Genomic DNA, 72,089 nt, shown 5'->3' on the forward strand with positions numbered 1-72,089 from the left:
AACAGAGGAGCAGGACCTGCCAGGTCCTGCACGGCACAGGAGAGGAATGAAGGACCTTATGGTCACATGACCCAAAGGTCCTGAATACTTCTATGTAAAGATCAGACCGGACTACAGGAGGAGGAGGGGGAAGCCTGGGAGCTGTACGTGTTGTGTATTTGTGTCAGTGAGTGTATATATGTATCTGTGGGTATATGTATATGTCAGTGTGTGTACTGTATACAGTATATGTATCTGTATATATATTTATATGTCAGTTTGTGTATGTTTCTGTGGCTATATGTGTGTGTGTGTGTATGTCAGTAGTGTCTGTAACACTGGTGTATATGTGTGTGTTTGTGTATGTCAGTTGTGTCTCGATTGACAGGTTTGCTCCCAAAAGATGTTCTGCAGCAGCTTCTATTAATGTTGGGCTCTAATAAAAGAACCCACCACTAATATCTGCTGCATTTTCTTTTATTTCTGGTTGAGTATTTCTTTATACACTGAGATGATTTCACTGTGTACAGTCTATTCATGGTGTATACATCAGCACTAGTGTAATCACATTACAGTGTATATATGTGTGTATGTCAGTGGCGTATCTGTATATATGTTTATGGTGCCTCTTAGTGTGTAAATGTGCGTCATTGTCTGTGTTTGGCAGTGGGGGGAGGGGTTGGGGAGCATACAGGATTCATGGGGCCCCGTACAGTTTTTTGCTATGAGGCCCCATGAATCCTAGCTACGCCCCTGCATATGCTCTATATAGTCAGATAGCATTACATGTCCAAAGCAAGAAAAGTCAATATTTTGGTACTGTAAACTATGTTTCATTTGCTTCCTGGGAGTTAGTATCATAGATGTGTACAGCTGCAATGTGACTTGTTTGCCTCTGCTCAATTATTTCGCATATGTAAGGCTTAAGGGGCAGCTACATTTTATAGATATCACTTTTTTGGCAACATAGATGTTGGCTAAAAGGTTTGAGTTTATTTAATTCTGTAGTAATGAAAACAGAACAATGAAACCAAATGAAAACCGAAAAAAAAAAAAAAAATATGTGACAGGTACATTTATAAGAAAAAGAAAAACAAACAAACAAACAACAGAAAATAAAAAAGTAACAGTAAAGCAATCTATTGTAATTGAAGCAAAAGCTTGTTATATTGTATTTTATCCCCTAAACGACCGCAGGTGTAAGTGTACGCCACTAAAACCCGTGCCTTAACGCAAACGGGCGTACATTCACGCCCGCAGTTTCCCCGATACACACGCAGAGATCGGGGAAGATGGCCTGCTATAATGTATAGCAGGCCATCCCTGCTTGTCGGCACGGGGGGTGATTAACCCCTCCCGTGCTGACGCCTCCGCTATTGGCTGATCAATTCAGATCAGCAAATGGTGGCGATCTGCAGCTTTCCGGGTCATCAGTGACCCGATGGCCCGGAAAGCAATGGTGGTCGGTGCTGTCCGAGAACGGCACCGACCGCCATTACTGTTAAAAGTAATGGTGGCCATGGTGCCACGTCCCGATCGCCGTGATCGACCATCCGGGACCGGCCGGCCGATCACGGCGATATAAGTACCCAATGAAAGGGTTAAATACCTGCTGTGGACACCTCAGCTAGGTAGCTGAGGTGACCAGAGCAGGTATTGACCCATACTCACCTGATCCAGCGTCCCGATCGTGTCTTCCGAGTCCCGATCACGTCCTCGTCTTCATCGGTGTCTTCGTCTTTTTCCGGCGGTCCCCATCGGCAATCATCGGCTCCAGCGTTGTCAAACTTCGGCTTTTTCCGGAATTTGCGTTCTACTGCCCCCTAGCAGCTGATAAGTGTATATAATACACATATCAGTAGCTATAGGGTTGAAGAAAGTTTTTTTTCCCAATTTTTTTTTTTTAATTTTTGGCACCCTATCGCCGCTGAGTGCTGATTAGCATCGTGCGTAAGTGCACCGCTGATCAGCAACTCCTCCTTTTTGGCGTAGGGTGTTTTTTTCCTATATCCTACAGCCACGGTCTGCTGATAAGTGCCGCACATAAGTCACGCTCCATTGTGTGAACTGACTGTCAGTTTCTTCCGGCGTCGCTAGGGATCCCGGACGTAGTGTATACTATGTGTGTACACTCCGGTCGGGATTCCCTCATCCTGCAGCACTACATAAGTACCACAGAAATCATGGGCGTTGTAACAATGGCAGTGATTTCTGCGGAACTTACGTAGTGTGAATATATCCTGATGCACTTTATTTGTCTAATTCTGGATAACCCATTTAATCCCTGTGGAGATTCTATTTTAAACTAAGTGGATATAGGAATGTGCAATTTAAACATGTTAAAGTGTCCAAGAGCATAATATGGCTATACACATTAAGGGCCAGTTAACATGGATCAAATGTGGCAGTGCATCGGTGTCCCACGCATGTGAGAGGGCACGCATGTCTCCGCTTCTGTCACTCTCCGCTCCCATAGAGACACTGTGGGACACTGATGCATGCGGGATTTGTCGGCGGAGAGTTTTGCTGCTTTTGCTCTGTGTGAACTGGCCTTATGTAGATGTGTCCACTCTTACCTTTAGAGCAGTGGCGTAGCTACCGTGGTCGCGGGGGTCGCCGCCGCGACCGGGCCCGCCACAAAGGGGGGCCCGCGGGGCCCTCAGGGCCCCGCAAGGCCCTCCCTTTCAATCACTCTTGTGACCGCAAGCATTGTTTTGCTTGCGGTCACAAGAGTCCGACTCTGTCTGTCCGCGGCTGCTGCGCAGCTGCCGGGGATGTCGCGTCTTATCCCCGGCAGTGCACGCATCCCAGAGCTCCCTGCGCACCTTGGGCCCTGACTTCCGGTTCCGGCATGCAGGGAGCTCTGGGATGCGCGCGCTGCCGGGGATAAGACGCGACACCCCCGGCAGCCGCGCAACAGCCGGGGACAGACCGAAGGAGTGAGGATCAACGTGGGAGCGCGTTGTCAGTTGAGTTAAGTTTTGTTTTTTATCAGCCTGTACGGGTGGGGGGAAAGAGGGGGGCATCTATGAGGGTGGGGGGAAAGGGGACCATCTATAAGGGAAGAGGGGAGGGGGTGAAGGGGACCATCTATAAGGGAGGAGGGGGGGTGAAGGGGACCATCTATAAGGGAGGAGGGGGGGTGAAGGGGACCATCTATAAGGGAGGAGGGGGGGGGTGAAGGGGACCATCTATAAGGGAGGAGGGGGGGGGTGAAAGGGACCATGTATAAGGGGGGGGGGGTGAAGGGGACCATCTATAAGGGAGGGGGGGTGAAGGGGACCATCTATAAGGGGGGGGTGAAGGGGGCCATCTATAAGGGAGGGGGGTGAAGGGGACCATCTATAAGGGAGGGGGGGTGAAGGGGGCCATCTATAAGGGAGGGGACCATCTATAAGGGAGGGGGGTGAAGGGGGCCATCTATAAGGGAGGGGGGGTGAAGGGGACCATCTATAAGGGAGGGGGGGGGGTGAAGGGGACCATCTATAAGGGAGGGGACCATTTATAAGGGAGGGGGGTGAAGGGGACCATCTATAAGGCAGGGGGGGTGAAGGGGACCATCTATAAGGGAGGGGGGGTGAAGGGGACCATCTATAAGGGAGGGGGTGAAGGGGACCATCTATAAGGGAGGGGGGGAAGGGGACCATCTATAAGGGGGGGGGAAGGGGCCATCTATAAGGGAGGGGGGGAGAGGGGGCCATCTATAAGGGAGGGTGGGGGGAGAGGGGGCCATCCATAAGGGAGGGTGAGGAGAGAGGGGGCCATCTATAAGGGAGGGGGTAAAGGGGGCCATCTATATGGATGGGGGAGAGCAGGCCATCTATAAGGGAGGGTGGGGGGAGAGGGGGCCATCTATAAGGAGGGCAACATGGGGGGAGAGGGGCCATCTATTTGGGGGGGGCAACATAGGGGGAGAGGGAATACACAGAGGGGGGCATATATTATTAGGGGGTCACATAGAGTCAGGCTACCCACTAAAGGAGTGTGTAAAGGGGACAATACAGATGTGCAGTGTGTATATAGATGAGGATGGTGCCAGAGTGAGGAGACTAATATGTCTGTCTGGCAGATTCTGTGGATTCGTGGCTCGGAGAAGTTCTCATAACGGCCCAGGGCAAATGGAGAAGAAGATGAAAAGGGAAGAACTCCGATCAGAGAAGATGTCCCCCTGTGAGTCACCTGATATATCTGCACTGTAATGTATATGGTGTATAGAGCCTGTGTAGAGCTGGGGCCACCTCTATATGACTGGATGAGGTGATTTAGTATACTGGATTTGGTCAGTAACAATATGGTGGTGATGGTAGTGGTTGTGGTGTGGCAGTAATGTTTCCTTCCTATATACTGGTATTACTGGTAATATAGGTCTCAGTATACAGGATTTGGTCGGTAACAGTATGGCAGTAATATGTACGGTGATAATACTTTCTCTTCCAATATGCTGGTGTTAGTGGTAATATCTGTCTTGATGTGTGTGTATATATATATATATATATATATATATATATATATATATATATATATATATATATATATACACACACACACACCAATAGCATCACTTGGTCGTGAAAGGAGGGGGGGGGGCAAGTTGGCCTCTCGCACCAGGGCCCAGGAGACATTAGCTACGCCCCTGCTTTAGAGTAATTTCACATGTAACGAGTTTGCAGCAGATTTCACTCTGTGCATATCAAATTCGAGTTCACCCCTAAGTAGTTTGGTCTGAAGCAAGCTATTTGCCGATATATTCAGCTAACTGGCAGAACTGAAGTTTTGGGTTTACTCACCGCTATCCCTGACCCAGTGTTCCTCTGGAATATGCTTAAAACAATAATTGCTGGCCAATGGTTTACTTTCCTCTCCCTATTCAAGTAAACAAACATATTTGGGCTATCCTAGTTTGTTCAGGCAGTTCAATTATATAACTAGCTCTATTCTCACTACTGTACAAATATCTTGTATGCTTATAAACCAGACATTGTTAATTATTAGCAAAATTACATTTATTTACCACAGTAGTTAAAATATGGTTCTGTCATGTCTTAGAGATGTCTGCAGAGAGTAGGTATCAGTAGAATCAGCCTCCGTCAAATCAACAATCTTAACATATTAACTATTTACAGTTTAGTCCAGGTCTGACTTTTCATTGGACATGTAATACCGCACTTATCATATCATTACTGACACAGCAATGCCCCAAGGCTAGTACGGTTTATAGGCCCCGGCTCTTAATGGATTTAAAATCTAATTTTACAAATTGGGGAGAAAAATGGAAAACAATTCAGATAAAATCTATTTGGTCTTTTTATGTGCCGTGCTGTAGGATCAGCCATTATCCAAGCAGTTATCGCTGCTATCAGCTCTAATAGATTTTATCAGAATATGCAAACTGTGTGTCCCATGAAAGCATTATGTTGATGGCTGTATACAGTCCACCAAGTTTATAACCCACAAACACTGGTAATGTTTAGTATTCATTTAACCTCAGAGAATTCCGATCATAAAAGTAATTATGGTATCATAAAGTTGTTTATTTAAGCAAATCCTTAATGTTCAATTATAGAATTCGCGTAAGTATTCTGTCTCAGCTTTACCAACTGGAAACCTTTATTATGTCGATACTTTTTACTCTTACCCCAGTTAGATAAGGTTGCAAGCAAACTAGTCAGGGGTGATTGCATTTGTGAAATGCTGGCCTGTCACATGTCAATGGGATGAGTATCTCTCAGACATTCCAAGCTTCAGTGACCTCACACCTTTCACCAGGACCTCCTTCCCACACAGAAATTATTTTATTAACTCATTCTCTTATGAATCTTGTGAATTACAAGTTTCCATATACTTGCAATAGAATACAGAAAACCCACGTAAATGTTGCTAAGATGTGGCAATAACTGTGAGATGTTGTATGAAAAAAGACCATCTTTAGCAATCATTTTGATGTACAATGTACTAAATTATAAATTATAGATTTTATCAGTCAATTTAAATGTCCTCCAACAATTACTAATTTAACACCATACAGTACATTTACTAACATTAAGAATGGCAGTATATGATCACAGTACAGGGAATTGCGAACAATTTTTTTTAAAGATATTGAACAGTGTAGGTTCTAATTTTTACCAGCCTATATTACAACTATCTTACAAGTATGCATGTGTAATAATTCAAATAAGAATCTTTACCATAGTATCGAAGATCCCCCTCATTTACCTAGTCACATAAAATATTAATATAATATTAGTATTAACCCCTTAGTGCTGCAGCTAGTTTGGGCCTTAATGACCAAGCTCATTTTCCAAAATGTGACCTGTCTCACTTAATGTGTATATAACTAAGTAATGCTTTAACGCATGCTAGCGATTCAGAGATAATAATTTTTTTATTCACAAGTATCCATGTCAATACCACAATAGAGCTGCAGGGACAGACACCACAATCACAGCAAACAAACAGGTCTGTTTGTATATACACTCTGGCCGGCATTCCATAGTAATGAAAGCTATTGGCTGCTGTCATTATCCCTTAGAGGACCGGGCCAATTTCAATTTTAGCGTTTTTGAATTTTCCTCCTTGTGCTTAAAAGGCCATAGCAGTTGCATTTTTTCACCTAAAAACCCACATGGGCCCTTATTTTTTGTGATAATAATTGTACTTTGCAATGACGGGCTGAATTTTTTTCGTAAAGTACACTGCGAAACCAGAAAAAATGTAATGTGTGGTGAAATTGAAAAAAATAATGCATTTCTTTTATTTGGTGGGTATTTGCTTTTACGCCATTTGACCTGGGGTAAAATTGTCTTGTTATATATGTTCCTTAAGTCGTTATAATTACAACGATATGTAACTTGTATAACTTTTATTTTATTTGATGATTTGTTAACAAATATACGTTCCTTAAAATCGCTCCATTCCCAGGCTTATAGCCCTTTTATCCTTTGGTCTATGGGGCTGTGTGAGGTGTCATTTTTTGCATCATGATGTGTTTTTTCTATCAGTATCTTGATTGCGCATATGCAACTTTTTGATCTCTTTTTATTACAATTTTTCTGGATTTTGTGGAGTGCAAGTTTGCACCTTGGGACTTTTTTGCGCTTGCGCTTTTTACCGTGCGAGATCAGGAATAAAATAAATTAATAGTTTGGGCAATAACGGAAGCAGCAATACCAAACATGTTTGTTTATTTATTTATTTTTATTTATAACATTTGAAAAGGGGGTTGATTCAAACTTTTATTTTATTTTTTCTTATAAACTAATACTAGAAGCCCTCCTGGGGGACTTCTAGTATATGCACACTGATCTCTCATTAAGATCTATGCAGTATAGATATACTGCATAAATCAATGAGATAGGCACTGGATTGCTTTCGGCTGCTGCAGCTGAAAGCAATTGAGTGCCGAGCCGGGATCCGCACCATTACGGGGCAGACCCCGGCCGGTGCCAGACGTGTGGATCGCTCCTCCGGGACAGCATTACGGGGGGCTATCCCCCCCACTAGACACCAAGAATGGCGGACAGCAAGCAATCAGATGCAGCTTTGACAGCTGCATCTGATTACTTGATTAGCAGGCATGGCGATCGGACAGTTCCCACTAATAGCCGCGGTCACGGGCTACATGCAGCACCCGGGACCGCGGCGATCCTGGATGTACCTGTAATGGCTGTTGTTGCAAACCTGCAACAATGGATGTTGTTTAATGAAAATATATGTTGTGTGAACGTGGCCTTAGCCTGCATTGCAGCTGAAAAAATGTGTGTTGAAAATGAAAGTCATAGGACCTGAGGGCCTCATCAGTTTGGACAATGGACAGTGGAGACAATGAGTTAGGGTTACCTCTCCTCTTAGGTTCAGTCTAAAAGATAGATAGGAGTAGGAAGGGAAAATGTCTCTTGAATTCTACTTATAGTTTGGATTTCAAATTATATGCTGAGCTCAAAATGCAAAGAAAAATTTAGGCAGTGAGAGCAAGGTCTAAAATAGATACACCACCTCGCACAGTGGGGGAGATTTATCAAACATGGTGTAAAGTGAAACTGGCTCAGTTGCCTCTAGCAACGAATCAGATTCCACCTTTCAATTTCCAAAGAGTTTGTGAGGAATGAAAGGTGGAATTTGATTGGTTGCTAGGGACAGTTTCACTTTACACCATGTTTGATAAATCTCCCCAAGTGTTTCCATTTTTGTTACTTTCATCAAACCAAAGCATAAGTAAACCTGTCCACCTGTTATCAACATACCTGCTGATGCCTTCACTGCTCTCTCAGCACACCAGCTGGAAAGTGGGGAGGTGTCTGGACTGTTTGACAGGCATGCTGTTCAGCCTGTCAGAGTACAGAGACGCCGGTCCAATCAGAGCTGATGCTCCCTCCTTACTCCCTCCCTGCTCTGATTTAAACAGGTGGAGGCTTCCTTGCCTCGCCCGTGATCAAGTCTTTTGGCTGGCTCGTGCGTTTATTGTGTGCTCCTATCTGTGTTTGGCCTCTTTATCAATATTGTGGACTTTGTCTTTTGGATTCTGATTTGGATTTGACGTGACCTCCTGGTTCTGACTCGGCTTGTTTGGTTTGTTCTTTGTTTTCCCTGACTGCTTTCTCTGTTTGACTTCTGGCTTGGACTTGTGGTACTTCTAGATTGTAATTCTGTGTTTGACGTGACTTCCTGGTTTGACCTGGCTTGTTGGTATTTGGTTTATCTTTCTCCTCTGTCTAGCCTTAACGGTTAGGTCTGCTGGGACTTGTAGATCTCCTGTTTTCAGTGATTTGTTGTTGCCCTTGCTTCCTCCAGACTTGTAACTGTTTCATCTCCCCTCCTGCACTTAGCCAGTGTAGGGAACGCCGTCCAGTTGGGGACTGCTGTTTAGGGCAGGTCGTCCAAGCAGGTAGGGACAGGGCTCTGGGTTCAGAATAGGGCTCACTCTTCCCTGCCCCGGACGTGACACCACCTTTTTAGATCTAGTTTAAATGTGCCTAACAGAGATTGAAAGTTCAATTGAAATACATTTCAAGGGTCAGCTGGTATTGAACAGTAAAGTATTTGATGCTTTTGGTCACTCAGGTAAAATGGAAATTTCTACTCAGGGAACTCACTTTGTCAACAAGCAGTGTAAGTATTGATGATGGAATTGATTTGGAACAAATTAGATTCACCCCTCAAAGTATTCAAAGTAACATTTCATAAGTTTATTAACCCTGTAGGTGTTTATGTCTTTAGGTGTTTTATTTCAGGGTTTTCTTTAGCCATTATACTATGTAACAGAGGCCTTGCTGTGCCAAAATATTTGTGTAAGACAAGTTGACGTTTCCATCGGTACCATTCTGGGGGACATGTCACACCCTAATAATTTTTTATAAAAATTTTTATGAGGTGGTATGAATAAAAACAATTTAGCAGCGGTTTTTCACAATTTTTTTCTACGCAGTTTACTATACGTCACATATAACATGTTATCGTTATTCGTCAGGTCGGTGCGATTACAGCGATACCCATTTTATATAGCTTTTGTTATAGTTTATGGCATTTATACTATAAAAACTGTTTGTGTCTTGCATATTGTAACAATGGTAATATTTAATTTTTAATAATCAGTGCTGTAATATATAATAGAATGAATGAGCTATCAGAAGCTGACAGCTCATTCATACGATCAGGTCCCTCAGTGCAGGGGCCTGATCGTCATATAGCATAGCAGCCCAGACACATTAAGTAGCTTCTGGGTTGCTATGGTAACCCCCCAAAGCCGTGCGAATGCTCACGTGGCTCTGGGGGGGTGGATCTCCCTCCGGCTGCCCCATAGACACTGTGGTCGCCTGTACCGTGGTGCCTATGGGGTTAACTGCACGTGGGATGGGGGGGGAGCATGGCTCCCCTCAGGGCAGTGACAGAGGTCCCCCAGGGGTTCTTCTAATTAATGTATAAGTAAAAAAAAAGTGTCTTCATTAATAAAAAAAACCATCTCCCCTAATAAAAGTACGAATCACCCCCTTTTCCCATTTTATAAATAAAAATAAATAAATAAATAAACATGTTTGGTATTGCCACGTGAGTAATCACGCAAACTATTAATTTATCACATTTCTGATCTAGCACGGTAAACGGCGTAGGGCAAAGACCGGCCAAAGTGCAAAAATTGTGCATTTTTGGTCACATCAAATCCAGAAACATTGTAATGAAAAGCGATCAAAAAGGCACATATACACAATCAAGGTACCAATAGAAAGAACACATCATTGCTCAAAAAATTACACCTCAATCAGCCCCATAGACCAAAGGATAAAAGCGTTATAAGCATGGGAATGGAGCGAATTTAAGGAACATTTTTTTCTGTAGAAGGTTTTATTTTTTTAAAAGCCATCAAATAATATAAAAGTTATGCAAGTTGCATATTGTTTTAATCATACTGACTTGAGGAACATATATAACATGTCAGTAGGACAAATGGCTTAACCCCTTGCCGCAAAATGACGTTTGGGGAACGTCAGGTAAAGTAGGTTGGTAATGCAACATGATGTTCCCCAAACGTCATGTTGTTCCTGCCTCCCCCCGCTGTCGGTAAGTGAGATCGGGCAGCGGGAGGAGGCAGTATCACACCACATCCCCCCGCTGCCTCTGCCCGGAGGGGAGCCGCGCTCCCCCCGGGCAGTTAACAACATAAACGCCGCGGTCGATGCGACCGCAGCGTCTATGGGGGAGATGTCATGTTTGCCGCCGAACGGGCGGCGGGAGGAGACTGCAGGACGTTGCCTCCTCCCGCCACCACTGTTACTGTCCCCCGGCCCCCCTTCCCCTGCCGCCGGTACCGGAGATCGCCGCTATCAACGTTATAACGGCAATCTCCGGTACCGTCGCCGCCGACAGCTTTTATCTCCCCCCACCGGTGGGGGGAGATGAAAATGTAATAATCCCGCTCCCTCCCCGGGCGGCCATCAAATTCAAGATGGCCGCCCCAATCCCTGCGAACAAACGATGTTTGTTCGCAGGGATGGAAATGAAAAAATGATTAAAGCCCCATGCTCTCCGCCACCGGAGGTAGCAGAGAGCATGGGGCAGTGATCGGGGACCCCCCTGTGGGGTCCCGGAACAGGCAATCGGCGGTATATACCATATACCGCTGATCGCCTGTTCCCAGTGCTGCCGGCACTTTTTATCCCCTGTCACCATAAAGCATTGGTGACAGGGAATAAAAAGTGTTACAGTGTCGCCCCCCACCCCCCCTGTCACCCCCGTCCCCCAGTCACCCGCCCTTCCCCATATACTCACCGGATCCACGGAGGTCCGTCCTCCTCGACGTCCTGACTGCTTCTGATGTGCGCATGCGCGCCAGAAGCAGCCAGCTCTGAAAATTTAAAGTGACAGAGACCAATTTGGTCTCTGTCACTAAACTATGATTACTGTGATAGAAAATATCACAGTAATCATAGTAATACAGTGAAAATGAATGTATAAAGTACAAAAAGTGACAAACATACAAAAAAATAAAACACACACTTTTTATTATAGTAATAATTGCAGTTTACTCCCAAATTACCCCTAACCCCCCCAGATTACCCGTAACCACCGCACGTTGCCCATAACTGCTCCAGGTTGTCCGTAATCACGCCAGATTGCACGTAACCACCGCATGTTGCCCGTAACAACCGCACGTTGCCCGTAACAACCGCACGTTGCCCCTAACCGCCCCAGGTTGCCTGTAATCACACCAGATTACCCGTAACCACGCCATATTACACGTAACCACCGCACGTTGCCCGTAACCACCGCACATTGCCCGTAATCACGCCAGATTGCACGTAACCACCGCACGTTGCCCGTAACCACCACACGTTGCCCCTAACCGCCCCAGGTTGCCTGTAATCACACCAGATTACCCGTAACCACGCCAGATTACACGTAACCACCGCACGTTTCCCGTAACCACCGCACGTTGCCCGTAACCACCGCACATTGCCCGTAATCACGCCAGATTGCACGTAATCACGCAAGATTGCACATAACCACCGCACGTTGCCCCTAACCGCCCCAGGTTGCCTGTAATCACACCAGATTACCCGTAACCACCGCACGTTGCCCCTAACCGCCCCAGGTTGGCCGTAATCATGCCAGATTACACGTAACCACCGCACGTTGCCACTGACCACCGCACGTTGCCACTGACCACCGCACGTTGCCACTGACCACCACACATTGCCATTGACCACCGCATGTTGCCTCTAACCACCGCACACTGCCTCTAACCCCCCCAAATTGCCAAAGACCCCCTCCAGATTGCCGTAACGAACCCAAATTACATATAAGCACTTCAGTTTATCCGTAACCAACCCAGATTGTCTGTAACCACCCCACGTTGGCCGTAACCACTGCAGGTTACCTGTAACCACCCCAGATTGTCTGTAACCACCGCAGATTACCCGTAACCACCCCACATTACCTGTAATCTAATTTTTTTTATTGTATTTTAGTAACTGCGCTATTCTAATAACTGTTTCTAGCTGCGGTTTTGCTCCAGCAAATTGGCGCTCCCTTCCTTCTGAGCCCTGCTGTGTGCCCATACAGTGGTTTATGCCCACATATGAGGTACCGTTCTACTCAGGAGAACCTGCGTTACAGATTTTGGCATGCAGCTTCTCGCCTGTTCCTAGTGACATTGAGAAATTTCAAACTAAACGAACATATTATTGGAAAAATTCTAGTTTTTCAATTTTACTGTCTTATTTTGAATACTTTCCTCTAATACCTGTGGGGTCAAAATGGTCACCACACCCCAAGATGAATTCTTTGAGGGGTGTACTTTCCAAAATGGGGTGACTTATGGCGGTATTTTACTCCGCAGGCACTACAGGGGCACTGCAAACGCACCTGGTGCTCAGAAACTACTTCAGCAAAATCTGAACTGAAAATGCTAATTGGCGCTCCCTTCCTTCTGAGCCCTCCTGTGTGGCCATACAGTGGTTTATGCCCACATATGGGGTACCGTTGTACTCAGGAGAACCTGTGTTACAAATTTTGGGGTGCGGATTCTCTCATGTTCCTTGTGAAATTGAGAAATTTAAAACTAAACAAACATATTATTGGAAAAATTTAAGTTTTTCATTTTTACTGTCTAATTTTAAATACTTTCCTCTAATACCTGTGGGGTCAAAATGGTCACCACACCCCAAGATGAATTCATTAAGGGGTGTACTTTCCAAAATGGGGTGACTTTTGGGGGGTTTCTCTTCTGCGGACACTACAGGGGCGCTGCAAACGCACCTGGCGCTCAGAAACTTCTTCAGAAAAATCTGCATTAAAGAAGCTAATTGGCGCTCCTTTCCTTCTGAGCCCGGCTGTGTGCCCATACAGTGGTTTATGCCCACATATGGAGTACCGTTGTATTCAGGAGAACCTGCGTTACAAATTTTGGTGTACTTTTTTTCTCTTGTTCCTAGTGAAATTGAGAAATTTCAAACTAAACAAACATATTATTGGAAAAATTTGTGTTTTTCATTTTTACTGTCTAATTTTGAATACTTTCCTCTAATGCATGTGGTTTCAAAATGTTCATCCTACCCAAAGATGAATTCTTTGAGGGGTGTACTTTCGAAAATGGGGTGACTTTTGGGGGGATTCTATTCTGCGGACACTACAGGGGTTCTGCAAACGCACCTGGCGCTCAGAAACCTCTTCAGCAAAATCTGCATTAAAAAAGCTAATTGGCGCTCCTTCCCTTCTGAGACCGGCTGTGTGCCCATACAGTGGTTTACGCCCACATATGGGGTCCCGTTGTATTCAGGAGAACCTGCATTACAAATTTTGGCATGCTTTTTTCTCATGTTCCTTTTGAAAATGAGAAACTTTAATCTAAACGTATATATTATTTGAAAATTTATATTTTCGATTTTTTTACGGCCTAATTGTGAATACTTTCCTCCAGCCCCTGTAGGTTTAAAATGCTCATTATACCCCTAGATTAATTCTTTAAGGTGTCTAGTTTCCAAAATGGGGTCACTTATGGGGTTTCCAGTATACAAGCCTTCTAAATCCATTTAAAAAAAGAACTGGTCCCTAAAAAATGTAATAATTTGCTAATAAATTTCTAAGCCCCATAACACCCTAAAAAAGTAAAATATGTTTCCCAAATTATGCCAGAATAAAGAGGACATATTGGTAATGTGATTTAGCAACTAATTTATGTGCTAAGACTTCCTTTTTTAGAAGCAGAGAATTTCAGAAGTTCATAAAATGCAAAATTTTCAAATTTTTCATGATATTTTGATGTTTTTCACAAAAAATACACAAAGTAGTGACCAAATTTTGCTACTAATATAAAGTGTCATATGTGACAACAAAACAATCTCAGAATCGCTAGCATACGTTAAAGCATCAATGAGTTATAAGCGCATAAAGTGAGACTGGTCAGATTTTGAAAAATGAGCCTGGTCATTAAGGCCAAAACAGGCTTTAGAGGCAAGGGGTTAAAAATGAAAAAAAAAAGAAAAGAAAAAGAATTGCATTTTTTTTTCAATTTCAACGCGTATATAATTTTTCATGGTTTTGAAACATATTTTATGCAAAAATTAAGGCTGCCGTTGCAAACTACAATTAGTGACACAAAAAATAAGGGCTCACGTGGGTTTCTAGGCGAAAAAATGCAAGTGCTATGGCCTTTTAAACACAAGGAGGAAAAAGCGAAAAGTGGCTCGGTCCTTGAGAGGTTAAGGGTCCTTATTCTAGGCTGCTGTGTTTTTATGGTGGGCATAGAATAAGTCAGTGTGGATTCCTCGTACAGGGATCACGCAAGCTCAGCTGTCAACTGCCCCCCCCCCACCCTGTATCTACCAGAAATGGAGAAACCTCCACTTTCGTTAGATCTCTTGCAGTACATGTTGCGGTCACAATCTGACTGCAGCATGTAAGGGGTTACCCTTACATGCTGCAGTCAGATTGTGACCGCAACATGTACTGCAAGAGATACTTACTGATTGGCTTCTGGATGACAGGATCTCTGGTGCAATACGTCAATTTAGCATCTTTAACTATCATCTAAATGAAGTGGAAGTAATTAATAGGAGTCTCAGCACATACACCCTTACAATCAGTCAGGAATCTATGTTGTGTTAAGTTGCTTATAGTGAGAGCTATACTTTAAAGGGTTAATGTTATTGTTTAATATCAGTTTATTTATTTATTTTTTCAATGCTGTTGTGTATTAGGGGATGGGGATGCTCTGCTTTTATCTGAATGTGTGTATTTCTATGTAATGAATGTATGTGCATGTGCGCTCCTTAAAAACTCCTTTTGTATTAGTACTATATTCAAACAGTATTGCATTGTCTTCCTAGCTACAATCTATTAACCATCTTTGACTTCCATCAGTTTAAAGGAATTATAGAAGACTTTCAAGTGCACTTAGCAGTCTTAAATATTTGACTAGCCAGAGAAGTAAAATAAAAGTTGTATGAGTCATTTTATCAGTATTAAAAGTATTATTCCCAACTATTGTTCATCTCTTTTCAAGAATTAGCAGAAGCCGGCATCACCAAAGGGGAAGGTTAAACTGGCCGAAATCGTTGCAGATTTTATTATATTATTATATTTTACAATTTGCTTTAAAATTAAGTAGGTTAAGTTACTAACTAAGGCCATGGCCATTATTATTGTGTGTGGCTCTGCTATTAAAAAAAATGGATTAAATGAAAGCAGAAAGTTTAAAGTAAATGGCCTCACCAAAACAAAAATAGAAGAAAGACTTCAATTTCCATGCTCTATTTTTTATTTTTAATATGCGTAAAGTTACCTGTCTGGACTCCAGTGATGTTTTTCTCTTATCCCAACCCCACAATTGTGTAGCCAATCTCACTATTTCAGTTTGCTTTTCATTGGCCTCTTTGCCAGGTAAAGATGTTCTCATCCTGTTTTGGTTATACTGTATACTATTTCGTCAATCAAACCCCTGGTTTGATTGACTAATCACCTTCTTATTTTATCGTACAGCATCCTGGTTCTGCTGGACCTCCATGAATGCGCAGGAATAACAGAAGAACAGCACAACTCGACTTTATGTGAAAAGATGCACCAACAACTTGAAGTATAGCTCGATGCTCCTGCAACCCAGTACAAATATTTTTGGAGGATCCATTTCTTTACTGCTCATAATGTGTACCGCATACTGTTCACCAATCAGTTATAATATTAAAACGACTGACAGTTGAAGTGAAAAACATTGATTATATGGGGTAATGATACCTGTCAAGCTGTGGGAAATATTACGCAGTATAAAAATGTTAAGGCCCTATTACACGGGCCGATTCAGAGCAGCAAGTGTGGCACTATTACACATGCCGACAGCAAGCTGTGAAGTGCAGGGGGGCTGCAGGGAGCTGTGGGGGGGCTGCCCGGGAATTTGTCAGATCATCCAGGCAGCCCAAAGGTGATAGCAGCAGTCTGCTGCTGCTGCTCCTGTTGCATGTAATGGCGACAGCAGGTCATTGCTGATTGTTTGTTCTGCAAGTGAGTGCTGATCTTCCAAACTTCTGTATTAGCAGTGGATCTCACTGCTGATCCAGAAGCGGCCCACCTTGAAGAGTACACTTCTACTATGCTCCTCTGGTCAGGTACATTTCTTATGGGTTGATTCAAAAATAACCTATTGGATCTTATTGATAATACTACCTTTGTGTACGATTATAACAAAAAAGCTTACTAAGCAGTTTTTTTTTTAATCCTTATGCCATTTATAACAGTATATTTAAAAAAAGGCCAGGTAATTGTTATGTATTTTGCCATATAATAGCCAAACTTAATTTGTGTGGCAAAAAAAGTATTAATATTTTCAATATTTTCTTTTGCTATTATGTTAACTAGTTCTGAAGTAAGTAATTTAAATTGATGAGAAGGACATAATCCTAATGAGACCACATGAAAAAATACAGTTCAAGCTGAAGAAACATGACCGTTACATTTCTAAAATTGCACTCACTAGAGATACACCACTGTCTCCAGAAGCTTCACTACTACATGGCTACCAAGGCACATTAATGAATATTTAAATAGAAGAAGACAGTGGGAAATAATTGAAACTAATGGCTAGAGACAGAAAGAGCTTAAACCAAGCAGTTAGGAGGGTGAACAAAAAAGTAATTTTTGCTAAATAGTGTCCATTGAACTTTGAGAGGCAACTGTCCAAGGATGATATTACCCCTGTCAGGCTGCCAAACTCAGTGTCAGGTTGGTTTATCTGCGATTTACAGTAAGCACTGCTCATTTAAGCATAGGCAGCCCAAGGCAAATTTACTTGCCTATTCTGACTTTTCTGAAATGTCCTCAGTGTTTCATGCATGAATCTGTGTCCTTTTCTGATTTATTCAGTTTCCCCTCTATTTCCTTACTACCCTGACCCAGTTAACTAGCACCCTATTCTGGAAGCACGCTTTTTTGACTTGCTGCATCATTCAATGATGTTAACATAACATAAAAAGATTGTATAAGCAGTGCATCTATTCTGTTTAGGATGTTATTTTTATGTATAATTATTGTATTTATAGGATGTGAACCATATATTGATTGCTTATTGAACTAGAGTCTCTAACAAATGATTAATAAATGATTATGGAAATGTGAAAACAAAAAAAGAAACATTGCATTAACCATTTGGCCTTGAATCAATGTGGATCAAGCTCATCATGGTGTTTCTTGCCCATTCCCTCACCTCAAGGAATTTAGGGGGGTGGATATGTTGAAAATCCAGTAGGCTTAACCCTACACCCCCCAACACCTACCATCAGAGCAGAGTCGGGATGACCCCATCCTCTATACATGATCATTGGTTAATCCATCAAAGGGTTTGGATGACATCAAGCTCAAATTAAAAGTATTAGGATAATCACAATTTGCATGATAACTATATTTACTAAGGATTATGTTAGTGTATGAGCATCACATTTAATCTTTGCAGGTTGGTAGTTTTTTTTTTATCAGAACAACCTCTTTAGGCTATGTTCACACACAGTATAACAACATTTGTTGCTTAGCAACGGCCGTTGCTATACTGGCTGAAAACCGGTGTTTGCTCCTGTGGCCATCAGAGCTCTGACAGCTGCAGGAACATTAATTTCCATACCGCCCATTTGGAGTGTATATGAAAATCAATTAAGCATTGATTTCCATAGACACCACGGATGAACAGACTGCATCCGTGTGTGCATGGAAGATTACTAATGGCTGTTGTTCATGAAACAGCGGCCATTATTAATTGACATGAACTTTCTTTTGCACGGCTGCACCGGACAACGACCGTTGTCAGTGCAGCATTTGCATGAAGCAGGCAGCATTGTATTGCTTTCAAAGCAATGTCGTCCAGGCTGAAACGAACAGCCACTGTTTTCATTAAAAACAGTGGTTGTTCTTTAGTAAAATAAAAAGTACTTTGTGTGAACATGCCCTTAAACAGCATGGTTAATTAACAATATGTTGATATGGAGTGTTCAGGATTTATTTTTTCTATCTTACTTTGCTCGTGGCATAAATTAAAAAATAAAAACCTATACTTACCTTCTTCGATCCCTGCTACAGGCTGTTAGTGTCAGTTCCCGCTGCACAGTTTGTCCTTATGTTGGTTTCAGCACAAAGACCTTCTCATTCAGCCACAGCGCCATTTAACCCTGCCCTAGATTTTAAAGTCCAGATAAATATTAATAATACAGCCTCATTTAAATGAAAGCAAAGGAGTCTCACAGCAGCTATCCCTCATCTTCATGTATGGGGAGTCCAGAAGACATGGATGTCCATTGAGCGGTTGTTACTCATTACTTCATTTGCAAGAGCAAATACCCATTAAGTCTATGAAATATTACAGACAAAAACACTTTTGTTGTCTCAGTTTAGGTATTATTAATAATCTTCTAATATTACTGACAGCCATATTTGACAGCCATATTTGATTTGTATTTGAAACTTTGTAAAACAATTCTACAAAAGGGAATCAGAGGGGACGGAGTGTGTGACAGCACTGGCAGCCAATGAGAGAGCTGGCGTCACACACACAGTCTGTCCCCAGAGCTCACTGACAGCACCGCTGAGGTAGGACACTGCTGTGAGGTTTCCTTTTCCAAGTCCTGCCCAAATCACTGCACTCCTGTTACTAACAATGGAAAGTGTGTGTGTGTGTGTGTGTGTGTGTGTGTGTGTGTGTGTGTATGTGTGTAGGATGGGGTGGGGGTGATGTACAAGTTGCAGGGAAACCAGGCACATGCTTCTGGGGGGTAAGGAGGAGGGTAAAAGAGCTGACAGCAGTCACTCTTATTACAGCACTGCCATTGCCAGCTAGTCCTTATTCAGTCTGCCCTCTGACCCTGCCGGAGAGGGCCTACAATCTACAAGCTATGGGGAGGGAGACAGAAGGTAAAACGCAGTCAGTCAAAGTGTGATGCAGAATTATTGTAGGTTGTAACCTACTTTAAAGAGATGTGTTTTCAGGTTGCTTTTGAAGGTCTTGGTGTTGGATGAGAGCCAGATGTGTAAGGGTAGTAAATTCCAGATTATGGGGGAGGCCCACGCAAAATCTTGGAGGCGGTTGTGTGAGGTGCAAATAAGGAAGGGAGAGATAAGTCAGAAACATGTTATTTACAAACAATTAATAGATAACAACAGAATATCTTCTACTATAGCTGTACAACAGGGAACTCTGGATAGAATGAACAATGTGAACAAGACATTTGACTATGAGTACCGTTCTTTTAGTATACTGTTTAAGTTGTACTAACATACTGTATACAATAGAAGTAGGACAGAAATTTTATTAGGCTAAACATATTGTATTTTAGAAACACAGACTGCAAAGTAAGAATATTAATATTCAAGAAATGTAGAGGTTTTTTTTTATATTAAAACTAGAAACTAGGGAGATGGAAACTAGTCTCTCATCTCAAAACCTTTGTAGCTACGGGCAATGTCATTGTCGATCTGTTATCTACAAAGTAAAGAGATTTAAGAAAAAAAGAGCCCAAGGACTAAAAGGAGAACAATAATTATCATCTGTAGAACTGTAAAAATTAACATGTTGATATGGCACTAGTGTAGCTATCAAAGGTGTTGATAGTAAGGACAAGTATTCAAAGCACAGTCAAGTGTAGGAAGGAGCAAGCTGTCAATAAAGGAAAAAATACACACAATATAATTTGAAAGGTTGAATGAAGACGTAAAAATATACAACTCTATAGTTATGGTATATTTCAGCAGATATAGACAACTTTATAGAAGAGCATTGATGGTCTATATAAAGCAAATTCTACATGGTTGTTGTTACATAGTAAGCAAAAAAGGCATGTGGAAATGCTGAGACTCTACATGCAATGAGAATAAGTTCTATCATACATAAATACAATTACTTTATGTAAATGACCTGCTTTCTTCTAATGATTATTATTTATTTTTAAAGTGACCTTCATTCCAGAGCACTATACGCATTACATGAGTAAGATAAATGGCAGACTGGTACATGGGGAGAGAGGACCCTGCCCGCAAGGGCTTACAATCTATAAGGTACTGGGAGAGAGACAGAAGGTAAAGTGCAGCCAGTGAACGTGTGGAGCAGAATTATTAAAGGTTGTAGCTAGAGATGAGCGAACATCGAGCATGCTCGAGCTCCTCCGAACCCGATCGTTCGGCATTTGATTAGCAGGGGCTGCTGAAGTTGGATAAAGCTCTAAGGTTGTTTGGAAAACATGGATACAGCCATTGACTATATCCATGTTTTCCACATAGCCTTAGGGCTTTATTCAACTTCAGCAGCCCCCACTAATCAAATGCCGAACGATCGGGTTTGAATGAACTCGAGCATGCTCGAGGTTCATTCATCTCTAGTTTCAAGAGATGGGTTTCCAGGTTACTTTTGAAGGTGTTGATGGTGGATGAGAGGCAATGTGTCGGGGTAGACAGTTCCGGAGTATGGGGGAGGCTCAGACAAAATCTTGGAGGCAGTTGTGCAAGGTACAAACAAGGGGAGCACAAAAGGAGATCGTTGGAGGATCGGAGGTTGAGTGAGCGATCCGGGACATGGCGTTGGAACGGGGGTAAGGAGACGTCATTGCCCACATCCACCTCCTCCCCCGTCATAGGCAAAATAGACCCCCCAGCCCGGAGTACCCCTTTAAACACTTTGCCAAACTGGGTGTAAATAACAGAAACAATAACTGTCTAAAGGGTGCAAAACAGAGGCTCTCTAACTGTCCCTATTCTGCAAGCCGCTGATGCTGGGGCAATATGTAAGGTTAACCCCTGGCCCCTGAGACAGAAGTTGTTGTGAAAACGCCCTATGAATCTGTAAGTTCTGTGCACAAGCCCAATTCTCTTTAATATTGCTAATGCTTAGAACTTGCAAATGCTTAGGACTAGACATAAGCAATTCACTGTAGTAGCATGTTTGTAACACACTAAACTTTTAATAGAACAAGTCTTTAGTGCAGGTGTAGGTGTAAGAAACCACAGAATCTCTGTTTAACTTAATCAGGAAAAACTGTTTACTATAGAAAACCTTTGTATGGGGTAGAATACAGTACAGAATCTTTTCTCCCAGAAAATGCAATACATAGGATAGTCTACTTCAGTTTTCTCAGTAATGCTAGTAGACAAATACTCAGCTTCTCACTAGGTGAATCAGATAGACACAGATACACTCTTTAAAAGAAAGTAACTGTCATTTTTTTTTTATTGCAGAAATCAGTAGTATAAACGATTTTAAGAAACTCTATAATAGTTTTTATTATGTAAAAAAAGCCTCTTTCTGTATTTCCAAGTTCCCCTGCCCCCCTTACAAACAATTTCGTCTTTATCACAGAGAAGCCAGTGAAGACTGGTTCTGCTGTCTCCATTATATACCTATGGAGGGGGGAGGGGCCAAGGGAGATGAGTGAGCAGGAATAGGAGACATGAAGGTCAGCTGTTTGTAGACTGGCACCTAAAATGCTGGATTCAGGGGTCAGAAAGGTCAGTGCTTATCTAGGAACTTGCTGAGAGAAAATTGCAGGGTGTTGTGCTGTGCAGGACTGCTCCGTGCTCACTCACTCTACAGTCGACCTGCGCTAAGTCTCTGGGTTACTTTAGCTTGACTTATTTTGATAGCTTGCATGAGGAGGAGAGGAGTGGGCTGAGGGTTACTTCACGGTTACCTAGACCCTTAGGTACTCAGCTGTGGGGGCTTTAGAGAAAGAGTACCAATTCCCAGGATTGTAAACTTCCACCTAATGCTCTCTATGGGCACAGAGTGACATAGAACCAGGAATGTAGGCTCCACCTTGTGGGTAGATCTAGCAAGAGCAGTGGATTTTTCAGCTATCTGCGCTTACCTATCCACTGACTGAAGATCCTGTCTTAGTTATCAGGATAAGAAAAGAGAATTGTTGCCCAGCGTAAGTATCCCTTTTTGGCGTCTTTTTACTCTCTGCGGGTTCTTAGCCAGACATAGTCAAGATGGAGTTACTTGATAAGGAATAAAGAGAAGTCTTTAGGCATACAGGGGACTTGGCCTCAGCCAGGCCCTGAAAAGAAAACCCCAACAGGTACTTTCTTTGGTGCACACCTTTCTCAATCCTGACTGGGACTCAACTGACTGAATTTCCCTCAGGGCATAAACTATGCTATGATTGGACAGAAAAATATTGAAAGGCTCTCACTCTGGTCTGTGATTGGTGGAATAGTGTACCAAGCTCAAGGATTGATTAGGAGAAAATCACCCTATACAACAGTGGCATAGACAAAATAAACATTACAGTTAGACAGTAGAAATGAGCGAACCTCGAGCATACTCGAGTCCATCTGAACCTGATCGTTCGGCATTTGATTAGTGGTGGATGCTGAAGTTGCATAAAGCCCTAAGGCTATCTGGAAATTATGGATATAGTCATTGGCTGTATCCATGTTTTCCAGACAACCTTGGAGCTTTATCCAACTTCAGCAGCCACCGCTAATCAAATGCTGTCTATGCCAATATTGTATAGGGTGATTTTCTCTTAATCAATCCTCATCTCTATTAGACAGTTAACTCATCAAGTATCTCTCAGCTGTGCTAAACAGTACACAAGACACAGTGACATCCATTGGTGGGAGGGCAGAATGCACCTTCAGTCTCAGAGCAACACACGCTAAACAGCAGTGACCCATACACTCTGGGACACTGCAGCAATAAAAAGAATTATGAGTTAGTTCTGTTAAAAGGAACACATAATGTCCTCTTCAAATAACAGTTATTAGAGTCTCTCTATACTCCTTTGCTCCCAGAATGGAGTACTGATTTTTGATGGAGCTTCAGAAAACCAAGGTTCTGCCAAGGTGGAATAAATCTTCTTCTCCGTGAAAGTTTTGTGGGGATGATTCTAAATGTACCCATCACCTGAACTCATGCACCTGAGTTGCAATAACATAAAGCAATGGACTAGGGAAAACTAGCTAACGTTTTTCATTATTTCACAGCCCCAATTCTTAAAGGCATATTCCGCACAAGAGCTAAAAAATTTTCCAAAACCTAGCTGGTCTTACTAAGCATGTCCCCTTGAATCTTTTGAGCCATACCCTGTCTTTCTAGCTACTGCTGTTTCTGAGCTACATTTTTTTCTAAAAGCTGGTTTATTTGCAAGATGGCACCAAGCAGGAAACTACATTTCCTAGCATGCATTGCACCTCAGAGCCAACTGCCAAGTATCTGCCCATCGCTGGCTCAATCTGCTTCTGTTTCAGGGCTATGTTCACACAACGTAATTTTCCTGTTAATCACGGTGGTTGTTGCCGATTTGCAACAGCGGCCGTGATTAGTAGGAAACTTACGTTGTGTGCCATCTATGGAATCACGGCCAGAGTGTATACACATAATACACACTCTTGCGGGGATTGCTAGCGGCCGCACAAAAACTCACATGTCAGTTTTGTGCGGCTGCTAATCATTGAATATCGGCCGCACAAACCTGACAAGTCACAAAATGGAGAGTGCAGCTTCAGCCTGCCTGCATCCCAATTCAGCACAAATGAAGATCACTTGTCTGGTACTGCAGTACCAGCCGGGATGATCTTCACTAACTATTAAGTGTGTCCTCTCTATAGCACACCTTATGAAGTTAAGCAGGCTCCACTGTAGTGAAGTTTACAAGGATTTATTCAGGTATATACAGTAAACTCCAACAGAAAGAGACTTTAGTGGTTACAATGATAAAATGCTTTCTAGCACCCACACAATCTGGCTACTTCTAACAGGGGGATAAGTTACAGGAACCTGAGTTTCACCAGTCCTATTCTGTAATCCATTTGATTTGCACTGGGCTGAAATCTTTCCCCTTGTGGCAAACCCAGCTCCTGTATTGCTATCTCTGGCTTTATCTGTCACTGTTTCTACCTCACATGCAGGACATTGTTTCCTTTAACCTCACAACACACTGACTGGACTCTCTTCCTGATTATTTTATGTCTCTCTTTTTTTCAGGCTTGCACAGCACAGCTCTAACTTATAACTCCCTCACTGCTGGACAACTAGCAATGTTGTTTGTTGGCCCTACTGGCACTCCATAACTGCTAGACAGAGGTAATTGTCAAGCTCACCCTGAGCTTACCATAGGCCACATATCCAATACGTTTGGGATGCATGATCAGTTTGTGTAGCAAAAGGGGTTGAAAAACTATAGTGATATAATGACTAGGAGTACATAGGTCCTGTACCCAGGAAATAGTTCATTGGGATTCTGAACTGAAGACTAAATATTATTTTCAGATCGAGAACTCTTCCTCTGCCTTTAACTTAACCTGGTCTGGGTGTGGATAACATGTCGATACCAGTGGGGAAAGGTGCTTTGGGGGTAGAGTGCTCCTGTCGATAGAGAGGGGTGCACAGCGGTGCAAGTATAAATGTATACATATACTGTGTACTGCCCCTACTACCCGTAATGGGCAACACTGGAATAAAGTGCAAATATTGAAGTATGAGTGCAATATCAGAGAATAAAAAAAAAAGTGCAAACATGCAAGGAAGAGTGTCCAGCTCCAAAATGTCCTTGTAATGCTTTATTGAGGTTAAAACCAACACTTCATAGTCCAAAGACCGACATGTTTCGGGCATTAGCCCTTATATGTCCTACCACGACTATGAAGTGTTGGTTTTAACTTTAATAAAGCATTACAAGGACATGGATTTTGGAGCTGGACACTCTTCTTTTCGTGGATTCTAAATGGCTGTCTGCCTAAACAACAGTCCTGTGCCCCATCCATAGTCCTGTGGGAAACCGGTGAAAGGCATGTTTGTGTTTATGCAAACATGCAAGGAGGCAGGGTCAAAAGCAGGTAAACCAAATTATATTAGGGTCCGATTAGACCGCTGGATCATAAACTGTAAACAAGTGCCGATCTGTCAGATCGGTGCTCCTTTACTGAGCAATTAGACCATCTTACTGTCAGGCAGCAAGGGCTGCACAGACATTGTTAGCGTTGTCTGTGCAGCCCTTGCCTTTAGTATAAAATAATAAAGTATAAAATAAATAATACAGGCTGCTGGCCATTCAGCCAATTACAGGCCGAAACAGGCTGCCGGACTCTCAGCCAATCACCGGCTAAGGCAGGCCACCAGCCGCTCAGCCAACCGCAGGCCGCAGCCTTTCTCAGCCTGTGACTGGCTGAGCGGCCAGCGCTCTGCCAATACAGAGAAGACAGAGCTGCAGACACCAGGAAGGCCTCCGGAGTGGGCCACCAGAGAAGACCCGAGGTAAGGTGAGTTAATATTTTAGTTTTTTATACTACAATCATCAGCCGTCGGCCGTGCATCGCTATTACACGTAGCGATGTGTGTCCGACGCCTGATGATTTTTGATCAGGACTTAAAGAAACGATCAGCTTATGATTGTTTCATCGGCTGATCGCTCTCTTTATTACACAGAGCGATAATCGGCCAAATCGGCCTTATTTGGCCGTTTATCGTTCTGTGTAATGCGGCCCTTACCCAGTGTAAATGGATAGGAGAGGTTACTGTCTGGGTCCACCACGGGGTCTTTGTTCGGTATTTAAGTCTAACATCACCAAAATTTCAGAAGCCCAAGCTTAGAAGTAATTAGCACACAAGAAGGGAAAGTAAATAGAAATACATAGAAATAGAAATAAATAGAAATGTGTTCTTTGTACTTGTATGGAACCAATACACAAAAGGATCAAATGTGAACTCGCTTTTTTATTCAGTACTATGGAAAGTGTCATTTTATCACAAAAAAGGAATACAGTAAAGGGTTTCTTTCACTTTTTGAAAACTCTGTCTTAATATATGAACTCTCTTCTTTGGTGATGTTGTAGCAGACTGGCATAATGGTAGAAAAATCAGTAGGGGGTTTTAAAAGCATGCACAGAAAAGATCTCTGAACAACAACTCTTCCCAATAGACACAGCATTAAGTGCATCTTGTGACCCATTATCTACAGGACATGTGCTCTTAGAGCTATAATACCGTGTTAACTCTTTCTCCTCGAGAAAAAAACAAAAAAGGTATCCTGTCTGATTTCAGAGCAGATTTCAATTTTTCTCCTATATTCATAAGGATATATTTAGAAAGTAATTTTCTTCTGCATAAGTTCTTATTCTTTCTTTTGCAGATTAAAAATATGAGTCTGATGGTACATCAGCTAGAGAGTCTAGATAAGAACAATGTCTTTGCAATCCGCAGAGAAATTGTTGCTGTGAAGATTTGTTTGAAGGAATGTCAAGAGCACAGCAGTGAAGAAAATGCATATAGCCCAGCTGGTGAGCATCTCTTATGTCCGCTTTAGTAGATAGTGAAGAAAAGAGGAGGAGGATGTAGAATACAAAGTGGAGAGGGGAATAAGAGAGAGAGAAACCAAGGTGAATGAACTATATTTTAATCATGTTATATATGCCTGGGATTCCTTTTGTCATCAGACAAAAAGCAGAGACACGGCTAGGCCACAAAGTTTATTCAGTACATACAGTACAAGCCTTTCCAAAGTGAACGGTGAACATCAATGATTATTGCCTGTGTGTAGGCTGATGGAGTTCTAAAAGGAACTTTTAAACATTTTAACTAGGTCATGAACTACTAATTGGAAAGCCATACCCATAGCCAAGCAATTGTCTACACCAGAGCTAGTCCAGCAGATAAGAAACTATATTACAAAATCCTAGCTTTATGAATTCAAACATTGGTACAAAGCGGGGACACATTATATTGCACAGATGTCAAATCTAATATACTCAACATTTTGTTGCTATATTCGGCAATAGCTAACTACAGTATAATAATCGAAAAATAAGTATGATCGCCATTTCAGATCTACTCTAATATGTTGCTATGTAATTTCTTAGAAGAAACATCAGAAATAGAACTCAGTTTGGAAAACCAGCCGTCGTCTTACTCACCACCGTGGCAGTCTTCTCCCATCTGTGGCAGGCGGTGTCCTCACTCTGCCCTTCTCTGCAATCTGGGTCCTTCCAATTTCTCCAGGTCCCGGGAGCTGAATGCCGACGGTTAGGGTTCAGCCACACAGACACTTTTCTGATGTTCCCTCAGAGCTACCTAGCAACAGAGTGTTAGCAATAGAAACATGAACTCTGTGTTAATAAATAAGTTCCCCTGTTTAGGATTCTCGCCTCCTGTCCAAATTGGAGAGCAGTTACAAAGAGCCTCTCTCACTCTATTACACAGGCTATAATAACATGAATGACTCTAAAGATATAAATGGGCACTGTGTAATTCTTAATGTCTCCTGTGGTGGCGCTGCAGGGAAACTGAATTCCAGTTGATTGCTGGGGATCTAAGCATGGGAATAGTGATGAGCGAATAGTGAGATATTTGAATATTCAATATTCATACGAATATCCCGCGAATATTCGAATGTTCGATCGAATATTCGATCCCATTAAAGTCTATGGGAACAAGTATTCGATTAGTAAAAAACATCTATTTGACCATTTGGAGGGTGAAAGCGGAAGCTGGGGGACTTGAACGCTTATCGAATATTTATCGAATATTCGCGGGATATTCGAACGAATATCGAATATTCGAATATCTCACTATTCGATCGAATATCTATTCGATCGAACAGTATTCGCTCATCACTACATGGGAACATTCTTTATGGTTAACTAAAGAGTCAAGGGACTTTCAAATAAGTAAGGATTGTCCAACATAGGGAACCCTTTTTTTGCTTTTCTCACACCCCTTTCACTACATATGAGGATAAAACTCCTCTGTTAAGTCATACACAAGGTACCTTGTCACTCAATAGCAAAGGGTGTAGATTAATCAGGGCTAGGACCCCTCAATCAGCTGCAAGGGCTGGCTCCATGGCACATACAGTATATCTTCCAGTTGTATGGATCACACAGAAACGTTCACTTACTGTTTTACTTAACAGACAAATCTTTTAAATTTCTCCTTTGCTAGGACTGGTACTGTAGGTCAATTAAGTTAATGTGAAGCAGGTTTATTCCACATGGAAGCACCAGCAGTACAAGAACTGTTAGTTGTGAACTTCAGAGGCTGGAAGTAAACAAACCTGAGATCAATCCGTACATTGCTTAGCGTTGGCTGCTGTGGTGTAAAGCAGACTTGCATTTTCCAGTTGAGATGTGTTCTCTGGAGTGATGAATCATACAGTCTGATAAACTAACCCTAGTATGATGCATGCAAGGAGAATGGTCCCTGGCTGAATTGGTAGAACATACTACAAAGTTTATCGTATTTTCTACTTTAGCATGCACAAAACACTATAATGTCAAAATGCTAGTCAGGTCCAGAGTCTCAATCTAAACCTTGTTTAACACTGATGGGATGAGCAGAAACACTGAGTGCGAGTTAGGTCTTATTATGTAAGATTAGTGCCCCTTCTAAATAAAAAAAAAATATGGGTGAATGAACACAAATATCTTTAGTCTTGCTTCAAGACGGAGTCAAAATTCTTCTTAAAATAGTGGGAGTACATAGGCCCCATACTTGGTTTTCATTGTGTGGTGCGTATAATAAAGCATTCCTCTTATAGCTAACCTTTCAGTGTGATGTTTTTTTTTTTCTTTTTTCTTTTATTTTTTTTTTTTCTTTTTATTTTTTATATAATTCACAACCTTGCTATAGCCTAAGACATGGGCTTTATTAGCTCTGTCTCTTAAATGTATTCTAATAGTAAGAAGACCATTTACCATTATCATAATTGCCATTTGGTTTTGTTTTATAGTATAGATGCTACCCTACAAGCTGTCAAACTATCCAATAGAATTGTACTGCTTACCTACTATAAAGACTTGGCAAGCATAGACGTGGCTACTGAGGCATTAGTGCGGGTACCTGAAGGCACTACATCAACAACAATAAGATGAACATCTGCAAGTATGGAAATTATGAGAAACATTTCTAGATAAGGAATTACTCTAACAAAGGAACACTAAAATGTTTTATTGAGTCATCATTTTCAAGTCTCATTCAATGTCATTATACTAAAGAAAAGCATTAAAGTTAAAAAAAAAATAACAACAACAAAGAAATGATAGAATTCAACTTCAATGCAATTCCAACTGTGCAAATAGTACTTTATATAGAAAAACAAATCCACCAGCTCATCTGCAGAGACGCCTAATATCCTCCTTCGCCCTGTATCCCCCTTATTGCTGTTGCCCTCCTCCTTGGTTGTAGTTACAGGTTACACTCATGTGTTGCTCAATGGTCTCTTTAATGCACCAATGTGCAGTGGCTTAATACGTAGGTTGGCTGAGGACAAGGAGAAGTATTAACAATGCATTTAAACAGTTAAAATAGCCAGGAATAGAGATTTCTTAATGCCGGCTAGTAAGGTCTCCATACACCTTTCTCCACTTTTGTCTGCCATACCTGCCACTCGTAACAGGTTTGGGCATCAATTTAAGGTGTAAAGGGCTCTCCAGAATGACCACTGACAGATAATATTGGTAGAGATAGGGGTCAGGCATAATGGAATAATCACTGCCGACCCCTTTGTTCTGGGGTTCCCTAAACCACAGTCAAAGCTCTCTCCCCTCCCCATAGAGAACACAGGAAATTTCAGCCATTCTGAATGTTCATGTGCATGAGAAGAACAGGGCAGAATGGGAGAGATAGCTGACAGCCAAACAATTGTTTTGTGGTCAGTTATTAAAGATGTATTGAAGAGAGCCTTTAGCTGTGACCCTTTAGCTGTTTGCATAGCTTTTCTAATGTTTTTCTATTTTATTTACAGTAAAACTTTTAATTTGCAAATAATTATAATTAACCCTAAATATACTGTGTGTGAAACCAGCCTAACGCTATGTGCACACTGCGTAAGAGCCGCATCAGAGCCGCCGGAGCCTCTTGCTTCATTGTGTGAACTAACATTGGTTTCTACGGCCGCAATTCACTGAATTGCGGCCGCAGAAAACTGACATGTCAGTTCTTTGCGGTGCCGCATGGGATCCCGGGCGGAGCGTATACGATGTGTGTACGCTCCGGCAGGGATCCCATTGCAGTAAAGGCAGTGTTCCACACTGTACAAAGTACTTTTACGTAGTGTGAACATAGCCTAATAATAATTTAATTTTTTTCACCTATGTGACTGTATGGGATGTCATTTTTTGTGCTATAGTCTCTAGTTTTTTTATTAGTTAGTTTTATTATTTGTTTAGCATAGACATTTGGATCACTTTTTAATATATTTAATGTAACAAAAAAAAATTCCTGGGTTCTTTTTCCCCTCTTTTGTTTACGTTGTTCACCTTGCAGAAATAGTATTGCTATATTTTAATAGAACGGACAATTATACACAATGTATGATATGATTTATTTTAATAATGGGAAAGGGAGTGATTTTGACTTTTATTGGGGGAGGGGCTTTGGCATATTTTTAAAAGCATTTTTATTTTTCATACTTTTTGAATCCCCCTGGGAGGCTATTACATGCAGTCATTAGATTGCATATATTGTTCAATGCTATGCATAGCATTAATCAGTACTATCGGCTAAGGCGCTAAGGCAGGCTCTATGAGAAGATCACCGATCGGACTGCACAGAGGTAAGTATAACTCATCTGGCAGTCAGTGAAAACAATCAGGAACCCCCCCAAGCACACTGTAGGGGTCCCGATATGTAAGTGACAGAAGATGCTCCTGTCACTTAAAACTTAAACGCTGTGATCGCACCATTATCATGCTATTTAAGGGGTTATTGACAGGCAGGGGATTATATCAGCAGATATCCCATCTGACAACATAGACATTCTGCATGTGTTATGAGGTTAGTTAGCAGTTACTTCAATTGGAAAGAATTTGCAATACTAACCTGTATAGCTAGTGTTGACTATAGGAACATGGCTAGACCACCAACTGTTTACCAAAGTATATTCGTTTCAGTGGTTAAAAACATGCATACAACAGTTCATTTTCTGTATGCTAGCATTGCATAGACGTGATCCCCATGTATGTAGATTGCTTACTCCCCTACCAGCCTCTTTAGTATATATGTATTTCTCACAATATGTGTTCATCCTAGTGTTGCTCCCCAGTGGAATAGAAGCAGATAAGCACTGTGTCTTTACTATTTTTACTGGCCTAGCATTAAAGTAGTTAAATAAAGTCACTAGAGTCTCTCTAAAATCCCCAGTGTACAGTAGGTGTAAAGACCCTAATGATAACAAGTATCGCAGTGGATTTGCTGCGATATGCACAGCGTTAAATCTGCTGCAAACTCGTTAGGTGTGAATCTACCCATATACAGAATTCACACATAGGGGAAAAAAATAAGTCTGTTATCATCTAGCATTGAAACTTGTAATGTGAGATTTAATCCTTACCATATTATAGTGACAGCTGACAATCTTATTTAAGTAAGCCGTATCATTGCAAATGGTTCACAATTTTTCCTTACGTTTATAGACATTTCGGTTTTAAACACTACATAATATATGTGCAAACACGACAGGATTGAAAACAAACAGTTTCTTAGGAGCAACCTCCCAGGTGATGTGTTTAACAACCATTTCTCCTGTGCTGCTGTATCTTGGCAGGATATTGATTTTGCTATGGATGAAAGTGGTTTGTGGGTCATTTAATCCACTGAGGCAAATACAGGTAACATTGTTATCAACAAACTCAATGACACAACACTTACAGTGGAAAATACTTGGCAAACAAGATAGTATAAAACCTCGGTGTCCAGTCCATTTTTCATCAGTCATGCCTCATGCTGTCAGGAATGTGAACTAGTAACAAAGAAGAAAGCTTTGTTGGTTTGTTACAAACTGTGGGAAGGAGGGCTCAATTGACAGATCCTAATACCACTAACTGTATGTTGATAATAACAGATGTCTGCTCTGATATACTATAACAATGACTTCATTTTTGTTACACATTTCCTAAAGGAGTTGTCTCAATCAGAAAATCCATATCTTTATGGCCTATCAAACAAAATGGTATATGTGACTACTTTTCTATTATTAATTGGAAAGCAGATTCTGATGAACCCCAAAATGGGAGATATTACATTGTCTGATCACCAGCAGTCTCGGCAGTCAATCTTGTGATGATCAGCAGATGAACAAAAAGAAAAAAAAAAAGACAAAAAAATGGTCTGCACAGGACATGGAAATAAAACCAGCCATTTAAGTGAAATCATCTTAGTTTTTTACACTTATTCCAGCCTGTTACAAAATAGAGAAAGACATATCTTCTTGCCTATATCAATCAATCTGATGGCAGCTCTTATTTTTCCAAAGCAGTGTAAGGCTATGTTTACATAACGAATGAGACCTGGTCAGGGAACGGCCGGTCTCTGACCGAATCATCCCAGCTGGTACCTAAGTACCGGCCGAATGATCTTTCCGGCCGCAGAGCTCTGATGCGGGCGCATCAGCGTGCGCCTGCATCAGAGCTTCACATAGCACACAGTAAAGCTAGCGACCGGAGCCGCTTGCTTCACTGTGTGAACTGACAGGGTTTCCTACAGCCGCAATTCATTGAATTGACATGTCAGTTATTTGCGCCCCCTCATGGGATCCCGACTGGAGCGTGTACGATGTGTATGCGCTCCGGCAGGGATCCCATTGAAAATAAGGCATTGTTCCACTTTGCATAAAGTACGTCCGTTGTTGCCGATGGCAACAACAGCCGTACTTTTTACGTGGTGTGAACATAGCCTAAGAAATGTTTTGGTTGCAAAGGACAAGTGCAGGTTTTCTGTTATGCTGCGTTTACACGGAACGATTATCGTTCGAATTTGCACAATAGCAATCGCATTTGACCAATAATCGTTCCGTGTAAGCACAGCAAATGATCAAGCGACGAGCGAGAAATCGTTCATTTTGATCTTTGAACATGTTCTCAAATCGTCATTGGTCGTTCGCTAAAAATTCGCAGATCGTTTCGTGTAAACAGTCTTTCACCGATTTAACCTATGTGTGATATAGGCTTATGCGATCGCAAAACGATTGCAATACGATTTTTCCATACGATATATCCATACGATATATCGTATGGATAGCTGATCGCTATCAAAAACAAATCGTTATTTTGAAATCGTTAATCGTACGATTGGGAGAATTATCGCTCTGTGTAAATGCAGCAATAGTTTTACTAATTCTCTACCATCTCTTCATTGGTAGTTGGTGGCTGCAAAGTGGGCCATAATTACTGCAAGAATAAGATTTACTTTAGTTAACAAAATCTTGTATTATGTTGTCTTTTTTGAGATATATGTTGCCTTCTCACCAAGCTGCTTGCCTATTGTCCTATAACTGATCCCAGTTACAAGTAACAAGTTCAAACAAGTGCAAATAATACAGTTAATGAGTGCAGAGAAACAGGAGCTTTTCAAAGAAAAAGGCTGCATTCACATGTTCTGTGTTCTGCACGGAACACAGACGTGGAATGCATGTAACGGACTCCCCCTCCGCCCGGGCAGCATCTGTAATTAGATGCTAGGAGCGGGTGAACTGTATATGCGCCGTGCTGTAATGAAGCAGCTGCACAACGCTGTCATTACAGTGCGGCGCATATGCATACAGTTACACGATTCCAGCATCTAATTACAGATGCTGCCCGGGGGAGGAAGAGTACGTTACATGCATTTCACATCCGTGTTCCATGCAGAACATGGAACTTGTGAATGCGGCCTCACGGGTCTCTGAGAGCCAGAATTCCTGCTGGTTGATCAAACAAAATCAAACAATGTGAATTTTTGGATTTTTTAAAAATAGATTCTGTTTATCACAGTTGAAGTGTATCTACAATAAAAATTACATTTATGTTCCGGTGGGCCACAGAATCTTTTCCTTTTTAGCAGGAGTGGTAGTTAACACATGCCTGTCATTTCAGAAGATTTTTTATAAACCTGTATGTTTTTGTTAACTCTTCAGAGCAGTGACAAGGTGATTTTTTAATGCTCCCTCTTCTGTCATTAATGGTACGTTCACATGTACCGACTCAAAGCAGACATCTCGCTGCGAGTTTTGCAGCAAGATCCGCTACAAGTCAAGGTCCTGGCAGGCCCCTAGGACTACATACTCACAGCGAGCCACCCCCTTAACCCCTTCCGCTGCCGCTCGTTTCCCCCGCTGTCTGTATATACATTACTTCTCTCCTTGCTGCACGGGGTCCCAGCGTCCTGCTTTCCCGCCCAGACAATCAGTTGCTACGGTTGGGCAACACACTGATTGGCTGGGCAGCAGAGCAGGACACCGGGACCCTGTGCAGCAAGGAGAGAGGTAATGTAGATACAGACAGCGGGGGAGCCGAGCAGCAGCCGAAGGGGTTAAGGGGGCGACTGCAATACATACTTTCAGCGGCCTGAAAGTATGTATTGACAGGGGCCTGCCAGGACCTTGACTCATAGCGGATCTTGCTACAAAACTCGCAGCGAGATTTCTGCTGCAGGTTGGTACGTGTCAACGTACCCTAAAGGAGGAGTGTGGGCACTGACTTTTCTTTTTCAAAACTGCTGGGGAGGAGGTGGGTGAGCAAAACAACATGCAATTACCTTCCTGGCTCCAGCACTGGGGTCCACTATCCTTCACATCGGTGACTATCCTGCTTAGACAGTCAGTGACTGTAGCAGGATCCCACCTCTGCCGCTGACTGGCTAAGCAAGCCCGAAAAATCAAGCTCCAGATCCCACGCAGATCTAGAATGATCTGGAAACTGGGAACCAGAGCGGAGGACAGCAGAACTCATCGCTAGAGCCAGGGAAATAATTGCATGTTGTTTTGATGTACCTCATTCCCAGCAGTTAAAAAAAAAAAAAAACTCTATACAAGTTAGGGGACCAGATTGGAGCTGTTTGCTAGTAGTGGATATAGTTGCTGCCCGGATGATTGCTTGGTTGTCCGGGCAGCCCATAAAAGATAGCAGCGGTCTGCTGTCGGTGCTCCTATTATGTGAGCAATGCCAAAAGATTGTTGCTATCTCAGTTACTTGTCTTTTAACATGTTGAAAGACAACAACAGACAATGATCATTGTCCTCCATTACATGAGACGATTATCGTCCGTAATGACCGATATCGTCTGAATATGGCCGATGATCGTTTCATGTAATAGGGCCATATATCACTCTTCTAGAGTCCAGTACCAGTTTGTTTTCTTTGGTTTGACTACCCTCATGGAAATGACATATAGTGATTTATTTTATTTTTTTTCTCATTTATTAAAGTTTGTTTTTTAATACAATGATGAGAAAAAGTAAAAATAACTATATTTCATTTTCATTAGGGGGATTGAACCAAAGAAAACAAACTGGTGCTTGTCTCTAGATAGGTGATTTACCACAGCTTCAACACAGTCTAGGAGATTCAACTATATCTGATTTTAGATCAATTCCCTGTTGGCAGATACTGGCTGAAAGCTGAGCAAACAGGAGGCTGGCAGTATTGATTAATTATTAGGAAGTGGAAGGAGGAAAGAGTGGTAGGTGTGCCAGAGTGCGGCACAAACGCTGAGCCACAACTCCTCTTTGACTCTTCATTACAGTAGGAGACCCTAGATTGTGCATAATCCACTCCACGGACAATTTAACAAAAGCTATGCTCACCAGGGAACTGCCAACTACAGCACACTGTCAGCACCTCAGGTAGGGCCCGGGTGCCGACATATTTTCGTTAACTAAAGTTGAACTAAAAACTATACAAGAATTCCTTTGGACTGACAGACTGACAAATAACATAGTTTGATTATATAAAGGAAACTGTTGTATTTGTTAGAAACACTGAAGCAGATTCATATTGGTAATGGGAAGTTATATTTTAACTTGCCCTGGGGGTTCAGATAAAACATTGTTTGTGTTATATTTATAGTGTGAATAAGCAGAAGTAAGGGTTTATTTGGTTAAGATGTGTGATATGGTCATAATGGGTGGATATTTCTGCCCTTGATAAATCATGATGTTTTCTAAGTAAAGAAGAGCTGGAACTTTACCCCTTTCCCGCACAAGGATGTAACTGTACGTCCTAGTGCGGGTGCTGGCGTTCAGAGCGGGGCCGTGCGGATCATGCACGCGGTCCCGGGTGCCTAATGTAGCCCGGGATCGCGGCTATTAGCGAGCACAGTCCAATCGTCGTGCCTGCTAATTAGATAATCGGAGGCAGCTGTCAAAGATGACAGCTGCCTCCGATTACCGGATTCAGCCGTTCCCTGGAGTCTAGTGGGGGAGATCGCTCCTCCGGGACGTTGTCCCGGAGGAGCGATCTCCGTTATTGAAGCCGGCCGGTGACCGCTCCAAGATGGCGCCGTCCACGGCTCGGCACTCGTTTGCTTTCGGCTGCAGCAGCCGAAAGCAAACGAGTGCCGATCTCATTGATCTTTGCTGTATAAGTATACAGCAAAGATCTCAATGAGAGATCAAAGTGTATATACTAGAAGTCCCCCAGGGGGGCTTCTAGTATATGTGTAAAAAAAAAAAAAAAAAGTGTTGTTTTCAATAAAAAAAAAACCTCCCCTAATAAAAGTCTGAATCACCCCTCTTTTCCCAGGTTATAAATAAAAGTAAATAAATAAATAAATAAACATGTTTGCTATCGTCGCGTGTGTAATCGCCCAAACTATTAATTAATCACATTACTGATCTCGCACGGTAAACGGCGTAAGTGCAAAAATTATCCCAAAGTGCAAAATTGCGCATTTTTGGTCGCTTTAAATCCAGAAAAATTGTAATAAAAAGTGATCAAAAAGTCGCATATGCGCAATCAAGGTACTAATAGAAAGAACACATCATGGCGCAAAAAATGACACCTCACACAGCCCCATAGTCCAAAGGATAAAAGCGATATAAGCCTGGGAATGGAACGATTTTAAGGAACATATATTTGTTAACAATGGTTTGAATTTTTTACAGGCCATCAGATAAAAGAAAAGTTATACATGTTACATATCGTTTTAATTGTAACGACTTGAGGAACATATAAAACATGTCAGTTTTTCCATAGGACACATGGCGTGAAAACACAATCCCCCCAAAGAAAAAGAATTGTGTTTTTTTATTTCAATTTCACTGCGCATATAATTTTTTTATGGTTTCGCAGCATATTTTATGTAAAAGTTCAGCCTGTCATTGCAAAGAACAATTAGTGACGCAAAAATTAAGGGCTCATGTGGGTCTGTAGGTGTAAAAATGCAAGTGCTATGGCCTTTTAAGCACAAGGAGGAAAAAACGAAAACGCAAAAACGAAAATTAGCCTGGTCCCGAAGGGGTTAAATGTACAAAATACCATATTGTTGTTGCCCTTGCTATGCTGATACTGGTGTTACTTCAGTGGGAGCTTCAGTGCATAACCAGGTGGAAAAGAAGGAAAAGAAGGATGTCACTTTCTGTGAGGTTTTCAGTATCTTGTCTATGGAAGCAGCATTTTTGACATGTGCTATTTGACATGGGTATTGCAAAAAATATATCTTTTTTTTTAGAAAATCAGAGCACTTCAAGAAAAGTGGATGAAGTTTATGTGCCATGCAGAGTACTCCGTGTTGATCTTCAATGTAATGTGTTTTTCCAAAAATAGAACAGAAAAATGCTGCAGCAACCTGCAAGTGCCAGGGCTCACAGTATATACTCCCTCTGTCGTACACACAATAAAAACCTATTCTAAAGATTTTTTCTGAAAATAATATTCTTAGCAAACCATTTAATCAAATAGAGTGTCCCATCTCACCATGTTAAGGTGACTTTAGAAAGAGATGCTTCCTAACACTGGCCCCACGTGGGCTATAACCCTACAAAACTGGGCATGAAGGATCCGACTAAACTCTGTTTAAAACACCCACAGGAGATGGGTGGAGCACAAGTTCATTTGGTGTTAACCTGCAATGTGTCTGGTATTCCTTCTCAGCTGCAGCTCCACTATTCTGTCTCACAGCTCTGCTACACTAATCTGCTACAGACCTTAGCAGCAGCTGCTTGGCAGGATGCTTTGACTTGACCAGAGCAGAGGTGAGGTTGTCAGTTGCTGCAGAGTTAGGTTTGTCATTACTGGGTTTCTCCATAAATAAGCCCTATCCTGAAAATGAGCCTTAGCCCCTTTTTTTCTGAGAGAAAAAGATCCTGTCTTATTTTTGGAGCAACACTGTAATATGTTTTGCATATGTAACACAAGCCAAAAATATCCTTTGTTATCATTTGTTTATTATTTGATTGAGTAGTTCATTATCAGTTTTTCATCAGCTGGTTAATGCTCTTCTTCTTTTCTAGTTTATTTGGCTGTTTCATTGGTATGCTTATGCCAGCTCTGTTTATTTTGTATTTTCCGCTATATATCTGGCTTGGATGTTTGTTTCAGACAGATGGAGTTATATGAATAAGCCATTTCAATTTGGATACCAAATGTTTGCAAAATCATCTGCTCTACTACTGCTCTATCTTCATGATATCCTAACAGAAAACATAGTAATTAAAAAAGAAACCACTGCACAGCATGTCATTTCATTATGCTATATAACCTATACGATGCTCTGCATTCATTTGGTAAGATATTTCACCTTTTTCAATAAAGCCGCCCAGGGATTGAAGAAACATCGTTCACTCATTAATAAAAAACCAAATGATTTTATGTTCACAATCTATAACCACTACATGTATAGAACTTAAAATCATTTTGCAGATGCAAATTAGCTCTGTCAGTTTCCTTGGTGATTGTTGGTAAAGACTACAATTGTAGCTTGAAATATCGTTAGGGAAAAATAAGGACGTGTAATTCAGTGGCACAATATTTCAAAGATTTACTTTACTCATGTTATTGTAGCTAAATGATGGTCAGCTGTAGCTGATGGCCTGATACTGTATATTACAGGGATACTTTGTTAGTGAAGCTTTGTGATATGATAGAGCTCATCTTAAATCAGTGGAAGGGAACTGGGGATTTTACATCACATTTGGTAATCTTCAGCAGACCCAGAGCAAGTGTAACTTCCATTCTTATGATCCGATAGGCAATAAGATAATTTTAGGATAACCATTAGAGTAAACCTGTCATCTCCAAAATGGTTTAATAAACCCTTAGATTAAAGGGGTTATCCAGCTCTACAAAAACATGGCCACTTTCCCCCTACTGTTGTCTCCAGTTCAGGCGCAGTTTGAAATTAATCTCCATTTACTTCACTGGAACTGAGTTTCAAAACCTGCACCCAAACTGGAGACAACAGTAGGGGGAAAGTGGCCATGTTTTTGTAGCGCTGGATAACCCCTTTAACCCTTGAGTACTGAAAAGGTTAATTTAGTCCCATCGATGGTGTACACTATACTCACTTTTTTCCAGGGTGTGAACTACACTGGGCAGTTTGCCTGTAATAAGTTATGTTCACACAACGTTTTTTCAGCTCTGTTTAAAAAACCGGACGTCATTTAGCAGCCTGGTCTGCTAAATAACTGGTGTTGGTACATTATTCTAGTTTGGGTCTACTGATTGGACTTTGGGTGGGGCTTAATTGAAAAGTCCATTGAATTTAATAGTAAATACTGAGAAAGAACAGTGACAAAAGAAAAACTGTGTGTGAACAACTAATAAAAACGTCTGCTGTTTGCAAAAGACGTCCGAAAATAATGCCAATCATGTTCATTATTTTGACGTCTGCGGTGAAAACGTCAGTTATTCAATGCATTGTGTGTATTGAACCTCTGTCTTCCCATTGACTTCAATGCATTGCCATTGCAGTGAGTTAAATCGCGGCAAAAACTAACGTTTTTTAAATATTCATAGTGACGTCGTGTGAACATAGCCATACACATACATTGCCTTACTTTCCTTTGAAGGGGTTATCCAGGATTAGAAATACATGGCCACTTTCTTACAGTTCAGGTGTGAATTGTAAGTAAGCTCTATTCACTTCAATGGAACTAATTTGTAAAACCCCACCCAAACTGGAAACAAGAGTGGTGCTGTCTACAAGGTGACCATGTATTTCTAGAGCTAGATAACCCCTTTAAAGGAGTACTCTAGAGAAAAAATAAATTCTTATTAACAGGGGCCATAAAGTTATACAGATTTGTAAATCAATTGTATTAAAAAATAAATAAATAACAATTTAAGCACCCCTTTTATTCAGTTAAAGTACCCCTTTAATTCTCTGCCCAATCAAATTGGATAATAAATGGTCTGAAATAAAGCCTGAAATAAAAATTACCTTTAGGGTAGCTTGACACTTACCGGATCCGCAGCAGATTTTACATTGCGATTTGCAGCAAAATCCGCTGCGGATTCGGGTATAGTGAAGTTCTACCGCGTCCAATACCCGCAGCAGAATTTTTATTCAGCTGCAGATATGGGACCCGGGCCCTTTAACCCCTGGAGGCCTGCAGCCCCGGCCCGAAGCATTACCTGCTTGGTGCCGCAGGTGCGGGTATTAAACCCCATAGAACTTCACAATACCCGGATCCGCAGCGGATTTCACTGTAAATTGCAGCGTGAAATCCACTGCAGATCCGGTACTGGTGAAGCTACTCTTAAAGTTTAAGCTTAAAGAAAAAAAGAACATAATATAATTGTACAAGTTGTGAGGACTAGATGTGATAGATTACTATTTTGGAGTTGGGAAAAAAAAATTCTCCCTGTGATGGGGAAAATGGCATCTGCCCTATAATGGTTTTTGCCTTCCATTGGATCAACACAGTAGGGTTTTCTCTAGGTTGAACTTAAGACTCTCCCCCCCCCAACCTTATCAACTACGTTACATTTTACTAAAAAGTTGTCTGGAGACACATCATACAATGATGATACAGTGTTTTTTGTTTGTTTGTTTTTTAAACTGTGGACAAGAAAACAGAGATTCTACATCTATTTCTCCTTAAATGCTAATTCCGAAAATTTGTGAAAGTAGTATTTAAGGATGTAATATTTCTAGTGATGCCAAATGGATAGAAACAGATTGATTTGGAATTAAACAGGTAGGAATTTGAATCAATATTTGGGAAATTTCAAGAGAATCAGGACAGGTGCAGGGACTTTAGTCAAAGGCAGAAAAGTAATTGCTGCCCAAAGGAATGTGGCAATGCTGTGACCAGAATCCCTGGCACAGCAAGTATTCAATGAACAGTGAGGCATACAATGTAGCTTAGCACAAACTATGAAAATGGTGGACTTTATGCAAATAAAAGATTTTAACAGTAATATTTCCTAATAACAAATTTTCTGTTAATTTATTAAGTAAAGGGAAAATATATTACTTCAGTTTTCTCCTGACACCTGTCTATTTGGTTTCAAAAGCCAGATGAAATGTGCATTGTTTATCTGACAATGCCACTACTGTGCTTTGCAGAAACAGAGCCAAAACAGGTCACTGGGGGCATAGCAATTAGCCTGGCCCCTGGCATTTCAAGTTATCTCTAGAGTTTGATGACAATTGATTCAGGGTTGTATCTTTTGTCAAATCGCTATGGATAAAAGTTCCAGGAGATGTTAAAGAATAATGTATTGTTGTGCAGTTTTTCTTTGAAGCTAAATAATTTACCTAAGCACAATTGTTTTCAGTGAATATGGTGCTCACTAAAGCTAGTTGTTATTATTTCTCTGATTTCTCTCCATCTACATTCGCCCTGTTTGCCTTAGAAGTAAAATTATTGCCACCCTGTAACCAGTATAATAGCAGATAAACTATTAGTGTTCCTGTTTCTCATTCTCATGTGCCAGGGGCGTAGCTAGGGGTTCAGCCTAGGGGGGGCTAGTGAGTCTGAGTGGGCCCCCAACCAACCTTACCCATAGGGAACCTCAGCAGGTGACAAGGCTTTCTGAATAATAAAGGGAATATTCTTCTACATTATTCGTAGTGGATAAGGATAAAGAGCAGTGTAAGAGGCTTCTGTACATTTCACATATAGAATCACAAAAAAATTTAAAGTGCTTAAGATTAGAAAAATATAGCTGCCTTCTTCCACAGACAGCACCACTCTTGTCCTCAGTTTGTGTGTGGTATTCGACTGAAGTGAATAGTGCCAAGTTGTAATACCACACACAACCTAAGAGCAGGGGTGGCGCTGTTTTGGAAGAAAGCAACTATGTTTTTTTTCCTTAATTCTGGAGAACCCTTTTAACCAGATTATCTTTTCCTAAAAATAATAGTGGTATAGGTAATATGTTTTTAGACATTAAGGCTATGTTCACACTGCGTATTTCGTACGCCGGCGTACATGTGCGGCTGAAACTACGGGTGTGGGAAAAATCGACATGCGACGGATGCGTACGAACCGCGAACATACGCCCGTAGTATAGCTATGCTTCCCTAGCTTGTTTCGAAGCGATCTGAGGCAGGTCATTTACTTGGAAATCTTCGCTCAGCCCAATAAAACTCACAGAACCTTTTGGATCGAAAAATCAAGTTCAATTTGGCTGAAATAAGTACTCTGTACGGGACCGCATGGAAATCCACGGCCGTGAGTTTCAACATTTCCGTCCTCAAACAATGGTCTTGTTCATTTTTCACGGCGCCGTGCAGAAACATACGCAGTGTGAACATAGCCTCAAAGGGGTGAGCTGGTTGTGATCATACATGTACTATCCAAGATATGTGATGAGCTGTTAGATATCCATTTCCTATCTATCTATCTATCTATCTATCTATCTATCTATCTATCTATCTATCTATCTCCTATCTATCTAGCAAGAAATTCCCCACAGCACAGCTTAGAATTCAAACGTTGTGATTTATTTCATATCCAAAAACAGCAGTAAACAGTGCAACACAGCAAGGTGAGTCTGATGCGACGTTTCTGCGGCCTCCGCCGCCTTTCTCAAGCATACCCACATGTACTCAACTACTCCCCTATATACAGGTGTGCAAAACAACAGTGAACAGTGATAGGAAGATCGAGATGTCACTCAAGTAGATTCTCGAATCAAAAAACAGTGTCTAATGATGGCAATAATTATCTATAATATCATCCAGTGATGATACTATACTCTCACAATATATATGTGTATAAACACATCGTGTCCATATAACAAGTGTCCATATGTGAAAACAGTGTCCATAAGAACAGTGTAAAGTATGTCCATCTGCTTGGAAAAAGCTTTAAAGTCCACTAGAAGGCAAGAAAGAGTTAATCCTCCGAAGATCTGAACTCACTGCTTGTGTAGCTCCAGCCACAGGAGAGAGCTCCTCACTGAGTTGTACTTAGACCATCTTGGGGGGGTGTTGGCAACTTAGTAAACAATGAAAATAGTGGATTAGCAGACAGCGATTGATCATGTGCATACAGTAACACTGCATACACTCCTGACTTCTCAAACTGACCACCTCTCCCAGCAATACAGCCTCTCCAGGCTCAGGACAAAAACGGCATATGCATACAGCTGAACAAAAGGACGTCCCATAGGTCTGTGTGAACTGTGCCAAAGAAGTTGAAGTCCATTATCCCGTCGCTACTGCGGTGAGTTCATCCATCCGAAGACTCATAATTCTAGGGAAATTACAAGAAAAACTTGTATGAATATACAGGTAAGATACAGGAGTAATCATATACAATAACAGTTCACTGTAGATACACTGATCAATTATGTGACATAACTAGGAAATCACCTCCTGATATGTTTTGATATGTCTTATACTCCACATTAAGGCTGGGTTCACACTATGTAACTGTGCGGCTGTATTTTTTATGCGGCTGTAAATGTGCGGATGAAACTCCGGCCGTGGGAAAAAATAGACATGCGGCTCAAAACATACGGTCATTTACTTGGAAATCTGGTTCAACTAAAAATAACAAATAAAATCTTAAGAAAGTGATGCAAACACCTCTGGATGCATCTGGGAAAGCAGGGAAACAGTTTACATGAATTGCTATTACCGGGGTTTGCGATCCTCTGCAGTATGCCGATGTCTCTCATGGTTAATCTATTAAAATAATAAAACACATTTTCGTTGTAATAAAGTGCCTTTCGTTGTTCAATAATTAAATTTAACCCCTTAGCGACCCATGACGTATCTGATAAGTCATGGTGCCGCGGGGGGTGTTCAGAGCGGGGTCCCGCCGGGACCCCGCTCTGAACGGCGCTGATCCCGGCTGACATGTGCAGCCGGGCAGTGCCTCTGTTAGCCGGCGCGGGTCCCGTTGCCGCGCCGGCTAATTAAGCACTTCAATGCAGCTGTCAAACCTGACAGCTGCATTGAAGTGCTTTATGCACACTATCCCTGGTGTCTAGTGGGTCGGATCTCCCCCCCGCGATCGCATCGCGGGGGGGAGATCCGTTCTTCTGCCCGTGCCGGGCCTCAGCGTCGGAATGACGCTGATCCCGGCTCGGCAATAGATTGCTATGGCCTGCAGCAGGCCATAGTAATCTATGACCGATCTCATGGATCTTTGCTGTGTATATACACAGCATTGATCTCTGTGAGAGATCATTGCTGTGTATATACAAGCCCCCCAGGGGGGCTTCTAGTCCATGTAAAAAAAAAAGTAAAAAAGTGTTTTAGTTAATAAAAAATCCCCTCCCCTAACAAAAGTCCAAATCACCCCCCTTTTCCCATTTTATAAATATAAATTAATAAATAAACAAATAAACATATTTAGTATCGCCGCACACGTAATCGCCCGAACTATTAATTAATCACATTCCTGATCTCGCACGGTAAACGGCGTCAGCGCAAAAAAATTCCAAAGTGCAAAATTGCGCATTTTTGGTCGCATCAAATCCAGAAAAAATGTAATAAAAAGTGATCAAAAAGTCATATATGCGCAATCAAGGTACCGATAGAAAGAACGCATCATGGCGCAAAAAATGACACCTCACACAGCCCCATAGACCGAAGGATAAAAGCGCTATAAGCCTGGGAATGGAGCGATTTTAAGGAACGTATATTTGTTAACAACGGTTTGAATTTTTTACAGGCCATCCGATACAATATAAGTTATACATGTTATATATCATAGTAATCGTAACGACTTCAGGAACATGCATACCATATCAGTTTTACCTCAGGGCGAATGGCGTAAATGCAAAACTCCCCGAAATCAAAACAAATTAGTTTTTTTTTTCAATTTGACAGTGCAAATGATTTTTTTCCGGTTTCGCAGCATATGTTATGGAAAAATAATGCCTGTCATTACAAAGTACAATTGGTTTCGCAAAAAATAAGCGCTCATATACATCTCTAGGTGAAAAAATGCAAGCGCTGTTGACTTTTAAACTTAAAATGGAATAAGCAAAAGCGCAAAAACGAAAATTGGCTTTGACCTTAAGGGGTTAAACTAATCCATCATTTTGCAATTAAATATACTGTTAAAATAGATATATAAATAAATGTATATTTATATATATATTTATTTTTTGACAGTATATTTAATTGCACAATGATGGATTCGTTAGAATTAAATTATTGACCAACGAAACTGAATTTATTTCAACGAAATTGTGTTTTATTAATTAAATATTAATTAGTACAGGAAGCTCCATAAGCCGTTAATTCATATGCCGGCAATAGAGCTTTCTGTACTAATCATCACTTTACTTTAATGAAAACATCAAATGTTTCTTCTAATTATGTTATCACAATAGCATTATTAGAAGAAACATTAAGAATTATATGTGCGCTCAGCTGATTGGCTGATCGGCTGAGCGCACATATAATGAGCCGGTCCGCAGTACAGTGACTTCATTGTGCTGCGGACCAGCGAAGAGGACACATCGGGGTGAGTATAGAGCTCTCCCCACCCCCTCCCCAGCACTGCACCCCTCCCAGCAAGGAAGGGGGGTCACTTAACCCCTTCCTTGCTGGGATGGGTGCAGTCTGACATCAGTCTGGCCCCCAAGGGGTTAAGGGGGATGCAATACATCCTCCCTTAACCCCTTGGGGGCCAGACTGTAAGCAGCGATCTGTAAAGATGCTGCATACTGTAAGGAGCACAACACCGCTCACAATGATGGGTGTTGTGCTCCTGTTTGTGTGTTTTTTGTGTGTTTCTCCCTTTTTGTTTTTCAGATATCGGTATCCTGTGGATTACGTCGGATTACGTGGACTACGTCGATGACCAGCGTTTTTTTAATGTTTTTTTTTTAATAAAATGGTCAATGAGGGGTGTGGGGGTGTTTTTATTTGAATAAAAAAATTGTTTAACTTGTGTCATGTCTTTATTTCTTTACTTTATAGACTTTTTTTTTAAATAAATAAATAATTAAAAAAAAAACGCATAGGGTCCCCCCTATTTTTATAACCAGCCGGGTTAAAAACCAAACGACAGCAGCCTGGTAACACCAGGGTGGGAAGAGCCATTGGTTTAGGCCCTCCCCAGCCTAAATCTTACCAGCCTGCTGCCGCCCGGTCCAGGAGCGCCAATTTTGATGCTCCGGGACCACTGGCACCCGGCTCTTCCCAGTACCCCTGGTGGTATTGGGTACTGGGGTAATAATAGGGGGTTAGTGTTAGCCATTTTATACCGGCTAACACTAGGCCCCAACTTAGTAATGGATTCCGTCTATTAGACGGCTTCCACTACTAAGTCTATAAAGTAAAGAAATAAAGACAAGACACAAGTTAAAAAAAATGTTTTATTCAAATAAAAACACCCCCACACCCCTCATTGACCATTTTATTAAAAAAAAACATTAAAAAAACGCTGGTCATCGACGTAGTCCACGGAATCCGACGTAATCCACAGGATACCGATATCTGAAAAAAAAAAAGGGAGAAACACACAAAAAACACACAAACAGGAGCACAACACCCATCATTGTGAGCGGTGTTGTGCTCCTTACAGTATGCAGCATCTTTACAGATCGCTGCTTACAGTCTGGCCCCCAAGGGGTTAAGGGAGGATGTATTGCATCCCCCTTAACCCCTTGGGGGCCAGACTGATGTCAGACTGCACCCATCCCAGCAAGGAAGGGGTTAACTGACCCCCATTTCCTTGCTGGGAGGGGTGCAGTGCTGGGGAGGGGGTGGGGAGAGCTCTATACTCACCCCGATGTGTCCTCTTCGCTGGTCCGCAGCACAATGAAGTCACTGTACTGCGGACCGGCTCATTATATGTGCGCTCAGCCGATCAGCCAATCAGCTGAGCGCACATATAATTCTAAATGTTTCTTCTAATAATGCTATTGTCATAACATAATTAGAAGAAACATTTGATGTTTTCATTAAAGTAAAGTGATGATTAGTACAGAAAGCTCTATTGCCGGCATATGAATTAACGGCTTATGGAGCTGAAATTTTCGTTTTCGTTGAAATAAATTCAGTTTTGTTGGTCAATAATTTAATTCTAACGAATCCATCATTGTGCAATTAAATATACTGTCAAAAAATAAATATATATATAAATATACATTTATTTATATATCTATTTATTTTAACAGTATATTTAATTGCAAAATGATGGATTCGTTAGAATTATTGACCAACGAAAGGGACTTTATTACAAAGAGAATGTGTTTTATTAATTTAATATATTAACTATTAGAGGCATCGGCATTCGGCATCATTGCCGGCTATTTTTGAAGTACTCCTTACGGACCGCCTGTCAATCCTCGGCCGCATGTCCAGCCGCAAACAATGGTCTTGTTCATTTTTTACGGGTCCGTTTACGATCGGGCCGTAGATTCATACATAGTGTGCACTGTGCAGCCGTATATCTTATACTTTCCAGCGTACGCATGAACCACCAAAAATACCGCCGCACAATTACAGCCGCAAAAACAGCCGCACAGTTACATAGTCTGAACCTGGCCTAAGGCCGAATGGGCCTAAAGCTTCTGTGTCAAATATCCATTTCAACTCACGCTATACTGCTGTTTTTGGATATGAAATAAATCACAACGTTTGAATTCTAAGCTGTGCTGTGGGGAATTCCTTGCTATATACAACAGGCTCCTGGTCAAAGCCGTCCCTGCTGGCACTCGGATCCACTACTGGTATAGTGCTACCTATATACTGTGATATCTATTATCTATATCCTATCTATCTATCTATCTATCTATCTATCTATCTATCTATCTGTCTATATTCTATCTCCTATCTATCTATCTCCTATCTATCTATCTATCTATCTATCTCCTATCTATCTATATTCTATCTCCTATCTATCTATCTATCTATCTATCTATCTATCTATCTATCTCCTATCTATCTATCTTCTATATATCTCCTATCTATCTATCTATCTATCTATCTCCTATCTATCTATATTCTATCTCCTATCTATCTATCTCCTATCTATCTATCTATCTATCTATCTATCTATCTATCTATCTATCTATCTATCTATCTATCTATCTATCTCCTATCTATCTATCTTCTATATATCTCCTATCTATCTATCTATCTATCTATCTATCTATCTATCTATCTATCTATCTATCTCCTATCTATCTATCTTCTATATATCTCCTATCTATCTATCTATCTATCTATCTATCTATCTATCTATCTATCTATCTATCTATCTATCTATCTCCTATCTATCTATATTCTATCTCCTATCTATCTATCTCCTATCTATCTATCTATCTATCTATCTATCTATCTATCTATCTATCTATCTCCTATCTATCTATCTTCTATATATCTCCTATCTATCTATCTATCTATCTATCTATCTATCTATCTATCTATCTATCTATCTATCTATCTATCTATCTATCTCCTATCTATCTATATTCTATCTCCTATCTATCTATCTCCTATCTATCTATCTATCTATCTATCTATCTCCTATCTATCTATCTTCTATATATCTCCTATCTATCTATCTATCTATCTATCTATCTATCTATCTATCTATCTATCTATCTATCTCCTATCTATCTATCTTCTATATATCTCCTATCTATCTACCTATCTATCTATCTATCTATCTATCTATCTATCTATCTATCTATCTATCTATCTATTTCCTATCTATCTATCTATCTCCTATCTATCTATCTATCTATCTCCTATCTATCTATCTATCTATCTATCTATCTATCTATCTATCTATCTATCTATCTCCTATCTATCTATCTATCTATCTATCTCCTATCTATCTATCTATCAATCACATTAAAGGAGGAGATATAAGAGGACAATGATCACATGTCCTTCATGCACCAGCATCTTCTCAGCCCCGCCCCCTCATGACATCACCACAGGTCCTTCATCCACAAGATTCCTCTCCAGTTCTCAGCCCCGCCCCCTTATGACGTCACCACAGGTCCTTCCTCATCGCTCTGCAGGCTGTCTGCAAAAGAAATAGCTTTTGCAGACAGCATTAAGCCTCTGAGACCTCAGTGGGCCCCTGCCAGTGTGGGCCCAGGAGACACTGCCCCCCCTGCACCCCCCAAATTTCGCTTATGTCATGTGCATTTGGCTTTAATGGTTGATCTTTGACTTCTAATCTAATCACATCCATTTTTTTTACACCGTAACAATGATAATGTTTTGCTCCTAGTACAATTAACCCCTTCCCGCCGTGGTACTGTAAATTAACGTCGCTGTAGCCTATGCCTGAGGCTGCAGCGACGTTAATTCACGATCGAGGATAAAGGCCCTATTCCACCAACAGATCTGACGAGAGATTATCTGCCAAAGATTTGAAGCCAAACCCAGGAGTGGATTTAAAAAGAGGAGAAATCCAGTCTTTCCTTTATGACCTGTTCTCTGATTATAGTCTGTTCCTGGGTTTGGCTTCAAATCTTTGCCAGATAGTCTGTCATCAGATCTGTTGGTCGAATAAGGCCTTAACGCAGAAGCTGCGCCTGTGTCATCCACGGCAGGTCCTCTGTCCGGTGTCCATCAGGGCTCTGCGAAGTGATCGCAGAGCCCCGATGGTAGCCATCGGCTACAGAGGCCGGCGGGAGAGGGAAGGCAGGGCAACGCGCTGGGCATGTGGCCGTGAACTCTGCCCTTTCCCCTCTCTCCCCTGCCTCTGTGACAAGATTGTGACAGAGGCAAGGGACAGAGGAGAGAGGGCAGACATAGGGACATCAGCTTATGGCATTATTATAATCCAACAAGCTGATGTCCAAAAACGACCTGGGCATTGATGCAGGGTTAATCTTATTGGTTGCCACTTTCCTTAAATCTGCCTATGACATAGATCTGCACATCTATAGGCTCCCTTATTGTTATGGGCACTCCCTTCCTCCAGCGCACATTAACAATCTTGCTACAGTACTACCATTTTGGAAAGAGTAAAATCTGTGCCAAAGAGTTCTTGTGGTGATATTTAAAAGGGTCGTAAAGGGAACAAAATTTCTGTCACTTGTTAAATTCTCTGCTGTTTTGGACCGATGCTCTGTTGGTGCCATAAAGCAGCTACTTATAATCATGTAAATGCTACAGCCAATCACTGGACTCAGCAGTCACATACCATATATGCTAGTTTCCCAACTACCAAGTGACAGACTGCAGAAATTATGTAGATATACAAAACACTTTAAGGCTGGGTTCACACGCTGTAACTCTGCGGCTGTATTTTTTATGCGGCTGTAAATGTGCGGGTGAAACTCCGGCCGTGGGAAAAAATAGACATGCGGCTCAAAACATACGGTCATTTACTTGGAAATCTGGTTTAACTAAAAATAACAAATAAAATGTGAAGAAAGTGATGCAAACACCTCTGGATGCATCTGGGAAAGCAGGGAACACAGTTTACATGAATCGCTATTACCGGGGTTTGCGATCCTCTGCACTATAGCCGATGTCTCTCATGGTTAATATATTGAATTAATAAAACACATTTTCTGTCTAATAAAGTCCCTTTTATTGTTCAATAATTAAATGTAAACGATTCCATCATTTTGCAATTAAATATACTGTTAAAATAAATATATATATATATATATATAAATAAATGTATATTTATATATATATTTATTTTTTGACAGTATATTTAATTTCACAATGATGGATTCGTTAGAATTAAATTATTGAACAAAGAAACTGTATTTATTTCAACGAAAATGTGTTTTATTAATTAAATATTAATTAGTACACGAAGCTCTATAAGCCGTTAATTCATATTCCCGGCAATAGAGCTTTCTGTACTAATCATCACTTTACTTTAATTAAAACATCAAATGTTTCTTCTAATTATGTTATGACAATAGCATTATTAGAAGAAACATTTAGAATTATATGTGCGCTCAGCTGATTGGCTGATCGGCTCAGCGCACATATAATGAGCCGGTCCGCAGTACAGTCACTTCATTGTGCTGCGGACCAGCGAAGAGGACACATCGGGGTGAGTATAGAGCTCTCCCCACCCCCTCCCCAGCACTGCACCCCTCCCAGCAAGGAAGGGGGGGTCAGTTAACCCCTTCCTTGCTAGGATGGGTGCAGTCTGACATCAGTCTGGCCCCCAAGGGGTTAAGGGGGATGCAATACATCCTCCCTTAACCCCTTGGGGGCCAGACTGTAAGCAGCGATCTGTAAAGATGCTGCATACTGTAAGGTGCACAACACCGCTCACAATGATGGGTGTTGTGCTCCTGTTTGTGTGTTTTTTGTGTGTTTCTCCCTTTTTGTTTTTCAGATATCGGTATCCTGTGGATTACGTCGGATTCCATGGACTACGTCGATGACCAGCGTTTGTTGTTTGAATTTTTTTTTAATAAAATGGTCAATGAGGGGTGTGGGGGTGTTTTTATTTGAATAAAAAATTTTTTAAACTAGTGTCTTGTCTTTATTTCTTTACTGTATAGACTTAGTAGTGGAAGCCGTCTAATAGACGGAATCCATTACTAAGTTGGGGCCTAGTGTTAGCCGGTATAAAATGGCTAACACTAACCCCCTATTATTACCCCAGTACCCAATGCCACCAGGGGTACTGGGAAGAGCCGGGTGCCAGTGGTCCCGGAGCGTCAATATTGGCGCTCCTGGACCGGGCGGCAGCAGGCTGGTAAGATTTAGGCTGGGGAGGGCCTAAACCAATGGCTCTTCCCACCCTGGTGTTACCAGGCTGCTGTCGTTTGGTTTTTAACCCGGCTGGTTATAAAAATAGGGGGGACCCTATGCGTTTTTTTTAAATTATTTATTTAATTAAAAAAAAACCCGCATAGGGTCCCCCCTATTTTTATAACCAGCCGGGTTAAAAACCAAACAACAGCAGCCTGGTAACACCAGGGTGGGAAGAGCCATTGGTTTAGGCCCTCCCCAGCCTAAATCTTACCAGCCTGCTGCCGCCCGGTCCAGGAGCGCCAATATTGACGCTCCGGGACCACTGGCACCCGGCTCTTCCCAGTACCCCTGGTGGCATTGGGTACTGGGGTAATAATAGGGGGTTAGTGTTAGCCATTTTATACCGGCTAACACTAGGCCCCAACTTAGTAATGGATTCCGTCTATTAGACGGCTTCCACTACTAAGTCTATAAAGTAAAGAAATAAAGACAAGACACCAGTTTAAAAAATTTTGTATTCAAATAAAAACACCCCCACACCCCTCATTGACCATTTTATTAAAAAAATTCAAACAACAACCGCTGGTCATCGACGTAGTCCATGGAATCCGACGTAATCCACAGGATACCGATATCTGAAAAAAAAAAAGGGAGAAACACACAAAAAACACACAAACAGGAGCACAACACCCATCATTGTGAGCGGTGTTGTGCACCTTACAGTATGCAGCATCTTTACAGATCGCTGCTTACAGTCTGGACCCCAAGGGGTTAAGGGAGGATGTATTGCATCCCCCTTAACCCCCTGGGGGCCAGACTGATGTCAGACTGCACCCATCATAGCAAGGAAGGGGTTAAGTGACTCCCCTTCCTTGCTGGGAGGGGTGCAGTGCTGGGGAGGGGGTGGGGAGAGCTCTATACTCACCCCGATGTGTCCTCTTCGCTGGTCCGCAGCACAATGAAGTGACTGTACTGCGGACCGGCTCATTATATGTGCGCTCAGCCGAACAGCCAATCAGCTGAGCGCACATATAATTCTAAATGTTTCTTCTAATAATGCTATTGTCATAACATAATTAGAAGAAACATTTGATGTTTTAATTAAAGTAAAGTGATGATTAGTACAGAAAGCTCTATTGCCGGGAATATGAATTAACGGCTTATAGAGCTTCCTGTACTAATTAATATTTAATTAATAAAACACATTTTTGTTGAAATAAATTCAGTTTCGGTGTTCAATAATTTAATTCTAACGAATCCATCATTGTGCAATTCAATATACTGTCAAAAAATAAATATATAGATAAATATACATTTATTTATATATCTATTTATTTTAACAGTATATTTAATTGCAAAATGATGGATTCGTTAGAAATAAATTATTGAACAACGAAAGTGTCTTGATTACAAAGAAAATGTGTTTTAGTAATTTAATATATTAACTATTAGAGGCATCGGCATTCGGCATAATTGCCGGCTATTTTTGAAGTACTCCGTACGGACCGCCTGTCAATCCTCGGCCGCATGTCCAGCCGCAAACAATGGTCTTGTTCATTTTTTACGAGTCCGTTTACGATAGGGCCGTAGATTCAGACATAGTGTGCACTGTGCAGCCGCATATCCTATACTTCCAAGCATACACACGAACCACCAAAAGTACCGCCGCACAATTACAGCCGCAAATACAGCCGCACTGTTACAACGTGTGAACCGGCCGTAAAAGTAGAAAAAGTAAGGGTCTGGAAAATTGATCTATTAGAGTAGGTCTTTTTTGATTATCTGGACACTTTTGTCTTCATACCTCAATGTTGTTACGCTATAGTTTCTTATGGCATAGATTTTATGGGAGTGCCAGCATAGGAGTGCGGAGTCCCAGCATGGGACTGCGTAGCCTGGGAAGAGTCATGACAGGGTGTTTTGTCTTGGAAATAGAAGGGGGAAGGGGGGATATTGGATAAGGAGGGGCTGGGGGAGAAAGTGGTGGAAGGGTTAGTTATGTTAGGGATCCACAAAGAAATTCATCAGCCATTCTGTGGTAAAGTGAGCAATCTACCCCACCTTACCCCATCCCCTTCATTTTTTGTGTTAGCATATGTTTCTTCTCTCATGTGGTTTAGAATTGGGTAGTTCCTTTCCTCCTTGGGTATAGGCCTTCTGTGTGTGATTGTTTTTTGTTTTTGTTTTTTTCTTAGGGTAGGGAAAGGTTTTTGGTATTTGATGTTGGCTGAAAAGCTTTGGTATGGTAGCAAAGTGTTAAAATTTACTGCTTGTGCATATGCGTGGCAATTGGGCTCCTTGAGGTTGGAGTCAGTGGAGTGGGCATTGAAGTGAAGAAAGGAAACTTTGGATGGTTCTGGACTTTCTTGAAATGGATAACCTTTTTGTAGCTGGGCTGCATCACTTAGGGCCGTATTACACGGAATGATTATCGTTCAAAGATTTGCTATAACAATCATTTGCTAACGATCTTGTAGCGAACAATTCTGAGGTTATTACTAGAGATGAGCGAACCGGCGGAGGTTCGGTTTCGTATGACCCTGAACTCTCGGCTTCTGATTCCTGCTGTCTGCCCGCTCCGTGGAGAGGGTGGATACAGCTTGAGGACCGCCTTCAAAACTGGGGTACAGCCTACCAGCCTCGGCCGGTTCGCTCATCGTTAGTTATTACATTCACTGATTACTGTTATGAACGATCTTTTTTACATCGTTATATGGTCGCTAATTGTTCCTCAGGACAGTCCACACAACATGTTTTATCGGCAAACAACCTATTACACAAAAAAATATGCAAAGGGTCAGCAAACTACCAACGATAATTTTTTAACATGTTGAAAAACAAAAATAATCGATTTTTCATTCGTCGTTTAATTATTACACCGACATATAAAAGTTCATTTCTATTGTTGTAGCAAATTTTTAAAAGATTATCGTTCCGTGTAATAGGGCCTTTATTCACAGGTTTTGTATGAGGGGTTAAGGCTAGAGATGAGCGAACCGGGTTCGGGTTCGAGTCAATCCGAACCCGAACGTTCAGGATTTGATTAGTGGGGGCTGCTGAACTTGGATAAAGCCCTAAGGATGTCTGGAAAACATGGATACAGCCAATGACTATATCCATGTTTTCCACATAGCCTTAGGGCTTTATCCAACTTCAGCAGCCACCGCTAATCAAATGCCGAAGGTTCGGGTTCGGATCGACTCGACTCGAGCATGCTCGAGGTTCGCTCATCTCTAGTTAAGGCCTTTATGGAAAGGATCTTAAAGGTGACTATGCAGGTGTTTAGATTAGTACCTCTGAGCCAAGTGGCTCTTCAGGTAGAGGCAAATCATGTGTGTGGGTAGGGGTGGGGTGAGCAGGGGATGATAAATAATAGGCACACTGAAACTTTTAATGGCCATGTCACCTCAGCAAATTTTGCATCAATCAATACTACAAGAAAATATAAGGAAATTGGTAAAATTTCTTATTAGAGGAAAATGTGGCTGATCTAAATGAAGCATATTGCTTATGCACTGCAATTCTGCTAGAATTTTTTCTTTATTTAAAAAGGTTTGCTGTAAAATAATACATGTTTCTTGTTTCAGATGCTTATGATAAGAAGTTATTAGCACTTATCAGTACTCCTACAAAGGTATTATCGATACTGGTCTAAACAGAACAGAGTCTGCTATATGTACAGTATGAAATACTTGTGTTGGTTTTGTAAATTATAAATTGTACACAATTATACAAATAACATACCATCCTTAAGTGCAAATTTTATGGAGTGAAATAATACTACAAATCATTAGAAAGTGCAGGTAAAACTTAATTTAAGTTTTAAAAAGTTTAATGGAGAAAAATAAGTATTTTTCTAAGGCAAAATGCATCTTCTAGCTGAAATGCCCTAACAAAGCCCCTAAGACATTCTGAATATCCAGACTTCAAATCTACTAACAATATCAAAAGCTGCTCTGAAAACAAACTGAAAAGCCTTTGGGCACATGCTTGTAAAAATAATACTGTCAATCCATGAACAAAACATTTTAATCATATTAAAATGAAAAGCCTGTGTTATTTTATACCCTAGAGTTACTGCACCAATTCAAGTTGCTGTGTAACTGGTAGGTATATTGAAAAATTAATACCTACATCCTTCTAAACTTTTAAAGTCATTGAAGTGATATTCTAAACCTTGGCACAATATAATATTAAGGAGCCTCTACTTTTGTAAAGTCCTTCCTTAGCCATAGTATGTGTAAGACTAGAGCTATACTGACTCTCTGAGCTGACTGATTTTAAAGTGAATTTTATGTTGCAAATTACTGGCACTGGTCAGAGAGACACATGTTACCTTTATATATCAGTCTGTGCTTCCACAGCATAGAAAATCCTTTTATTCTCTAGTGAAAAGTGTCAGAAAGGCTATCTTAAGCTTCAAACTGCAAACTGTAACACTCCCTACTCCTGTCCCATACCTGATGTTGCATGATTGAGAGCTGCAAGCTAATCTCCTAGCAGGGTACAAGACAAAAGGAGAGGAGGTGTTACAGCCCTCATCTGACAGAGTCACTTTAAGGGTCTGTTCACACAATGGATTCGGCACAGAGATTCCACCGGGAACCTCTGTCAGCAGACTTTGTGACAAATCGCTCCTGTTATGTCTTTGAATGGGTGTCCTTGTACACCTCCACTCAAAGAATTGACATGTCAATTATTTGAGCGGAGAGGCGCGGAGAGCAGAGACGCGCAAGCCCTCCCATTCAAAGACATAGCAGGAGGCTATAGACAAAGACATAGCTATAGCCTAAGGCCCTGTTTCCAGATTGTGGTCACTGCATGTGACCAAAACCTTGAGTCTAGTGTGGTTAGCTACCATAATTGTGGCACGGCATTGTTGTTATAAATGATGCAAAATGTAAATCTTCATATAGTCCACTATTTCGCTAGTATAAGAATTCTGTAAATGTCCACCTGTTTGATACAGAGTCTAGATATGTTAGATATGTGTTCTATTAAAGAACAGTGCCCATTTCCTGTAAATAGAAAAAAAGAAAAAATTGGCAGCACATCTATGACTCTGTTCACACTGCAGGTTCCACGCTGCTTGTGGTTTAAGTACAGACAAAAAAACAGAAGGTGCAACAGCAACCGACAGGTGCAGGGGCTCAAAAAAAAAAAATTTAAAAATTGATCCATGTAACGCCTGGAGTAGTGGATCCATTGGGCCGTCACCAGCGATGGCACTAACCTCACCAGGGAGCGGAGTCTAAGGGGCCGCTGGTTTTCACCAGAGCCCGCCGCAAGGCGGGATGGACTTGCTGCGGCAGGCGACCCCCAGGTCGCTACCCCTGGCTTGGTTGCTAGTGACGGCAGGCGAGGCGTGGCAGGAGCAGTAGGCAGGAGATAGTGCAGGCAGAGGATAGTAGACGTGCTCGCAGGTGGCGGACAGGACTCAGGAACAATGGGAAGGCAGCGGGCAAGGACTAGGGACAAGGACTGAAGACAGGAACAAGGGACAAGGACTAAGGTCAGGAACAACAGGGAGCTGGGCCAAACGCTATAGGAAACATATAGAGGCTCCAACACGTGGGACAGGGCATGCTGGGATTTATAGGGAGTGATTGGGTGCAACTACCAATTAGGGACGGACTGGCCCTTTAAATCTGAGACAGCCGGCGCGTGCCGACCGGCACAGACGGAGACCGGAGCGGGACGAGGTGAGGCGCCCCCCCGGGGCCGAACAGACCGCAGCGCCAGGTCCCTGCACAGGGACCCCGGCAGCTGCGTGGGATAGAGGGTGGTCACGGCGGCCCGGAGCACGGGACGCCGCCGCGGCCATGACAATCCACAATGATGCTAGGCATTACTTTTTCCTTAAACCTACCTAAACAATGTTGTAGACTAAGAACACCCCTTCAAGACAGTTGGTATTCTCTAATGATAGTAGCCTCATTCAGAAGGATAATTGTTCAGGAATGATTTGGGGAAAATATAACAGAGTTTAAGGTTTTTACCTGGACTCTAAATTCCCCATATCTTACTGAATGTTTGTCAGACTAACACAGACACAACCAGACAGTGGGCCCTATCTGAACCACCCACTGTCCCTGCCTAATTGCCTCAGCCTACCCTAGGCGGTCGCGGACAACCACGGAGACGTTCCCTGCGCTATATACGTGATACACAAAACAATACGGACAGACAAACACAATAAGGAATAGTAAACCAGGCCGGGTCAAACCACACAGGCAACGTAGTACAAAATCAGTAATCCAAAAGAGTAGTCACAAGTCAGGCAGGAGGTCAGAAAAACGAGTCGAGCAGTAGGAGGGATAGGACGGGGAGCGCAGGAATATACAAGGGAGAGCTGGGACCAGGAATACACCTAATTAGCCAGCGCTGGGACTCAGTCTGTGCTTAGCTTTTATGCTGACCAAGAGCCCGGTCTGGATCCTTATTGGACCGGCGCTCTGATCTTCCAGGTACAGACAGGCAGAGAAACCTGTCAATCACAGCAACAACACAGGTGTAAAATCAAGACCAGGAGCTTCTCAGCTTAACTCCTGCATAGCCAGAAGCTGAGAAGCAATCGGGTGTGGCACACAAAGGCAAAACACCAGGTCCAGTTCACACAGGCTACTGCAGATTCCTGACAGTACCCCTCTTCTTATGAGGGGCCTCAGGACCCTTATTGAACGGACCTGGCTTAGACGGATTACGTGCATGAAATTGTCGAACCAGACGTGGGGCATGCATGTCTTTCCCAGAAACCCACGTCCGTTCTTCTGGGCCAAAACCCTTCCAGTGGACCAAGTACTGCAAAGACCCTTGTACCCAGCGAGAATTTAGAATTTTTTCTACCTCATACTCCAACTCCCCCTGGATGACCAGGGGAGCAGGAGGAGAAGACGGCGCAACCGGAGGAACATACTTTTTCAGAAGTGCTTTATGGAACACATTATGTATGCGAAATGATGCAGGCAGTTTTAATCTAAAGGTAACAGGGTTAATCACTTCCACAATAGTGTATGGTCCAACATATTTAGGTGCCAGTTTACCGGATTGTATCTTTAACCTCAGATTTCTCGTAGACAACCAGACCTTTTCCCCTACTATGTATTGATGGCCAGGTATGCGTCTTTTATTAGCATGTTTTTTGTATTGCTCTTGGGCTTTAACCAAGCTCTGATGAGCTTGGGCCCAAACTGTGCACAGTTTAGAGAATATGGCTTCAGCGGAAGGGTTTACTGATTCAGCAGCATGAGTAGAGGAATACCTAGGATTAAAACCAAAATTACAAAAGAAGGGCGACATACCAAGTGAGCGCTGTTCATGATTATTTAAGGCAAATTCAGCTAGAGATATAAAGTCTCTCCATTTGTCCTGGGCATCAGTCACGAAACACCTCAGAAATTGCTCTAGGGACTGGTTAATTCTCTCGGTCTGGCCATTCGTCTGCGGATGGAAGGCAGACGAGAAAGATAACGAGATACCCAACTTTTCACAGAATTCTCTCCAAAACTTTGCCACAAACTGAACACCCCTATCGGAAACAACATTCTCAGGGATGCCATGCAAACGTAGAATATGATTAATAAATAGCTTAGCTAAAGTACGAGCATTTGGTAGCTTAGACAGAGGAATAAGATGGCACATCTTGGAAAATCTATCCACAACTACCCAAATGACAGTTTTTCCCCTGGACAGGGGCAGGTCAGTAATGAAATCCATCGATATATGTGTCCATGGTCTCGTAGGCACCGGTAGCGGATGTAATAATCCTTCAGGTGGCCTTCGAGGGACCTTGGACCTAGCACAAGTCTCACATGCCTCAACAAAAGCTTTCACATCTCGGGCCCAGGAAGGCCACCAGTAGTGGCGCGAGAGCAAGAACTTGGTTCCTGCGACCCCTGGGTGTCCAGCCAACACAGAGCTATGAATCTCCTCCAAGACCCGGAGACGAAGATCCGGAGGTACAAACAAGCAGGAGTCCGGAGTATTTCGGGGTGCCAAGGACTGAGACTCAGCGATCTGGGTCACCAGGTCCTGTAGTAGGACAGACACCACCACACCGGGTTTTAAAAACGTATCGGGCTGGTTCATGGGAGAATTTTCTATGTCAAAACTACGAGACAGGGCGTCAGCCTTGACATTTTTGGAACCAGGCCGGTACGTGATCTCAAAGTTAAACCTTGAGAAAAACAGGGCCCACCTGGCTTGACGTGGGGTGAGACGTTTAGCACTGTCTAAGTACATCAAGTTCTTATGGTCAGTAAGCACGACCACCTTATTTTTGGCACCCTCCAGGAAGTGTCTCCACTCATCAAACGCCAACTTGATAGCCAATAATTCTCTATTGCCAATATCATAATTACATTCGGCCTGGGAGAACTTCCTGGAGAAGTAGGCAACAGGACGAAGGTTGGTAAAAGTGCTAGATCCCTGGGATAACACTGCTCCCACACCCACCTCAGATGCGTCCACCTCCACTATGAAGGGGCGCTCAAAATCAGGCTGAGCCAGCACTGGAGCTTCTGTAAAACATCGCCGAAGTTTATCGAATGCCATGATTGCTTCTGGGGACCAATTAACTAAGTCCGCCCCCTTCTTTGTCAAATCCGTAAGGGGTTTGGCTACCAGTGAGAAGTCTTTAATAAATTTTCGATAGTAATTTGCAAATCCCAAGAACCTTTGCAGGGCCTTCAGGTTATTGGGTCGCTCCCAGTTTTCAATGGCAGTAACTTTAAGGGGGTCCATACCAAACGAATTAGGGGTAATGTAGTAACCAAGAAACGAGACTTCCTGGATACCAAACTGGCATTTCGATAACTTGGCATACAGATTATTCTGCCTCAGAAGCTCCATTACTGTACGTACATGTAATATGTGAGAAGCCCAATCAGGTGAAAAAATCAGAATATCATCCAAATAGACAACAAGGAATCGTCCCAAATGTTCACGAAATACATTGTTCACAAAGTGTTGGAAGGCCGCCGGAGCATTACATAACCCAAAGGGCATAACAAGATACTCGAAATGGCCCTCTGGGGTATTAAAGGTGGTCTTCCACTCATCCCCCTCCCGGATCCTTATAAGATTATAAGCTCCACGTAGATCCACCTTAGAAAACCATTTGGCACCAACAATTTGGTTAAACAAATCCGGAATGAGGGGTAACGGGTGTTGATTTTTAACCGTAATTTTGTTCAACTCCCGGTAGTCAATGCAAAGCCGAAGCCCACCGTTTTTTTTGCCGACAAAAAAGAAGCCCGCCCCCAAAGGAGAGGAGGAAGGACGAATATGGCCTTTACGTAAACTATCCCTTATGTACTCTCGCATGGCCTCCCTCTCAGGACATGATAAATTAAAAATACGACCTCTAGGATATTTTACACCAGGAATTAAATCGATAGGACAATCATATGGTCTATGAGGAGGCAATACTTCTACTGCCTTTTCATCGAACACATCCGCGTAGTCAGACAGGAATTCTGGAATCTCTCCCTCCCCAGGGGAACATTCTGCCAGCGACACCGGGATACAATGGGAACTACATTCAGGACCCCACCGAGTAAGTTCCCTACTAGACCAATCAAAAACAGGGTTATGCAGTTTCAGCCAAGGCAATCCCAGAATCACATCTGATGACAAATTATGCATAAGGAGAAAATCAAGAAGTTTCACATGAACAGATCCCACCTTGACTTCCAAGCGTGGGGTTATGTATCGTACGTCCCCCTGGGCAAAATGAGCCGAGTCAGCCCCAATAACATTCACTGGGCACCCCGGAGGGGACATACCTCTAAACCGGAAAAAAACATGGGGTTAACAAAGTTCGCTGACGACCCAGAATCGATCTGGGCGTAACCTGAAACACTCCTATTCCCTATTACCAAAGAAATAGGTAACAACAATTTATTCTTGAAGGTTACCTGTGCGCCTGAGAGACCCCCTCGATAGTCTCTCAGGCGCTGAAGTTTTCCGGCGGTGATCCGGGCCTGGACGGACACTGCCGCACCCGATGTCCTGCCTTCCCACAATACAGACATAGGTTGTTCTGTAACCGATGTGTTCGTCTGGCCTTGGCGTCAGTGGAGTCCACCTGCATCGGTTCTTCTGGTGTGGGCGTAACAGGAGGGGAAGGTTTAGGGTAGGAGCTTGGAGTCACTGGGGTTCTGGGAAGGTCTGGGGTATCTCTCTCTCTCTGCCTGTCTCTCAGAAGTCGGTCAACCCTGATGGCTAACGTCATACTCTCCTCGAGTGAGTCAGGAGTGGGGTAAGCTACCAGCATGTCCTTTAGCCGGTCACTTAACCCTGCCCGGAACTGGAATCGGAGGGCTGAGTCATTCCAAGTGGAGAGGACGCTCCACTGTCTGAACTCAGAACAATATTCTTCTACGGGTCGCCTGCCCTGCCTTAACCCTGTCAGCTGACGCTCAGTATTGGTGGCACTGTCAGGGTCGTCGTACAGTAGACCTAATGCTGCAAAAAACTGCTTGGGGGTCCGTAGGTCAAAAGAGTCAGGTGATAGGGAGAATGCCCACTCCTGGGGTGGCCCTTGGAGAAGGGACATGATAATTCCCACCCTCTGAGTCTCATCTCCTGAGGAGTGAGGGCGCAACCTAAAGAATAATTTACATCCTTCCCTGAAAGCACGGAATTTACTCCTGTCCCCCGAGAACTTATCTGGGAGCTGAACGGGTGGCTCAGGAGGTGGCGCAGGGGTAACCGTGATTTGTCGGGGTGTCGTCTCCTGATCCTGAACCCTTACAGCAAGCTCCTGCACCATGGTGTTGAGCCGCTGCATTTGGTCCACGATGTTCGACATGGCGGTCCTATTGTCCATGGGGCAATGGCAGTATATAAGGCTGGCTAATATGTCAGACTAACACAGACACAACCAGACAGTGGGCCCTATCTGAACCACCCACTGTCCCTGCCTAATTGCCTCAGCCGACCCTAGGCGGTCGCGGACAACCACGGAGACGTTCCCTGCGCTATATACGTGATACACAAAACAGTACGGACAGACGAACACAATAAGGAATAGTAAACCAGGCCGGGTCAAACCACACGGGCAACGTAGTACAAAATCAGTAATCCAAAAGAGTAGTCACAAGTCAGGCAGGAGGTCAGAAAAACGAGTCGAGCAGTAGGAGGGATAGGACGGGGAGCGCAGGAATATACAAGGGAGAGCTGGGACCAGGAATACACCTAATTAGCCAGCGCTGGGACTCAGTCTGTGCTTAGCTTGTATGCTGACCAAGAGCCCGGTCTGGATCCTTATTGGACCGGCGCTCTGATCTTCCAGGTACAGACAGGCAGAGAAACCTGTCAATCACAGCAACAACACAGGTGTAAAATCAAGACCAGGAGCTTCTCAGCTTAACTCCTGCATAGCCAGAAGCTGAGAAGCAATTGGGTGTGGCACACAAAGGCAAAACACCAGGTCCAGTTCACACAGGCTACTGCAGATTCCTGACAATGTTAGTATAGCATTCTGCTAGTGTCCTAATGTATACCCTGAATGAAGATGAATAATGTGAGTAGAGGCTTATCCCAAAAAGCCTCTGTGAGATGTGCCGAAAAACAGTATTTCATTAGTGGAAGCCGCACCTTACAACTTATAGACCTTAATGCATCTACTGCCAATGTCTTTGTGTCAGATAAAACAGGATGTCACGGCCGCGGCGGCGTCCCGTGTTCCGGGCCGCTGCCGCGACCTCCTCCTGCCCCATGCAGCCGCCGGGCTCCTTGTGCAGGGACCCGGCGCTGCTGCTAGTTCGGCCCCTGGGGGCGCCTCACCTCTCCTCCGTTCCTGTCTCTCACTGTGCCGGCCGGCGCGCGCGTCCCCGCCTCCAAGGGCGCGCGCGCCGGCTGTCTCAGATTTAGAGGGCCAGTCCGCCCCTAATTGGTGTATGCACACAATCACTCCCTATAAATTCCAGCCCTGCCCCACTACAGGTGTTGGAGCCTCTACATGCTTCCCATAGCGTTTGGCCCAGCTCCCTGTTGCCACGCCTCGCCTGCCGTCACTAGCAACCAAGCCAGGGGTAGCAACCTGGGGGTCGCCTGCCGCAGCAAGTCTATCCCACCTTGCGGCGGGCTCTGGTGAAAACCAGCGGCCCCTTAGACTCCGCTCCCTGGTGAGGTTAGTGCTATCGCTAGTGACGGTCCAGTGGATCCACTACTCCAGGCGTTACACAGGACACCTTTACAGGATTTGTGAATTCACTGCCTTGATGGCAAATAGTTAAAATATAATGGAGGACACACTACTGTAAGTGAAGTAAAAATGATTTATTTATTGTACAAATTATTATTCAGAGATTGCTTAGGCCTTAGGCATTTTGGTTTTTACAGCAACTAGCTATTAGATCAATAAAGAGGGCCTGAACTTTTTTATGTATGAATTTACTACCACATTATATACAAGTTTGCCATTTTATTTAATATGTGTTTTTTTGGAGTATCTTGTACGTATTGATTATCAAGTTATTTTATTGCATCTAATGACTTTGTACTTTATACCCAGTTTCCCACACAATTCAATGGTGCCATTTAAAGCTATGTATAGGAAGTATAGTAAATCATTTCTCTCTCTCTCTCTCTCTCTCTCTCTCTATATATATATATATATATATATATATTATTATTGTCCTTTTAATCTGATAAATGGGAGCAATCCTCAAAGTGTACATATTATTCTGGTATTACGGCAGGATACATTGAAAAACTCCTGAAAGTACGCTGTCTCTTCTGATGGAATTCCAGGAAGCACCATAGACTGAATTGTGAGTGTATTACAGTGCAGTCTATGGTACTTCTGGGAGTTCTGTTCTATGCTCACGCCAGAAGAGGCAGTATATTTGCAGAGGTTTTTCAATGTATCCTGCCACACTTACAGAATTATAGGTATGCTTTAAGGTATAATAATTTGGGCAATGTTTTTGTTTGCCTTTGTTTGCAAGTTCTTGACCAAGTTTGCACACACTGCAGCAGGGATTGTGTTCCCCTCCTCCATACACATCTTCTCCAGAGCTTTCAGGTTTCGTGACTTTCATTGGTCAACATTAAGTTATAGTTTCCTCCAAAGGACTGGGTTCCGGACATGTGCTGGCGCGAGCCTTGCGTGCCCTGCAGGATTTTTATCCATGACACCATAGTTTGTTACTAACAGTAATCTTTGAGATTGTGGTCTCAGCTCTCTTTAGGTCATTGACTAGATTCTCCCATGTAGTTCTGGGCTGATTCCAGATCTTTTTTCAAAATCATCCATATATATGTATATATTTATATATATATATCTTCAATATGCTGTAGGAAACAACCCTATTCCAATTTATTTGGTATAGACGCTAAAAAGCTAGTAATCAATGCACTAAACTTTTATTTCTTCATAAATCACATGAAGTGTGGTTCATGCATGATCTTTGCATAGCATTGATCAGTACTATTGGACTATGAGAGATCTTTGCATAGAGTCTGCCTGAGAGCAGACTCTATGCATACAGTAGATTTCCAATCCAACAGGATAGATGTAAGTGATTTACCCCAGCCTATCAGTGTATGTGATCAGGACCCGATCAGTCAGTGACAGGTGCTTATCCTGTCACTGAATTCCTAAATGCCATGATCAATATGCATCACTGCATTTATGGGATTAACCCCTTGCCTCTTCAGCCTGTTTTGGCCTTAATGCCCGCGGCTTATTTTTCAAATCTGACCTGTGTCTCTTTATGTAGTCATAACTCTGCGGTGCATTTAACTATCACGGTTATTCTAAGATTGCTTTTTAGTGACATATTCCTCTTTATGTTTGTGGTATACTTTGGTAGATACACATTTGCGCAAAAATTTAAAAAATTTACATTTCTTTATATTCAAAACTCTCTTTTCCTCAGAAAGATAGTCATGCCACATTAACTAATTATTAACTGTACATCTACAACATGTTTGCTTTACTGTGACGTCATTTGGTGACCGTGCTTTTACTTGTTAGGATGTTACAGGGCTTCTAAATTTTGCAGCGATTTTCAAATTTTCATGAAAATTTCAGCTTTGATTTTATTAGGGACCAGCTCAGTTCTGAAGTTGATTTGTGGAGCCTGTATGTTAGTTACCCCCATAAATCCCTCCACTGTAAAAACTGCGCCCCTCAAAGTATTCAAAGTAACATTTCATAAATTTTGCATAATTTTAAGCAAGTTGGAGGGGAAATTTTAAATTTTCATTATTTTGGCAGATATTCTATTTTAATTATTTTTTTTCCTCTTACACAGCAAATACTAACTGAGAAATACCACTCACTATTTATTCCCAATTCTATTGTTTCTAGAAATCCCCCATATGTGGCCGCAGTGCTTCCCCTAACTTAACCACAGGCCACAGACATAACAGAGACCTGGTAATTTTGTGGCCTTTTTTTTATTTCAGTTTTTTTTTTTAGCCAATATACCATGTCACAGAGGCCTTGCGGTGCCAAAAAATTTGTGTAAGACAAGTAGATGTTTCCATCGGTACCATTCTGAGGGACATGTGACACCCTGATCATTTTTTATTACATTTTTTATGAGGTAATATGAATAAAGAACACAATTTAGCAGCAGTTTTAACCATTTTTTTGCACGCCATTTACTATACATTACATATTAAATGTTATTGTTATTCGTCAGGTCGGTACGATTACAGAGATATCCATTTTATGTAGATTTTGTTATAGTTTATGGCATTTAAACTATAAATACTGTTTGTGTCTTGCATATTGTAAGAGAAGTAATATTTTAATTTTTTTGTTAATGGAGTTGTGTGAGAACTTTTTATTTGCGGCATTAAGCTGATGTTTTTAGTGGTACACCTTTTGGATACATGTGATGTTTTGATAGCTTTTATCTATATTTTTAGGGGGCGGAATTAACAAAAAATTGTAATTTTGATTAGTTTTTTATTATTTTTTTGTGGCGTTAATCTGTTGGGATAATTAATGTAACGGGTTAATAGACGGGGTCATTGTGAACGCGGCGATACCAAATATATTTATCTCATTTATAGGGGATCATTTATAAAGGGGGATAGGGAATGTGTATATTTATTTATTTATTTATTTGTGTGATTATTTATTTATTTGTGTATGTACTGTATGTATGTATGTGTTTGTGTTTCACTTTCACTTTACAGGTGGCTCTATAATAGATTACAGCACATGACCAGTGCTGTAATTTACTGTATTATAGAGAATGAATGAGCTGTCAGAATCTGACAGCTCATTCATAGATCAGACCCCTGCCTCAGTGCAGGGGTCTGATCAGTCTCATCCATAGCAGCCCAGACGCAGGAAGCAGCGTCTGGGTTGAGTGTTCGCACGGCTCCGGGGGGGGGGGGGGGGGGGGGGGGGGTCGGAGGAAGCGGCCCTGCACACATTAAAAGCCCCTTTACTGCAGGAACATGTATATACGTTCCTACTACACAGGGCATGTGCAATAGGAAAGTATATATACACAATGCTGGCGTGAAGGGGTTAAATAAAACAGGTCTGTGAGACAGAATTCTTGACGGTTGGTAGGTGATCAAATACTTATTTCATGCAATAAAATGCTAATAATTTATATAAAACTCATAAAATTTCATTTTCAGAAACTGTTTTTTTTATTGATTCTGTCTCTCACAGGTGGAGTGTACCTATAATAAAAATGACACACCTCTCCATTCTTTGAAGGTTGGAAAATCTTAAAATCAGCAGTGTTTCCCCACTGTTTGTCTTCCTGAAAATTAAGACTGTTAGTTATGACTGCTTAATAAATCCAGTTAACCATAAAAGCAATAAGGAATCCAGACTTGGTGCTGAGTGGAAAAAGCAACTCTGCTTTAATTGGTTGTTTTCTTCCTGAAGTTCTCTAAGTGCCCTTGAATATGAAATCGAGAACATTTAATTTAAAGTATTATCCCCTTTCTTCTCAGGTTCTCAGAATGAAATTCAATTTTAAGTCAGTTTCACGGTATTATACTTTTTTGAAGAGTTTATGGCATCCAGTATTACTATAACTGAATGGGCAACAAAAAATAAGTAAATATATTTAGTTACAAACAAATTAAAAGTACAGAGTTTGAATTACATCTGGCCCACCATGGCTACTATATAAGAGACTATGGGGAGGGCTGGCTACTATATAAGAGACTATGGGGGAGGGCTGGCTACTATATAAGAGACTATGGGGGAGGGCTGGCTAATATATAAGAGACTCTAGGGGGGATTGACTGCTATATAAAGAGACTATGCTGGAGGGCTGGCTACTATATAAGAGACTATGGTGGAGGGCTGGCTACTATAAGAGACTACTAGGGAGGGATGGCTACTATATGAGACTATTGGGGAGTTCTGCCTACTATATAAGAGACGATGGGGGGGTAGGAGATGGCTACTATATGAGACTACAGGGGAGGGCTGGCTACTATATAAGAGACTATGGTGGAGGGCTGGCTACTATAAGAGACTACTAGGGAGGGATGGCTACTATATGAGACTATTGGGGAGTTCTGCCTACTATATAAGAGACAATGGGGGGAAAGATGGGTACTATATGAGACTACAGGGGAGGGCTGGCTACTATAAAAGTGACTATGCGGGAGGGATGAAGGGTGTCAGTTCTAGGGCTGCACCTATCTGTTGTCATCCCAGCCCCCCCACCCACACACACCTGACAGGATATATGTTTATCTCAGGTATTCTTGCATTCACATACTGTGGATTTACCACCACATCTGCCGGAAGTGTGTTCTCTTTTTTTTATGATGCTTATGATTAGGGATGAGCGGATCTACACTAGGAATGAAGCAAAGCACTTTGTTAGGATCTGCCAGCATCTTGTCGGACTACTGGCTTTGAAGTCTGTGCTGGAAGTTTCCCAGGACTGAATCCAGTTTTTCCCAGCACTCGAAGTGGTAAAGCATGGAACAATACAGACTTTAAAGCCAGTAGCCTAACAAGCTGCCAGACAATCCTAAGTAAGTGCTTTGCTTTATTCCTACTGTAAATTCACTCATCCCTACTTGTTTTGTTACCCCAACAAACCTCTGACTTTTCCCCATGATTGTGACCAGTTTCTTATTAAAATTCCCTCCCGGAACTTCCCTTTCTTCCTTCCAGACTGTGACTTCTTTTAACTTGTTTACTACATTGATATTAATCCTGAATACAATATGCACATTTAAATAAAATGTGTTAATACATTTTAATATAAAAGTTCTGGTTTTGCATCTGTGTTAATTATCTTGGATATTTATTTCAAATATATGCCAAACCTAAAGATGAATTTACATTTGCCTGAGAATGCTATTCGATGTTATTTTCTGCATAATGTGCATATATCCAGGCAAGCATCTTCTATTTTGTTATGACACTAGCGTTTTAATATTGGAAAGTGAGATTTATATGACATGATGTTTTCTTACTTGATCAAGGTAGATGTGTAATCTTTCTGACATCTAAATTAATCATTAGTTTGAGATAAATCCAGGCTGTAAGAATGATTAATTCTCAGCTGAAATGAATACAAAATATCTGGAGCATACCGCTGGTTTCTGTGAAACTATTAATGGAGTCTACTGTAGTAGATGGCAAGAGTTTTCAGTAAACTGTAAAGTTTTGTTATTACCTGCATTTGAGGAATTATCAGTCTAGACTGATTTTATATGAAATTTGAACATATATAACATCATTTAAGGGCTCCTAAAATGTTTTGAAATTCACCTAACTACAGCAACCAGCTAATCAGTTAAAACACCACTGATTCCAAATCTTTTTATCTTTCTACTTGTAGGAGGGGAGTCAAGATGCCTAGGAGACTGGAAGCAGCCACAATGGGCATGGCAGTGAGCATGGCAATTGGCAGTGGTGGGCTGGGTCCACTGCTGGAGGTGCTGGGTGGCATTGGAAGAAGGCTAGAAGTCAATGGCAAGGAGAGATGTGAGATGGAGCTGGAAACATCAGGAGTGCGCTGACAAAGAGTGGTAAGCCACAGCGTATTGCTACCAAACTTCTGGCCTAAAAGGTTTATAGTGGCTTTTTGCTAGTCTCCATGCCGGGAGAGTGACATAGGAAAACTCTCTGCTGTGAGAACCACTGTTTCCTAAAATAAGAGACTACTGTATATACAAAGGAGTACATTGCTGGACATTGTGAACCACTGTAGTGATGGGTAATATGTGAATGATGAGTTCAAAATGAACTAATTTTCAAAGTGACCTGAATTATTTAGTTTACTTTCCTGGCAAAGATTAGTTCATAATGAAGTACAGCCAGGGGGCGACAGAGTCCATCCCAGCAGCAACAGCTCTATCACTATTACATTGCCAATTGCTTTTAGGTCCTCCACGCTGGCAAATGGAAGTAATAAAACACAGCACATCCTAGAAAATACAAATTAAGAAAATAAAAGCTATGAAACTACACTGATTATAGACAGCCCTTGTGTGACGGAGTCTGTGAGTGTGTGGGTCTATGAGAGAAAGAGAGAGAGAGCCTATGTGTGAGAGAATGTCCATCCAGCTTACCTGTAGTGTCACCATCTTGTTAGCTCAGAGCTCCAGTCTTATTGCCAGCTCTGGCTCCTGTATCCTCACTCAGTGCTGCTACTTACGACTTTTTTGCTCCCTCATACATTCACCAGTACCTCTAACCACCACATAAGTCACTGCTGAGCTCACTCATACACATGTGATTGAACTAGACTGCCCTGATTTATTCTTCTGGCTCATCTAGTTTGTAGCTTACTGAGGGAACTAGATTTTCCTAATTAGTTTTCCTGGATTTTGCTCAACAGCTCACCTAGTCAGTAGCTCACCCATCAGCTTCCTCATACATGTACCATGTTAGTACCTCTAACTACCACATGTGTCACTGCTGAGCTCAGTCATTAATGTGTAACTAAACTAGACTCTATAGCAAAAAAAGAAGAAAATCAGCTAGACACTATTAACTAGCGCACACCACTGAATATCTGAAAATATATACAAGCTTTATTTATAACATGATTCAAGAAAACAGGACAACATGACAAACTTCACAGATAAAATCAATTAAAAAACCATATAGGTGTATGCAAGAACTGAGTATAGGGATGTGGCGCTTCCTAACTCAACCAGGGAATCAAACAATATCAATATAGTTCTACATGATTACATATAACATGAACTGTGCTATAGACTGGTTACCATATAAACCAATAGGACCTCATATATATATATATATATATATATATATATATATATATATAAAAGTATGTGGATAAATAGTACAAAAAAATGTATAGCAATTTGTACAAAAATGTCATATGTAAAGTGCTTATTGTGCAATCCACTCAAATGAACTGATAACCTCTCCTACCTAAAGTGCAAACAGACTAGTAAAAATTGAAGGAAGCCAAGTCATATACTCCACAGAAAATCCTCAAAAGCTTTTGGTATCATGAGAACAGATGCCCTGGAAAGGACCCAACGCGTGTCCTCACTCCAGGTGACATCGTCAGGGGTAAACTAGACTCCTGATTCGTGCTCCTGGCTCATATAGTTGGTAGCTCACTGAATAACCTGAATTCTCCTATAGTTCAGTAGCTTACAGGTTACTTAAAGAGGACCAATCACCTAAAAATCACTATCCCTATTATCAAAGGAAATCTCTCCCTAAGTCTATCTAAGAAGATACAGACTGCCTGTGCAGTCTGTATCTTATCCCTTTACCCAATTCTCTTGCTTGCTGAACGAAGGCCGGGCGCCGCCATCTTGATGACGTCACTTTGCGTTTCACCGCTGGAACGCAAGTGACGTATTCAAGATGGCGTCGCCCGGCCTTCCAGCACCGAACAAGAGG

This window comes from Dendropsophus ebraccatus, chromosome 5 (assembly GCF_027789765.1).
Source record: "Dendropsophus ebraccatus isolate aDenEbr1 chromosome 5, aDenEbr1.pat, whole genome shotgun sequence".
Lineage (NCBI taxonomy): Eukaryota > Metazoa > Chordata > Amphibia > Anura > Hylidae > Dendropsophus > Dendropsophus ebraccatus.